Genomic DNA, 60948 nt, shown 5'->3' with positions numbered 1-60948 from the left:
CAGTCAGAGCTATGTAAGCCTCATGTGCTTCATCCCACTAATTAAACCATCAGCCTCATTTTATTTCTGGCTGGTGCCCACATAAGCCCCTCAATCTGGCCCCATTTAGGAAAAGGATTGTAATCCAGTTTGGGATGGAGGTGGAATAGAGTATGCACTGAGAACCCACAATAGCTCATAACTGCTCTAATCCCCAGGCTAGACAAGTAAAGGCTCTCTTGCCACAGATATTGCTGGAGACGTGAGCCATGGGAATTCGAGAGCACATCTAGGCAGGGAATTCATTATGGAGCAGCTGACACGCTCCTGCACCGAGAGATCACACTTCACACACAGCCCCAGCTCCATCTCTGAAGTCACCCTCAGCAGCCAATTCCACCTGCAGGAATTCTGTGCTGCAGGAGCACTGCCAACTTCCCCTCCCGTAGCCTGGCTCCAGGAGCACTCAACATTTACCTCTCAGCCTCCTGACAGTGTTACAAAGCTGAGCATCACACCTCCAAATGACATTGCTCCTTAAAATTCACCACTGCTCCCTCTGCTGAGCTCTTCCCTCTTCATAGACAGGCTGGACTAGAAAGCAATGTCTGGATAATCAACCCAGAGCTCCAGGCTGAGGTGCTGCAAAAAGTCATGCTGCTGCACCATGCCTTATGTCTGACTGCTATCAAAATGTGTCTGCTGAGAGGGCCAAAACAGTATCAAAATTGGTTTTCTTGGAAAAGGCCATTACCAGCCATTAAGGAAACCCAGTTTCTGTATCTGTCTCACACCTGTAACCATACTGAGTGAGCTCAAAGGGAAAAACCAATTGTTAAATCATGACAGAGCAGCACTATCACTACTTTGAGTTGAAATTAGTTCTCCCAGAAAGGCTGTTTGAAGATTAATGTTTTCACAGTACTCTGCAAATGCAAGGACTTACAGGTTACACATTCTGATAAAAATACTCACAAGGTTCCTCATGTGTTTCAGCATTATTGTCAGACGGCTGTTCTCATAGGATATGACCAATTGTACTCCAGGATTGTGACCAGCTGACTGAGGACCTAAAAAAGGCCAGACAGCTTGATTTTTTTTAGTTAACAACTTAGAGGAAGCAAATCTGTAAAATATTGAAATACATGTTAGCTAACATATTAAAACCTGCTCCATGCTTAAATCAGGGATGAAATTAAAAAACACAGATAAGGAGTGTGATGGAAGAAAGTGGTCTGACATGCAGTGCTCATTTTCCTTCCTGTTTGTTAACTGCCAGTGAGATTTTCTGTTTACTAATTGCCATCAGTCTGAAATTCAGTGGCAAATTAATGCTTGAGTGACAAATAATTGAGGTGTTTTTTTTTTGGCAGTCACTGATGACACTATTCACTATTGTTGCAGTTCTGTCTGGTCAAAAACACTGGATTTTATTTTTTTTTTCCTCCAGTTTCCAAGAGAAAGGGAAAAATAACAAAGGGAAAAAAGAGCAAGTTTCCTGACCAGCTCCAAAACAAGTTAGAGAAACAACATCACATATAAATTCCCTCTTCCTCTTTCTCTACTTTATGTATTCCAAGTTGGTTTTCATGCAACCCATTGCTTTCATAGATTTTTCTACTAAGATGCACTTTAGGAGTCTGATACAATTCCCACTGAAAAAAAGCTATTTTTCATTTTCCAAGCAAGAAGAATCAGTCTCATAACGTGGAAGAAATGACTAAGCAAATCCTGCTCCATCTTTCTGCTGGAGGCACTGAGGCAGCTGTCTTCAGTGCCAGAAAGGTGTGTCCTTGAAGCTGGTAATGTGGTTTACCTGCCCTGCAGAGACAGCAGGGAATCACAGCAGGGAAAAGATGCCTTTTACCACTGTAAATCAGGTAATGGTGAGCAAAACCTCTCCTCAATATCCATCTGACCTCCTTATTTTGTGGTGTTTCACCTGAGCAGGGGATGAGGAGCTGGGCTTGAGCCATTTTGCACCACCTGGTCAGCGAGGACAGCCCAGACACTGCCCGTGTGAAGTTGCCTGGTTTTATTCAGGCAAATAGGGCTACATTTAACTAGACCAAAGCTGTATTACAACCACAATTTACCCAAAAAAGTAAGAACTCAATCCTGCAAGGCTTACAACACAACAAGGATGTCTCATGAGCTGGGCTCTGCTCTCCCTGCTCCCTGTTAAAACAGAGACCTCAGACAGAGAAGTGCTGCTCTCCATCCTGCACCTTGGGATCTGTCACTGACACAGCAGCCCTGAACCTGCTGCAGGGTGACATAACAACACAAGACAAGACAATAGAGTGGTAATTAATTCTTTAAATAGAAACACATCTTCTGAGAAGCAGAGGCAGTGGGAAAGGATGATGAGAACGTAAGAAGAGCCACCACGCGCCAGGGTCATGCACTGCCACAGGAGGCTTTTCAGGGAGTACCAGGACTGTTCCCCTGGGTAGCAGGAGGGTTCCCGCCTGTCCCTTTCATCCTCAGCTGGCACCTGGGCACTCCCTGTCCTGCTCTTGTCCTCTCCTCCCCACATGTGCCCCAGAGCTCTTACAGCCAGGGCGGTGGCAGCAAGAAATGCAACTCCCTCTGCTCAGCCTTTGCTCTGTGGCTCAGCACAGGAGGCAGCATGAGGCTGTTCTAATGAATAAGCCACACTGGGTGTATTTTTCTGAAGAAACCAAATGTGTAACCTCTGGAGCGAACAGAGACTAAAATAACTGCTCAGCAGACACAATGACAGTGGTGTCATGTACTACTGACAGCCAGAGAGCCGCTGTAATTGCCATTTATCCTGAGGAAGGGAACTCGAATGAATTAGAAATAACACAGTGTGTACATGCAGCTGCCATAATATAATTTTTCCAGGCAGCCTGGATACCAGCACTGCTGAGTTTATGATGCTTGGAATGGAATTTCAGAATATGAATCCATCTCCAATGCCTCCCCTGTAGAGAGTACAAAAATACATTTTTAATCACATCCTAACTAGAGAAGGGCCCGAGACATTCTTGAAGAATTGAAATTTGTGTTCTGAAAAAAAGGTGTTCTGAACTCCTTACTGCAGTGGAAAACTTGAATTTTTGTTTTTGTTGTGTATATAAATATGCATATATTATACATGTCAATCCTTCATTAAATTTTAAAATACAGGGAACTGAAAAAAAAAATAAAAGAGAGGGATTCACAAGCAGCTATAAGAATGTGAATGGTTTTCAAAGCATTAGAGAGAACAGGAGGCAATTTCAGGAATAAAAATAATGAAAGTTGGCATATTCCCTATGCAACAAAAAATCACTTACAGACAAAAAAGGGAGCAGTTGCAACTAAGTCTCAAAGACATTCAGAGCCATAAAAATGTATAAATAAAAGTTCAGTGAAGTTTTCCATGGAGTTGTACACCTTTAGTTTCTTCTCATAACCTTTATTCTTTCTCAAATTTCCAAGTTCCAAAAATAAAAAAAAAATAAATAAAATAAATAAAATAAAATAAAATAAAATGAAATAAAATAAATCAAAGCCCATCCTGGAGAATGTAGAGGGAAAATTGGCAAAGCCTGTTTTGTAATTACCTTCTTCAAATTAATTTCATAGCATTGCTAAAAATGAGTAGGCATTTTCAGTGACATCAGAACATTTATTCTGCTGAAATTTCATCCTTCTGAGCAGCTTTTGTTACAAATTCTGGTTTCATAGATCCCCTCTTTTCTAGAGAAAGGAAATTGAAAGAAAATGAGAAGTTCATAAAGGTAGGCTGATAGACTGATACTACAATATTAAATGCTTTTTATTATTGCACTCTTTGCTACAGTTTTTCTATATAGAAACAGCATTTTAAAGTTGACAGAATTTAATTCTACAGAACAAAACAATGTATTGCAAAATCATGTCTCATAAGGGATTGATCTGGTGGAATAAATCTTGAAACTGAAAGTCATTTAACTGTTCCATCTTTTTCATCATTCTTTGTTGTTCCTTATTATTTGTTCATGCTCAATATTTGTGAAAAAGTGATTTTTTTCCAATCCAGAATTTCTAGTGTTATATCTGTTTCTGTGAGCACTTACATCTATGGCCAAAATTTCTTCTATTTTCTGGTACTGCAGATATAAAGACATAAACTACACGCCCAATAAGCCATCTTCACTATAGCAGCCCTGGATTGTATAACATTTTTAATAAAATTACTCCTACTTTCAATAAAGAAATAATCACTTTTTCAACCAAATTTCATGTAAAGACAGCTACTTGTTCATTGAATGGTCTCCAGCAGGAAATAGGCACTAAAGGGTTGGATTGGTGTTGGATGGATCTCAGTAGCAGCTGTGGGGTGAAAAGAGAATGACCCAAAGGTAATGCAGCTCTCTTTGAAGAACGGAGGGAGCACAGAAAATGCTCTCTGTGCTCCATCTTTCTCTCTATTCAACTGCATTGGTTTCTCTGGGATATTTATTATCATATCCAGATACATAGAGAAAGGAACCTCCCAAATCAGAGGGCAGTAAGTATGCAAAATCTTCATTTGTCATCACAAGAGTAATCTGAAGATGCCCATTTTTGCACAGTTTTTTCTCCTTGAAACCATATCAATGCATAGTTCTTTATGACATTTTAAAACCAAGACAATGAGAGCAATCATGGTCAGTCAGCAGTGAATCTATAAAGCCACAAATGAGTATTTACAAAAGGGTGTGTTTGACCCATGTGGCACTGCAATTCCCACCAGCTATGATAAACAACAGCAAAATCTTATGCTTACAATGAAAACATCTAATATGTGCAAGAATAATGCTTGAATGTTTACACCTTTTGTTTTTAAAGTGTAGTATTTACAGTAGTTCTTGCAATTAAACTTTGTTTCTGTTGAAACTCTAATTAAAAGTTATGTTTACAGAAAACAGCAAGGATGGTAGGCATTTGTAATAATCTGTGATAAATGTTAGGAAATAATCACTATCATAGTTTGAAAGTAAACCAAAATCACATGCATTCCTTTGACCTTTGTAATAAATACTGGGAGAGGGGAATGGCATTTCTTTATTCTATAATGCTGCAACACCCAGCCTACATCCCTGGTCAGTCCTGAAATATCTTCTGCACTAGCTATAAGAAATTTATTCCTCCAGTGTCCTGATCTTTTCTTTGTTCATGTATCTATATAAGGGATTCAGAGATATATGCACAAGCAAAGCCTGAAGGCTGAATTTACAAGGTTTCACTAGCAATAAAAAAAAAAAATCTAGATATAATGTCCCAATGTCTTTGCTGATCTTCCTTACTAGATTCCTTATAATCAATGCTTCATTTGGTGTGAAATTACAAAAATGAATATAATTTTGGTTAAAACTGCGAAGGAAAGTAAGAATTTGCTTGCTATCTCAGCTGGAGCACTCTGCTGCCTTTGACATTTTGACTATTCCTGGTAAAGTACTTAAAAAGTACATGAAGAAAGTGAAAAAAAAAAACCCAAACAAATTATTTCCAGTCACTGCAGACCTGAATTATTTTTAAAGTGGTGATTGACTGATGGAAGACTCTGTACTCTCCTGAGTGATCCAGAAATAAATCAATTAAATAACTCCATTTTGTCTTTTTTCCCCCATTTTTTATTTAGGCCATCGTATCAAAGCTGGTATTTCAGTAAGCATTGAGGCACTTCAGCATAAAATCTGTGGCAAACTGCCTTTGGTCTGTCACATTTCGAGTCTCACTCAGGCTTGCTGACAGCTACACGGAAGCTGGCAACTTCGAAGCAGTTTGCCTGGGGAAGAATTCCTGTAAAACGAGTGGGAAATGGAGTCAGGGTGTAAGTCCAGCCTGATTTCCAAGGGCTGTCCCAGTGATTTGAAGGCTGATACTGGTGTGCCTCAAAGCAGGACATGGACAGCTGCTCTTGCCCAGGCTGGTTTTGAGGACAGAGAAGTTCCCAGCAGGAAAGTGGGAGCTTGGGTGGCCTCCCAGCACTTTGGGGTGGCATCCCACAGCTCTCAACATCCACCATCACCCTGTGCCGTGAAGCCAGCTGGTTCCCCAAGGCCCAAAGAAGGGATTTCCCCCCAGGTCTCTGCAGTGGGTTGGTAGCACAGTGCTCCTGGTTATCTGGGGGAAGATGTTGTGCTGGCAGCCTCTGCCTCACCAGCTTGTCACCTCGGACCGGGACAGAGAGACCTCGGCCAAGCTGGCCAAGCTCCCCTGGAGGACATTGGCACGGCTGGCTGCAAAAGGCCTGCTCTGCCCCACACAGCTCCTGCCAGCAGACGTGCTGTGGGTGTGGGATATCCTTAGGGTGGGAGACGGGCAGGGCCTGGAGACGCTTTGTGCTGGAAGGAAAAGGCACAGGATGGTGGCAGGGTGGTGGAGCAATGGGTGGGAGACAGGGGCAGGGCCTGGGGACACTTTGTGCTGGAAGGAAAAGGCACAGGATGGTGGCAGGGTGGTGGAGCGGGGGCAGGAAGGGGCCTGTGCTGGGCGCCTGCAGTTTGTGACATCACCAGAGCAACACTGGAGCGACACTGGAAGGATGGGGGAGTGAACATTCCATGCCATTCTGTCAGGTCACAGTGGCATGAGGAGCCCACTGTGAGCCCAAGTGAGATCTCGGCTATGCCACTGCAGTGAGGGGCCTGGAGCAGGCGGTGCACAGCCACCATGGATGAGAACAGATATCCTTTTCTTCTTCTACCTTCTCCTCTTCCTCTGCTCTCGCTGCCCTGTGACAGCTGCCATTGGGATGCCCCTGACATGGCCCTTTCCCCTCAGGCCTGGGCACACAGGGGATGCCCTGGAGGGCCTGGGGCAGCCAGTCCTGTCAGCCAGGGCCGGTTGATAATGTTTGGGTGGGCACAGTGCTGGGAGCACTCGTTCCCTGGTGTTTCTTGGCACTCCCCACCATTCCCTGAGCCTGCTGAATCCCCTCGGCTTCCCCACGTTTCCCTCCTCTCACTGCAGCCCTTTTTGCACCCTGACCACCCCTTGATCACACCCTCCCTTCGGCCCTTCTGTCACTGCTCTCTGGGACTTTGAGGACAGAGCAGAAATCTCTTCCTGCACACCTTGGGGCCTGCTGCATTCTCAGAGGGCAGAATGCAAGGATGTTCTAGAGTATGAAGAAAGGGAAGCACAATCTTCTTAGGTTTAATAAAATTAAACTTTTCCCCCCCATCCCCTCCATTAAAAGGCAATTTAATTGGCCAGAATCTTCCTTAACCTGACGTCTCATACGTGGTTTTGGAATACAATTCAGAATGATTTCAAGAATGGGAATGTTGATTTAGAGGGCTGCAGGAGGCTGCTTGAAAAAATGCAAATAAAATTTGATGAAGACCATTTAAAACATATTTTCAAGGTAAGGTGTATGTACATTAAGCAATGAATGGTTTAGAAGTTCAGTTACACACATCATATGTTTGCTGATTTTTTTCAAGTTAATTTTTTGGGAAATGTATTTCAAGCTAGTGTGGTGTGCAAAATCAGCAAAGAATTTTCCTCCTCCAGGTCTTTCATGTCTGTGTAAAATAGATAACCCAGGGTTTGAATTTGAATCATGAGCCTTTAGATTGGAAGGTATCTCTAAGATCACTGAGTCCAACCATTAATACATTGAAAAGTCCACCTCTGCAACTTGTCCCTAAGCACCACATCTGCAAGCATTTAAGTACTTTCAAGGAATGGTGACGCAGACACTTCCCTGGACAGCCTGTTCCAATGCTTGACAACACTTTCAGTGAAGAAATTTTTCCTAATAGCCTGGCACAACTTGAGTCCACTCCTGCTTGTCCTACTGCTTGTTACTCGGAGAGACTGACACCCACATAACTCTGTCTTTTCTCCACAACAAATTAGTGTAAGATGGAAAATATGTTGGTTTGGATTCCCAGGTTTTTTTTTGTAACATGTCTGCGCTTGAGAAAAGTTAAAGCATTCTGGTTTCATCCTATTCAGCTTCTCTGGTCAAGCTAATGAGCCCAGACATGTCTGTCTGATTCTGGACAGAGCCATGAGAGCAATCTTCTCAAAATCCTCTTTCCAGGAGGACAATTGGGATTTCTCTGAGCTGTCCAGGCTTTAGATCCAGCACACATTCATTCCTTTCTCCACTATACCTCTCCTGTAATATTTAAGAGGTGTGCCTGAATGGGTGGGAATCGCTCTCTAACTCCCTGGGAATGGATTTGGCCTTGAGAGGTGGCAGTTTTTAAGATATTTCTGTGAAGATGACATGATGCAGCTAGAAGCTGGACTTAAGTTCATTTAGTGTAGGCAAGCAAACTACTGCCAAGCAGATCTTGTCTCAGTGAGCAAATACTAACAAATGAGTACTGGATACATATTTTCTTCATGTAATGACTCAAAATATCTAAGATTTTCCCTTTACATCATTTCCCCCCCAAAAAACCCCATCTGTCTGGTAATGCTTTTTCCCTAAGGGAATGAAAACAAGTGTGTATATATATATAAATATATATATATATTTATATAAATACATGTATATTTACTTACTTTCACCTTTATAGATATGATTCTTTTGAGAATGTTGCAACCAGCTGGCAAATTTTGTCCTGATTTGGCAGAGACAATTAACTATGGCAAGTCAGAAAGGTCATAAGAAGGAAGGCACTAAGCTTTCCTCACCCTGTCTTCCTCTCTCATTGTTTGCCTTCTCAAACCAAGGTAGAACCAACAGCATGAGCTCAACCCTGGCTAAAGAGGCTTCCTGTGGTTTTTTGAACTTTCACTGCATGGAGAAAGTTTCAAAGCTAGAGGATCTCTTGAGAACTTAAAAATATTTCTCGTTGTTTCCTCTATCTTCCCCCTACTTTGGTTTCTGGCAGGAATGTGAGAGATGGTCAGCTGTGGGAAGAGAAAAGGAGATTTGAGGGAAGTGACCTGCAAAGAAGAAGTCTGATCTAGTTGTATTTAACAACATATTATACCCAATAGCCTGATCTAGTTATTTATAGCAGTACTGTTAGGTGCCCTATGCTATTTGAGAAAGATTTACAGGGGTTCAGTAGTTTGAGGGGTTCAAATATTTCATCAGCGAAACAGTATGTAAAAATCCAAAGCATTCTGGATGTTACTGACATCTTTGTAATTAACTGCACATCAGCAGTTAATCTAATGGTTATACATAGCAAAATACATTTTATAGAAAGCTAATTTTAAGGAATAATCAGCTTTTTTTCTTCTCTGTTCTCTTTGAGCTTATTTTACTGTAATACTCTTTTGAGCAGTATCAGAATTATGAACATTAAGGTTTTAAGGAATAATAAATTTTCATCTAATTTCTCTCAAGACTTTGTCTCTTCTTTTTCTGAACAGCAAAAATTTGATGTGCATTAATAAAAATAGGAATGATAAAAATCTACCCCAAAAATTTACAATATCTTTTTATAGTAGTGACATGATTTTTATCACTTTAATTTGAAGAGTTCTTTTGTGTAGTATTATTGCCTGTATTTCACCAGGAGGCAGCTAAAATAGAAACTTTACTTTTTTGTCCAGCTTCTCTTTGTGCCAGTAACTAAGTGAACATCCTCCAAGTCCTGATAGACTGTTTATTTTCAAAAGAAGTTGGTATTTTCTTTTCCTGCTTAATGGTTATAAGCAAATTTGCAGCATTGTTAAGAACATTAAAAATTGGATGGAAGAAATCAACCTTAGATGGGGAATTTCTCAGCAGTAATGAAATGTGTATAATTAGCATTTGTACAGAAATATTTTCTTGCTGGTGATTTCTGTTAATAATGATCATTATTATTCTCTTTTGCAAACTCAAAGCAAACACTGAAGTACTCATTTGTAAGATTTTTTCACTAGAACTCCTCATGAAATTTAATTTTGTACTCGTTTCAGTTATTTAATATATTTTTACTCCTATTGTACTTATTCAGAAGTGCAGAAAGAACTTTACTGCATAGGAAGGAACTGGCACCAGATCTTTAAACTTTTGGCTTTCATGGTATGGCTTCAAAACCAATCTAATTTAGCAGTAATCCAATCTCTTGATCAAAGAGCAGCCAGAGCTCAAGTAAGCAATTTCCTGCTTCTAGACATTTCTGTGGAAGCCAAAGCAGCCATAGTAAGGGCCATGTTTGGATGTTTGGATGCTGGAACGTGGTGTCTTTGGCATCTCAGTTTAAGGAGCCAACAACTGAGAATTGTCATCAGTTTACAGTCATAATCACTGAGGCAGTGGATTGCCATTTGTGGTTTTTGTGAGCAATTTTGTCAGAAGATTTCTCTTGATTTGGCAGGTTTTAAGCAAAAATCAGGCTAAAATGATAGAAACATTTATATTTCTGTATTGATATTAATTAATTAATCAGTACATAATTAACTAATATATAACATATATACAATATACAGCATATAGCATATACTATATTTTATATTATATATTAATAAATAATATTAATATACATAGTATATATTATATAGTTTATATAATAGAATATATGTTATCTATTATTATATATATGCTATTATATCTTAATATACGTATTACATATTATATCTTATTATGGTTATATTATATTATATTATATTATATTATATTATATTATATTATATTATATTATATTATATTATATTATATTATATTATATTATATTATATTATATTATATTATATTATATTATATTATTAATGTTTTAATAAATTTCTATTTCTATTTCTATTTATATTTATATTTATATTTATATATTTAATATAAATATTATTATATATTAATATATTAATATATATTATATATTAATATATTAATATATATTAATATATTTAATATATTTATATTTATATTTATATAGAAATGCAATTTATATTTATATATTATATATATTATATTTATATTTTTATATATTATGTTTATATATATGCAAGACATATATTTATTTCTATGCTTATTTATATATATATGCAGTTACTTATTTTAAGTAGAAAATTTTAAAGGAAAAATAGAATTGTTAAACCTGTGAAAAATGTAAAAAGCAGAAATGGTAAAAAAGCATTATTCTGCTCAAATTCTTTTGTGGCCTTTTAACTTTTCTAGTGACTTTTATACTGAAACACAGAAATTAATTACTATGCTAACATTCTGTAAGCTGTATGAAAACAAGCTTACAATTCAAGAATTCTGAAAGTGTGAATAATTAATCTAAGTTAAACATTCTGGCTTGTTAAGATTAGAACATGGTGTCATAGGTTCTTACAAAATATCTTGTCTTCAAACTTGAATATTGTTTTGTTGTGAAACAATAAACTTCGTTTATTGAAGTGTTGAAAGGTTTGTATTTCTTGGTAATTTGGTCATCCTTATTTCATTTTTAAGATTACTGGTTGCTGATTTTGTGTGCAAATTTGACTGACAGTATTTACAATATGGTGTAAATAGCTGTTGGAGAGGTATTATACTAAATATATTTTCCACTTGATAAGTTTTATGCTGCACATTTATTTTAATGCATAGCATTTTAAAGATTTTCAACAATGTGTTTGAATATTAAAAATGCATTAAATCTAAATTTATTGCACTTATTTAGATGCTAATTGTGTCATATGGTCCATTTTACTTTACATAAAATATTTGTAGCACACAAAGTGTCATCTAAAAGTTGAGGAGTGTAATCTGATTGTAGTCACTGTTGCCTGAGGATTCTTCTATGATGCTCACTCTTATGGTCAGTTATAAAAGAGTGTTTGGTGCATAATTTGTATAATTGCATGTTGTTTCATTAATTTCTTTTTTTTTTTAATAAATTTTGGTTGCTTTTTTCCCTCAGAAAACTATTGACAAACAGTCAGGAAATATTATTAGCATGGACGACTTCAGAGCAATTTATCGAGCTCTTGTACACAGGCCTGAGTTTGAAGAACTATTCAAGGCTTACTCAACAGATGGCAAAATTCTACCTGACAGCCAGCTCCTTAAATTTCTTATAAAAGAACAATTTCAAACTGAAGCTAATGAAACAACTGCCTTAGAAATTATTATGAAGTATGAACCCATTGATGAAGGTATGTACAGTTTAACTATTTGATATCTAGCTCTTATTTCTCGTGCTTCTCTCAATGACTGTGTTGTCCTAAACCTCATATATTTATTTCTTTAAAAGCATGTCTTTTCATCTATTTATTATGTTTTCTTCCTGTGTTTTAATTTCTTTTTATGGTGCCCTCCTTTCTCTGCTCTGTTCTTTTTTCTGTCATTTCTTTATCTTTTTATTTCTAGTCCTTCTACAAATTCTGTTCTTCAGCACATTACAAACCATTTTCAATTTGTTTTTCTTAAAGTCCATATCTGCCATTTTTCTTCTCTGCTCGTTACACTGTCTTCTCTCCCTTGAGTCACTTAGTGAAAATTCAAGGCCTCAGACAAGACTTTTATGTCCTTCTGACTTCCTTGCAGGGGCACTGTGGAAAATTTTTGTAGGTGCCTGGTCACCTTTTGTGAATCACTAGAATGCTGAGATGAGGAGGGCTTCATAAATCTGTAACATGTTCTTCACCTATTTAAAGGTGCCTCAAGTTGGGGTGTAACACTTCTGCTGAGCGTCACTGATTTCAACTTGTGGCAAAATTTACAGCTAGGAAAAGGATAGAACTGCATTTTGCTGCAAGCTGTTACTTTATTCAGTGGAATATGTTCAATTCTTTCGTTTCCTTGGTTCCCAGTCATTGAAAACGGGTGGAATTGATAAGTGGTTAAGAAAAACAAACCCAAGGGGAAAATATTTCTTCTGGGATAATAGCACTGGATTTTCTATGCTGACCTGTGGTGGAAGAAGAAAATGGAAAATGCCACTTTTTCAATGAGAAACAGAAGAACATTGGGTGTTTCATTTAGAGGCACTTACTGTCCAGTAATAAAAACATGTGACTCCTTATGCCTTTACTCTTTAAGGCTGCCTTTCAAATTTAACTATATTTTATTAAACATATTCTGCTCTTTCAGAGCAGCTAATGTTTACTAATTGTTCAAATTACCAGCTTAAAAGGTTCCTTTTATTTTGTGTCACCTGTTTTGATGGGAAAGTTCAAATCTATAGCACAGTTAAACAATGAATAATCTTCAGTCCATTAGAAAACACCTTTAAAAATATGAACTGAAGTTTCTATAGGTTTAATTTAATGTCTGGTTGAAATTTCAGATGCTGAGACAAATTCTTGTTTGTTTCTTCACCTGTGATAAATTTGTTTGTCTTGTTATTGGAAATAATCTCGCTGAACAAAATAACCTCTGTATTGTTCATGCTCCTTTGAGTGAATTCATACTCCCACTCAAACATATTTCTTGAAAAGTTCCAGTTATGATTGACATGAGAGATGATTCATATGGTATTGTGATAGACCATTTTGTGTAAGTGTCGTTCTGAATTTGCTACAGAACATTATTCATCAGGATGATCTGTTGGACTCATCTGTCACCCTTGCCCTCCCTGTGTCTTACAAAAAGGGAAAAGGCCAGGCTTTGACATTTGATTGACAGGTTTGCTAATAGTAATGACCATTCTCTCATAAATGTGATAGCACTGCTATGTCAAGATTAGGATGAAAACAATGACTACATTTTACATCTAATTTAAATAAATCCATTTATAGCATCCAGTGCATCCCTAACATTTCTGCAGAGAGATTTTCAAAGCTATTGAGCCAGATGACTTTGAATTTATTCTCGGTAGGTACTGTAGCTAGCTCAGGACAGTATGGAATAAACTAATCTTTCATTCTTGTTATACAATTTAGATGCCTAATGTCAAAATACTACACTAACAGGTTTTTTCACGTGTGTGCTAAAACCTTGCATTTTTGGTAGAAAGAGCCATTTCTATGGAATTGATCACAAAATATGTGATTCACACCTGACAGTTGTGTCTTACTAGCACCCCAATGAGAGTTTTATTCTTCCCAAACATTCCATTATCTTCCCATTTTACTATTAGCTTTGAATAGAAGACTCAACTCATTAAATGAGATTAAAGAAAACATGCTAACTAAATAATTTTTTTTTAAGCTTGGTATATATGTCTTTTTTAAAAAAAATTCTGCTCATTTACATGGATAGGATTAGAGGCACAGTGAGGATAAGAAAGTGCATCCCAGTATTATTTACAATGTAGAGCCATTCAAGGACTCTATTCCTGCCTATTTTCCTGCTAGGCAATACAAAAACAGGGCAAAAATGCAATCCTGTCTTAAAAAAAACAGCTTGCTTTGTAAATAACAATATAAGCCTGGTGCATCTGTCAGACAAGGACTTTGAGTAATCCAGAATGTATTTGTGAAGCAAAAAAAAAACATTCGCAGTTTATTCCTAGTGCACACAGTCGTGAAGGTTTTTTTTGGATTTTTGATGTATGCGAGACAGAGCTGAATGTAGAGCATAAATTTACAGAAGAGAGCATTTGATCCCATTGGCCAAGGTAAATCAAACTTAATAAAGGAGACATCTCTGCCAAACTCCCACAGATTTCATAAAAAATCATGTGAAGTAAGAAAGATGGCTTAAAAATCTCAACAAAGACAATGGCTGTGGCTGGATTTGAGAGACACAATATATCAGATTATGAAAAGATGTGTAAAGGTCTAGTCTCGGGGAAAAAATTCAAGACAAGGTGATTATGAGATATAAACCCTTAGAAAACTGAACTGCTGTTCAGATAGATACTTTATTCCAGCATGCACCAGTTGTAAGTGTGGGTAAGGGAGAAAAAGCCTCCCTAGAATATAAACTGAGACTAGAAAAGAATTAAGTGTATTATAACTTTAGTCAAGGAAATACTTCTCTCTTTACTGTTCCCTTAGAGCATGAATGTTTCATACTGATGTAGTCAAATTTCATAGTATGAAATTCCATCTGATGATGTTTCTGCCTTTTAATGACTGAAAGATTCCTCCTTCCATTATAGCAGAGTAAAACCCTTGTCTGTGATTGCAAGTATTTCTCATGAGTTCACCCCTAAAATTCCCAGCAAATGTATCTGTACCCACTCCACTCTCTCTGTCCCAAGTACCATAGACATTTAATTACTCATTTAGCTCTCTGGAAGCAAAGAGCACTCACATACATTTAAAAACATGGGAAACATCTCTCTCTCCACATTTCCTAGTCTCACATTCCGTTCAGGCTCTTCTCCTCCCCACTCCTGAGTCTCTATTTCAGTCCAGACACCTCTCCCAGACCCTGGCAGGGCTGCAGGTTGTACTCAGTCCCTTCAGGAGGAAATGGGTCTTGCAGGAGGCTCTGGCCAGTGCAGAGTGATTTCTTGCTTGGTTTGTCTGCCTCATTGTGGGTACTCGAAAGGCCTTCAGGGCAACAAACATCTTGTGATAGTTTTCCATTTTTTCTTTCTGAAGAGAAACATTTTCAAAGAAATTCCAAGGTAAATAAGAAAAATGGAATGTAATAAACTCTGAAAATAATGTATAATGTAATCCAAGTTTTTCAAATACCCAGGTTCAAATATCCATAATTCCTCTCTGACATGACAGTATTTGTATATATGGCAGAGCTGGAGTTTACCCTAACAGGAGGAATGAGAAAAATAATTTTATCTTAAATCAGATTTAAAAAAACCCCAAACAATATAAAGGAATATTGTTAATAAAATGAATTGTACACTATCCAAAAGAGGAGGGCAAGACAAAAGAAATCATTGAACTTTGTGAACAAAAAGAGGCAAGGAGAAGGCAGAAATCTTTTCTTGCCTTCCCTTTCTACAACAAATGGATATGTGTGTGCACACTAACTACTGCTAAAAGGTCCTAATGGAGAAAAAGACTGAGGTTCCTCCAGGGGAGAAATGTAAGGTCTTGATGAAAGTCTTTTCACTGTGGAATAGTTATGGAGATGAATTCCCATTTCCTTTAATGTAGAAGCAGAAAATGTCTGTAAGTGGTCAGAAAATAGCATGGCTGGGCTATTCCTCAGAAATGTAAGCTCTGTAAAAATACAAAGATTTTTAGTCTGTTGATTGGAGACATGAGCTGAATGTTTTACTGAAGTCTATGAGCTTACATCTTGACTAACAAAACAATGTTAGATGTTCATTTTTTGGGGATTATGGTCATTAGCATATTTGCTTGAACATTAATTTCTCTTGAGAATATTGCAGTTAACTTTTGTCGATGACAAGAACAGCCAGGAAAACATCATAAATAATTCAGAAAAAAAGCAAGACTGAAAAGCCAGTATTTTTTCACTAATTTAATAAATAAATGCAGAAAAGGTAGAACATAAAAGATGTACACACACACACACACAAATAGTTACTAGCTCTACTTGTAATTGCTCAGAGAAATCTATAGACCATGAAAAATAAAATAATCCAAAATGAAATCCAGACAGCTCATGTAATTCATTAGAGGCAAAACATACAGGATGAGTGTATTCTGTTTTGAGTAATGTGAAAAAATTCAAAATGTTTTTTAAAGATCCAGACAGTAGAAATTTAATCCAGTTGTTACAAGTATAGAACAATATACCACGTGCATGTGGATAAATCTATAGGATTCACTTTTCAAGAGTCATCAAGGCTGCAAGAAGTCATCCTGCAAATCTCTCAGCTAAAAGAAGACCAAAGAAATTCCCGATGCAATAAGTACAGTCGGTTCTGTAATATTATTAATATTATTAATCTGAGTAAGATAGTCAAAAATATGGATGGAACAGGGTAGGACCTTCTTAAATGATGTAATCAGGTCAGTGAAGACAGGTTGACAAATCCAAGTTCTTAGAAAATTGTAACAAGCTTGACTAATACAAGTCAAAGGTTACTTTTGAAAACAGGGGGGAAATGAATGATGAATTGAAAGACTGGAAAAGATCAAATGTAATATTTGTTTTAGAAAGGGAACATCTAAAGAACTAGTCACTGTCAGTGACTAGAAAAAAAAAGGAGAAAATAATAAATACGTAAACCCTTCTAAGATGGTAAAAGTGAGTAGCAGTTTGTCAGGACATTCCATGAAGAAATAGTATCCTGTTTTCTCCTATGAAAGATTAACAATACAGATGGATAGCAGAAAAACGAAAATTATCAGAAATCTGAAACAGAAAATGCCCTGGATTGGAATTTTTTTTGAGGAAAGGAGTGGAAAGTGGGAAGTGCAAAAGCAGTGTTCATAGGAGAAAAAGTGTGAAAAAAGAGGAGAGGAATAATACCAAACAGAACAAATATTTTGGACAGCAAGGAAGTTTCAGGGTAAATTTCTGTTTCCTAATTATGAAAAATTTCCTAACAAGGTTATTTAGCAGTTGAAATGCTTTTGTTGGGTTGTCTGTGGATTCTTCATCAATGGAAGACTGGAAGAATAACTTCAGAAAGACTTCTGTTAGGAATAAGTTGTTGGGTGAATGCATGTTTGATGTCTGGATGCCCTTCTGTTTTTCTTTATCATTGTAAAACATTGCAAGTTTTCTAGTTCAAAGACCTGTGTAATTGAGAAACAATTATTTTCTGTAAATTCTCATCCAGGTGTAAAACTTCCAGTCTGTCACACACCAAAGATCGATAATTGCAATTCTAACTTGTACATTCTGATTCTTATAGCTGCAGTAAGAATTACCAGGGCAGAAAAGGGGGTTTTCCTACAGGTATTTCCAGTCCCCAAGTTTGTATACATCGACTTCTAAACTATTATTAACATAAAATAATCTTGGATTATTTACTTATTGTTAACTACTAGCCTAACGGTGACAATAAAATTATTTTAGAGTAAGAACTGAGCAAAATCCCTCACTAATTCAAACTATATTTTGAAGCAAATCTAACTTTTGAGATTATATCATTTGTAAAATGACTGCATTACAAACATGACATTGAGAGCAGTAGCTGGCAGTGTAATGGCTCTGTTTGCCATTAAATCAGTCAAAACCAAAACAAATGGGATGACTATCACTGGTATGGACTCAATTAGTTCATTTTGTTATAAATATAGTAGTGTAATAGGCTTGATTTGCAATTCATCTGTGTAGACAGTTATTTCTTTGGTTACAATGCTATTTTTATTTCAAATATTTCTAAACATGATTTGATCAATATTTATTTGGAATTTTCCACCCCTGGCAAAGACATTTGGTGCTAGAAGTCATAGTTTCTGCAAGATTATATTGAGAATTTCTGACTTTTTAGAGAACAATCCTGGTTCTTTTAAAAGAGAAGATTCCCTTAACACGTTGTCTGGCATGTTACTTTCCAAAGTAAATGACAAATATTTTATTTATATTTAATTAGGACTACTGAAAATTCTTCTTAGTGCTGTCCATAGAAGAATAAAAGTGTCAAAACACATTTTTTTCCTCTCAGAAGTTTGAACCACAGCAATTCAGCTCCAGAGTCACACGTATCTGATGTTTGTGTTGTTTATACATTTGGTATGAATTTTAAAATTGCAGGAAAGCTTTGTGCTGTATAACCTTCAGCAGTGTTCAGAATTGGCTATTAAAAATTTCAGAAAGTGCATCAGAGTGGCTTCACAACAGAGATTTATTTTTTTTTCCTTTTGTTTTTGTTCAGTGAGGAAGAAAAGGCAGTTGTCATTTGAAGGATTTATAAGATACCTGAACTCAGACGAATGTTCAATATTTAAAAGCCAGCACAAGACCGTCTATCAAGATATGAACCAGCCATTATGTGACTATTTTATTTCATCTTCTCACAACACCTACTTGATAGCTGACCAGCTAATGGGACCCAGTCACTTATGGGGCTATACCAGGTATATAGACATAATTTTTAATATTTTAAACTTTCTTTGGCTTTTTTTTTTTTTTTAAATTAATGCTAAGTCACATACAATCCTACTTGGAAATAAGGGACAAAGCCATCAAAGATACAAGTTGAAATGAGAGTGGTATTTTATTTTGTGTGTACACTTTTCAATATATTTGCCAAACCATCTGTTCATAGTCTGGAAGCAATCTATTTTTTTCACTTACATCTCAGAAAATCAACCTTGCAGCAAATGGAATCTATAGTATATTGTACAGTACACGATTAAATCAGTTTTTAATCTCAACGTGCCATGCAAAAAATAAATAACTCCCTGAAAGAAATGTAAAATTCCTGGGCAAGCTGTGATCTGTTCAATGTAGAAGATGTGTGCTGGAGTATGTCTGTGTCAAGGGTATCTGTGTTCAGTGCATGTTGCAGTGTGGGCAGGTTAGAAACAACAAAAACAACAAAACATGGGCATTCAAGTAGGCAGCAGGGAGAGGAACCTGTGCAGTGTGTGACTCCAAGAGGATGATGACCAGGATGCCTTATTGCCAAGACAGGGAAGAAAGAAATTAATTGTGTAGTAAATGCAACACTGAGAGGGCAGGATGTATTAAGAATTAGGAGGAGATGTGTCCAGAATTATTTGTACTACTTTAATGAAGAGAAAGCAGCAGGAATCATCATCTATCTGAACACTTTGTAATTTTTTTTTTGGTTGCTCTCTTGATGTTCTTTAGTGACTTGCAACCATCAGAAACAGTACTGAATTTCTAACAGTATTTAAAATTCCATTATGTTAATGCTGCCTTGCTGAAAGTAATTGCAAAGAAGGTATAACCCCCTCTCTCTTTATCTCCTATATGTGTGAGGAAAATGCTAAAATCAGCTAAAGGCATATTTGACATATTGTTAATGTGTGAAAAGCAGGATGTAAAAGACAGCTTGGTAATTAAGTAAAACAGTTTATAAGAAATGTTTCAGTTAGTTGCAAGTCAAATATTAGAAACCTAAGAATTTAAGGGATGACACTAACATATTCAGATTAAAGCAGTAAAGTCAGGGTGTCTCAGAAACTTTAGCACTCTTAGAAATGTGGTCTGGGGAGAGGAACTGTTTTATGTAAAGACCAAGTGCAACCTGATTCTCCAAGTACTATAGATTTTTAAATATAGTGATTCTCAAAATTCTAAGCAAGTTTGGAATAGTAGCACAAAATAGCATTGAAAATATTTATTCTTTTATTTTAAGTGGCAATTTGCCTTTGTTCCAAAATTCCTTAATTGAAATCTTTGATTTTTAGCCTTTTAAGGAAGATAATGCAGGTAATCCCATATTCTTTAAAGGTCTAATAAAGTTTATTAAATAACACACACCTAAAATAGGCAGAAACAGAAAGTATGTCTGTCTCATATAATTCTGTAGGATTTCTATTTATGGTGAAAATGAGGTGTTTTTTCTGTAATTAATCCCTGTGCTTGTAATTAGAAACACAGCAACTTGTATAAAAAAGTTTGCTATCTTTCTTTTGGCTGCAAAATTGTTTCTCTTGTTCTTCTGAAGTGCTCTGTTAAAAGGATGCCGTTGCCTGGAGATTGACTGCTGGGATGGCACCAACAATGAACCTATTGTGTATCATGGTCACACTTTAACAAGCAAAATTCCATTTCGCTCCGTAATTCATGTGATTGACAAGTATGCATTTATGGTACGTACAGATCTGTGTGTGTATACATGAGTTGGTTAGAATGGGATGGTGGCTTTAACTAAATGGGGACATGGCTCTTGTAAATTCTCCAGGGTAAAAAAATGCAACCGAGCAATGGGTATTTTAAAAATTAATTGCAGAGCAATTGTGCTATTTGTTCTTAATGTAGTTTAAAATCTAGTTAAAGGAATCATAATCATTTTTCCTGATAATGAATATAAACCAAACTTAGTGCAAAGGATTCAGGTGATCTCACTCAGCTTGTTAGGTGGAATTCTCACCTGACATAATTTAAACAAGGACTGAATCTATATTGAAGACCTAGTTCAGATTTTTTCTGATGTTTTCCTCCTTCTTTATATCCCTTAAAGGTTTTTTTGTCACTTACTCTTCTGCTGCTATGAGTCTGTCTTGTATCCTCTGTGTGAATTTATAAAATAGACAAAAATATTAGATAATAGATGAGTTTGAGACTTTGTTTTCCATTTCCTCTCTTTTGATTTTGAATGTTGACACTGATAAATGTTAGCAGCTACTGATGTTTTTTGGTCAGGTGACCCATCAGAGCAAAGTTCCTTTTACCTATCTCTAGAAAAACACTGAAATCTGGAGAGTTTTTGCACCGTCTCAGGCTTTTGTATAAGCTTCTGGTGAAACTCCTGCTCAAAGGAAGTGCTGAATGACTATTAAGATAAATCTCAGAATCAGGCCAGCATTATGTGTGTGAATATATACATCCACAATCATAAATTTATGTGGATTTTCATGCATATGTATTTATAGCCTTCTCAGTGTTAATCAAAGCTGTGGTTTTTTTCTGTTTTCTATATAAAACTTAATTAATCTCTGATTTTAAAAGTGAAATTAAAAACATGATTTTATTCCACTGTTTTTCAAAACCCACTGGATAAAACTTGCCTCTTCTTGCTAACACACAGCATATTGTGCTTAACTCTAATTCAAACTTCAGTTCTCAAGCCCAAGTGCCAATGAGATGATAAAATCACAACAGGTCATGGTTGGTACCAGCTGTCCATGCAGGCTGAGCTTTTCTTCTCTTAAAAGTCAATAGCAAGTGCTCAGGAGACAAATGTAAAGACAGGAAAAACATAAAATGGTGTTTTCCTTATTGACAATTTAGGCTCTGCCTGAGCAAAGATTTCATTCAGACTATATTTTTGGTATCCACCAGTATTATTGGCAACTTATGAGATTTACTTATAAGTCTAGATGGATGCATTTCTTTTGAGTTCTTCTCTAATTTTTACTAATTTTCTCTTTTTCACCTTTTAGCTTTAATTTTTACTCAATTACCCTTGCTTGAGTAGTGTGATGAGAAAAGTGTATACTGTCCCTAGAAAAGTTTGTGGTATTATCAAAAATAAAAAATATCTATAGCTTGTTCATGTAAAGGAAATAATTTCTGAACAAGCTTTGGGGAGACTATCAGAGTCTTGATAGACTATTTGAAAAGTAGTCAAAAAATCTGTCATAAACTAAAGCAAAAGACATTTAATTCTGATTTATGCTTTCAATTTTAATTTTAGAATCTGATTTTAGCTTTTAAAACCAAAACAAAGCAGTCCTTTTTTCATATATGTCTAGCTCTGTTTTAACTTTCTGAAGGTGCATTTCTTTTTTCTTCTTCAATTGTGCTTTCTTTTTTCCACAAATGTTACCTGTTTTATTGTGTTACTAACCTGGAACAAGTGATCTATATTCTGAAGTTTTTGAAAATGAATGTAAATACAGATGGCCAAGGGGACTTTTGTAAGATATTTTGGAAAAGCAATTATTCATATTTTTATTTATTAATAATAAAATCCTAAAATTATATTTCCAGTCATCTGCCTATCCAGTTATACTGTCTCTGGAGAACCACTGCAGCCCTAAACAGCAGGAAGTAATGGCAGACTGCTTGAAAAGTATTCTAGGTGACAAACTTCTCACTACACCAATTGGTGGTGCAGTAGATATGACTGAACTGCCTTCTCCTGAGGTAATAAGTTTTCATTTTTCTCTGTGAAAGAAATGGAAATGATGGTGGGGTTCTTCATTATTTTTTTTTTTCAGTCCTCTGGGACTGAATTTATGGATCACATCTGTGTCAGAAATAGACTTCAGGTAGTAACAAAAATATTTAAACTGCACCAAAAAAACACATGGAAATACATCTGTTATTTGCTGATTTATTTTTTTGTTGCTTAAATTGAAGGAAATTCCTGAAATTTAAACATGTTATTGAAATGGAAACCTGAGCCTACATTTTTTGTCAATAACAGTGATGATGGAGGTTTTTTTTGGTCCTCTGCTACTGCAAAGCCATTCTCTTTCTCAGTGTGTTTCTCCCTCAGACAGCGTTTCTCAGCGGATGGCCCGAGACCCCTGGGACATGAAGTCAGAAAAGGCAATTAGATGGGTGTTGAAAATTTTATTGCAAACTAAAACAAATACATTTCCTTTGTTCCAGTCTTTGCACATAATTTTCTTTCAAGGACAAAAACTTTTTTCAAGTCTTTTGTAGCACAAATACGTGCACACATACAAAATACTTATTTCAGCTTCTCGCTGTTGCCAGTATAGCCATATTTTATTCCTTGTGTTTTTACAGTAGCTAAAAAAATGCAAATGAAAATGTGGGAAGGAAGCACTGTCATAAGGAAAAACAACACACAAAAGGTGTTTAAAATAATTTTTTAAGGATTTGTCAAGGAAAAATATTTTTGAAGTGATCTGTGCAAGAAGATGTGCTGAAGTATTACCGTACTCTTATATTTCCATAACAATGTTGTAATATTTAATGTTCATGTTTCTCCACCCTTTTTTTTTTTATTGTAGCAATATATTTTTTTGCATCATGGTTTCCAACATAATTTTGAAGCCTTGAAAACTGTTTTTTCAATTAGGAAAAAATCTAAACTCTATCAAACAGGAGGGCTTGTTGTAAAGCTTCTCAAATCACGGCTGGATTCAGTGTAGGAGATGTGCAAGGATCATATGTCCTCTGAAGCAAGCACAAAATCAGTGAAATGGAATCACTGAATCACACACTTAAAAATATTAATTTCTATGATATATGTCCCTTAGCATATGGTTACTGTGATACAGGGAGTTCATACTTCATATTTCCACAGCTTAGAGTTTTCATGAGTCAGCTCTGTAGAGTTTTGCCTGAAAATGGATTGCTGGGTCTATGTATGGAAATGCTGTCAGCTGAGATTAATTCTCCTGAGCTTTTAACATATTAAAGTATTGTGAGACATATTTCCCATCTGTGCAAGGTGTAAGGATTACCTAAATAACGCCACTGTCGTCACCTGATTACAAAAGTTTTAATTCAGAAAATTATTATCTTGAGAATGAACACAAATGAGGATCTTCTCTGTTTCTCCTAGGTTTTCTGATCATGCATGTAAGAAAAGTCAGTAGGACTTTACTTAGCAATGGAAATATGTAGCTATGACTGAATTTGTAAATTCAGTTATAAGCTTGACTTTGGCTGGCATCTTTTTGAAGAGCCAAAAAAGGAGTTTAGTGACATCACATCTTTAAAGCTTGGGACCTTGTGCATTTTCAAGGCCTGGGTAAATTCATTGTCATTTGAGAAAACCAAATTCTGAATTTAGTCTTCAGACTGCTTTACTCAAGCTGTGCAAAAGAGATGTTACAGAACCACAAATGATGAATTTGAAATGCTCTTTGTTGGAAGGATCCTCAGTTAGTGTGAAAAAGAAAAAAGCTGTCACCTATGTAAGTTGTTGGTCCACTTTTTTCAAGATGGAGCATTAGCAAGAAAAGGGAAAAAGCCACCTCAGTGTTCTTCAAGATCAGAATTGAATGGTTATTTTGTGTGTACATGAAGTGGGAAATCACATAGTTTCTCCAAACACTTCAAAGAAACATTAGACAACTACAGGTTCCTTTTAGGTTTTGGAGTTTTGGAGGCTTCCATCGAAATAATTTTCTTTTATATGGTCAATCTTCTGCTTCTTTCTTTAAGTAGGTCTTGAACTATACCTTTGTCAACTGAGATGATTGTGTGTGTGTGGAAGGAGGTTAAAATGAGGAACACGCCCACTCTTAGGTGGTTCCTTGGACCACCTTGCAATGATGTCTCCTACCATTGTAATTCTAAGTGAAAATCACATGGAGGCGCAGGAAATAAAAGCGGAGGATCACTGAACACTTCCTCTCTCTGCTTTTCCCAACACTTGCTTCATCTGAAAAACAAACCCCAGAAAATTTCAGGACTAAAGGTTTTTTAATTCTTTGCCTTCAGTCATATATTCACACTTCCATCTGACTATATTGATATTATTAATTCCCTGCAATTCCTGTATCCTGTGGCATCTCAGCACACAATTCCTCCTCTACATATGGAGGAAGGAGAAGACTTTTGCACTACTTCTTTCTTTCCCACAAACTTTATCCCATGAGAAACTGAGGCTGCTTTTAAGCTTCACCTGTCCCATCTCTTTCCCAAGAAGATGTTTTGCCACCCAAAGCGACAGACCTGATACAATTCTCTGCTCCCAGTCTTGGCCATCATGGTGCTTCTAAAGAGACTTCATGAACTCCCTCTAATCTTCACTGGAATAACAGGTCCTTTGAGTCAGGTCCTGCATTAAATTAGATTTGACATCAGTGACGGGCGCCAGACATCTCTGCTGGTTGTACCAGCACTCCTGGTGATGTGCTGATAGAAAGTGAAGGAATGAAGTGCCTTATGCAGCAATTTGTAGATGAACTTAGAAAATATCAGGATGCTAGAAGAGATAAGGTTTTACTTACCCTGCTGTGTTCTTCCTCTCAAGAGATCTGACAGCAATTGAAAGGAGCAGGTGGGCATCCAATATAACACAGAAAAGAATGTAAGCACATTGATGCTTTGATGAAAGTTTGTTCCTCAATTATTTTGCATTGTAGAGCATTGAACTGCCTTACACTGCTGACAGGATAGATATATCAGATAGTTAGGAATCTTTTATTATTTGCAGGTTTCCTGTCACAAAGTTGGAATGAGATATTGCTGTGTGATTAACTGAAAGTGAAGTGGCAACTACTGTGATTTTACAAGTTCTCTTTAATGTTTACCACACAGCTGCAAGATCAATTACTGCATTGTGATGTCTCAGAAGCATTTCTGGCCAGGATTGCCAAGGCTTCCCTATGGTTGTTAAACCTGTGGTGTCCAAATAAAAGGATCTGTTTAATGAGATCCTTGAGAAAGATCAATAGAAGGCCTCCAGTACAACTTCATGGGCTATGGATATTTTAAATTCTGCTATTATGGGGAAAACCAGCTAACTCCATAAGCCAGGACTCATCCTTCACACTTTTCTTCACCTTTATCTACTCAGTATAAAAAGGAGAGCTTTCTCTACACAGTGAGTGTTTTCAGTGAGAAATTCAAGATTAAGCACATCTAATTCTGTTGCTTCATTTATGAGATTAATTCCTATTTATTTTGACCAACACATTCACATATGCAAATGTCTTGACCAAGTCTTTGCATCAGAAATACTTTTGTTTCTTAGCAAGTCAAAATGTTTCTAGTCACTCTTATGCCTTTTGATCAGTCTATGGCATCTATTCTTTACAAAAAATATGAAAAAAAAAATGAGAATGTGGTATGTCTTGGTGATGACCTCAAAAATAATAATAAAAAAATCCATACTGTTTCTCATAAAATTTCAGGAATCTCTAGGCTGTAGTGAGTACATACAGAAGACTCATCTAATTCCTTCACTATTTTTAGGCATTGCACTCTTGAGGGAACATGATTTTCCCAGAAATGTGGTAAACATGTGACAGTCATTATCTGTTAATAGCTTCTTTGCATTGTAAAGCAACTTCAGGAGGTAACTAAAAACAAGACATTGCCATATTTTATATCATTACCCAGGTAGGTCTTGGGTCAATGGCTTATTTGGTGTATAAAAATCATGTGGTTTGTTTGGTAAGGCATCGTCTTGGATCATTGAACTTTGGTAAGGAATCTGTGCAATGAAGACTCTGAGCCAACCTGTAACCATCTCATCTTTCTCTGCAATCATCTGGACTTATTTCCAATGCATCCAGAGATTTAGTTGCCCATGTAGAATATAGTTTCAGCTATAGCACAGCTATTTATCCTTAAGTAGACTTAAGGTAAGTAGACTTACCTGAAGTCTACTACAGAGCACAACACAGAAATGGAATTTTCAGGGTAGGGTGCTTCTCACTGGGTAAATGTGTTGTAGGAAAACTTGCTATGAGGTAGCTAAAATGCTGCTCCTGATATAATTAATATTTGTTTGCCTAGAGCTCAGACCTTGCTGGTGGTATTGATTAAAAATATCTGTATAATAAGTATACAGTATTGATATAAAGTATCTGTAGATGATAACTGTGATTTATAAGGCTGCCACAAAGACATCCATTCACACTTCACTAAGTGTGATTCGTTAAAGATAGCTGGTGTTGGGTTTTTTTAACAGTTGTACTTAACAAATCTTGTCATTGTCTCAAAACCTTTCCCTGTGTCAGACTTCACAGGAGGTGTTGTATCTTAACCCTATATCAGTATTTAAGGCAGCAGTATCATTCTTGAAATAGAATATTATGTAAAACTCAGAAGAGATTTTAACTTTGTTACTTAGCAAGATTTTCAAGGCTTGATATTCCTCTAACTGAGCACCTACAGCTGGTCAGGAGAGAAGAAGGGAGAACAACAAGCTCAATTTAAACAGGAGAAGCTATTCTGTCTTTAATACTTCTGTCTCAAATCCAGGGTTTGTTCCTTACATTTCTGGGCACTGAATTTTCACATTAATTGTAGTCATCAATAGGTGGGTTTGCCTGATCCAAAGTGCTTGTGATTTTTATCTTGGAAACTTGGCATTACTTCAGCTGATTTGTGTTATACATCCCATTAACCAGAATGCACAAGAAAAAGGTTTTGTTCATTTAATTATGTAAATATTTGTTCTAGTTGATTGCACTTCGAGGTTTTTGCTTATGCCAGTCTTGAAGTCCCACTATGCTCTAGGGAGGTCCTATGATGTTTTACATATTTGAATTTTTTAGTATGCTTGCAGTTTTTATAGAAGTAAACAGCAAATGTATTTTTAACATATTTTGCCTTTCATAATAAAACTAGAAAGGAGAAGTTATAGTGAATGCTCAGACTTTCAGCTCATTAAAAGGCTTTTCAGCTCTCTTAGAAGACCTGGACATGTAGAGAAAAAGGTGTCACATGTTTAGCAGTGCTGATTACCAATTAAAGAACTCAGATTTCACACAGTCACTGAATTTGTAACCATACATTTGTTATAAGTTTTTTTGAAGATGTGTGAAGTTCAGACAAAAGCCTATGCCATTTTTTCACTCTGTGTTTCACTTTCAGTGATTGGGGGTAACTATTATTGTCATTTGCTTCTGGCCAAAAAATAGCAAATTCTCTGGAGTATTTTTGTAACTGTTTCTGAAAAGAACCATGATTTTAGAATGTTACCTTTGTAGAAAACAAAGCAAACCTTAAAAAACTTCTCCTACCTCAGGATGTTTATGTTTTTGCTAACAGCTCGCAAACAGAATTTTAGAGACTGATTGACATCATGACCCATTTTTATATCATTACACACACACACTATTGTCTTTTTTTACTTAAAGTTATGTTTGCATATAGGAGGCAGTAATGTAACCATAGATAGTTTTTTCTTCCCTTGTATACCAGGTCTTTTTTTATTTTATTTTATTTTTTTTTATTTGTAGAATGAAGTCTTCCCATGAATAACAAAATACAAGATCAAAAGTGGATAGAATTGCTTTTAGATACTGGGAAATGTGAACATGCAAAGCAAAATTCAGAACTCTTAAAAAACATGAGTAGCATTAATCATATTAAAACTCTTCTAAAAATACCAGAGAAAAATAAAAAAAAGAGTGCATTAATAAGAAATGAAGGCAATGTTAAAGGGCATGCTTATCCTGAGTCACCAGTGCAGAGAGACTAATCAAACCTTCCAGCAGCATGGCATTGATAGATATTGGGCATAGGATGTCTCATTCCACTGGCACCCTGGCAAACTACCAACACGAGATCTGAAGCGATAGGGGGATTATGAGCAATGGAGCTTGCAATGGAAATAAATGGAATGTCTCTATCCTTGCCTATGGCTCTGGTTTCTACTAAAAAACTTTGGCTTTATATATTTCTGTTATCCATACCTTTCATATTTACTTCGTGGATACCTTAAAACACAGCATTTCAGTTACCTTTCATTTATTGTGAATTTTTTTGTTCCCTCTTCCCGCCACACTCCCAGTAGTGTAATCTTCCTTTCCACTAGAGCATAGGAAATTCAAAGAACATTTTTGTGGATCACTTTATTCAAGAGTGACAGTAAGTCCTGTTACTCCCTGACAGCTCCTGTGCACAGATGTACTGCTGCATAATAGAAGCTTTACTATTAATATAGTTTTGTAAATTGAAGTGAAATATATACTCATAGGATTCTGTTCCATAGATGAAAGCCATGCTGTTAGAATCAATATAATTCAATGATGTTTTTCTCCCTCTACATTACATATTATGGAGGTTGATACACGTCTATTTAAAAATAGAGAAACTGCTTAGGCAAAATCACCAAACTTTTGTTTCCCTGGCCAGGTAAGACCAGCATAAGGTTCTACTGTAAAATAACACAAGTTATAAACAAAAGTTTTCATTTGGTACACCAGAGAGATATGCACAAAGGCATTAATCAAATAACAAATTTCCTGCAGGCTTAGTGATAGATGAAAACATTCCAAATGAATAGCAGACACATCTTTAAGTGTGTATATACACATAGAAGTACATTTAGGCTTAAAATAGAAGTAAAAAAATAAGTAAAAAAATATACCTTCTATGTCTTGCCTGGCTATCACTTTTGGCTCTTACTTAGCTTTCTACTTTTATCTTTTCATAGTTTCAGCATCTGGGTTCCTGTGGAAGAGAGCCTTTTTTCCTGTCATGGTGTTAGATAGGCTCATTCTGTTGTGTACATTGATCCCCAGATTCTGTTTGGTTTCTTTGGCTTTGGCTTCTGCCTCACTCTATTTTAATTCATTTTGCAACCTCACATCATTATATTTAATAAACAACTTTGAAGATTGGTTAAATAACACCAAGAGATGAAAACCTAAGTAATTCTAGTTACTATTGTTCAACCTCTTTTCTATAGGCATTAAAATTCAAAGTTCTGATAAAAAATAAAAAAGTTGGAACAATTGAGGAAGGTCTGCTCAGGATGGATGCTGAATATGGTGGTGAGACAGAGGAACTGAGTGACTCTGAATCTGAGTCTGAGGATGACGACGCACATGACACGTTACCTCTTCAGCCATCAAGGAGTCCCACCAGAAGAAGAAGAGATCATAGACTTTCACCCCCACCTCAAAAAAAACCAAAGGTAACTTTTGCTGCAATTGAATATAGAGAACACACAGATTTTTTTTTTTAAAGAAACTCGATTATCTTAAAATAGAGACTAAACTGAAAAGTTGTTATAAATAAGTTATTTTAAAATAATTTATATTTTAAATTTAATTTAAAATTTAAAGAGAAAACTTTAAAATTACTAAGATCAGTGCATTTGGAAATTACATTTTTTAGCTCGAGGTTTCAGAGTTTTCCTACTCTTATAAGAAAAGTCAGACTGGACCACATTTTAGTACCCAACTCAAAATCAACCCCTTCCTGTGCTCCCATCTTGAACTTCAACATTTTCCTCTCTCAAAACTTGTGCTTGTCCCAGGCTCTCGGTCCCACAGTAGATTTAAGATGTGTTTTGTTGGTGCCATGGCTCTCCTGGAACTATGTATAGAGAACACTTACAGCAGTACCTGATGACAACAGGCAGAGTTAACCATTTCTTCCCCAGGTCTTCCAGTCTATTTTTAAGATAGATAAAGTCTCCTATTTTCTTCAGTTCTGGATTTTTTTGCATTAAATTAGGTGCACATTCCTGGTTGTGCTGGAACATTTTTCAGCACCTGGAGCTGAAGAGGTGTTTTTAGATTTATCATGCAGAGACTTAACTTTATTTCTGAAAAAAGTGTAAAAATTTGGTGTTTGAAAGTCAAATTGAACTTAGTTTTTTTAACCAACTATAATTCTCTACCACGGAAAATCTGTTGCTTCATCAAGGTTGAAACTGCCTTGTTCAGCTTTTTTAGGATGTCAGGCAGCACCTGGTGTACCCAGTCACTCTTGCACATCATGCTCTGATTGCCTGAATGTGGCTAAACCAGCAGTGCTCCTCAGAGCCCAGCACTCTCGCTGAGAAGCAGTGTCTCTTTTTTTTTATATGATTTGAAAGTTTTTTTCTTCTTTCTCATTCCAACTGACATGGAGAAATAGTAAGGAAAAATTCTGAGGAAGGATGGACTCTGACCAGGAAGGACCAGCTCTCTAGACAATAGGTTTCAAGAATATTTGTAGGACCATGTAACAGACTAGAATGAATTCCACAGACTCTTAAACAGCAGCAACAAAAAGGATCTGCTCATGTTTCCCAGGCAGAAGAGAAAGTGGTTTCCAGGGTCCCACTCTGTTGGAATATTTGCCTTGATGTCCCACTGTATTGCTTTATGGGAGGGTGGGAGAGCATTTGAATCCACAGCCAAGATACCCCAGTGATGCTGCTGGCTTTGCCTGCCTCCAGAGTTGTATTTTTCAGGATTTCCATGGCAGTAGACTCCTGGTGTCCTCATGGGACATAGCCCCAGAATAATTAATGCACTTGAACGTTGCATAGTTTAAGAGCCATGAGCAGGCAATCTCTATTATTTTGTGGGATGAGAATTTGCCTTCAAAAGCTTTAATGGAATGTAAACATGATTAGCATCAGCAGCTCTCTGCTGGCTACTGCCCCCAATTAGCTCAGAAGTTATGCTGAGGAAAATGAAGTGGTCACACAGTGCTTCTCTGTAAGAGAGAAGATCCTGGTAAAATTTCAGTCACTTTGGCTTATTTTGGTAATTGAGCAAGACTAAATTAAGATTTTGGTGAGAGAACTTTCAACCTTAATCAAGAAGAAAAGAGTTTTCCTAACTTCAGGGCAATGCTTAAAGGAATAGGCCTTTGATTAATTTTCTTGGCGCAATGTAATATTTTCCTGTTATTCTACATTTTATAGATGAGTTTATTCTGTTGGTCTTTTCTAGTACTTTATATATTTATGAATAGAAAGTTGGAGGTATATTTTTAAGGAGCAACATTAAAAGCCATGAAAAATTATATTATTTGCAAACCACTCTTAGGAGCAGGAAAACTGTAAAGCTATCGAGAAGAACATTCTGCTAGGAAGGATCTCTCCACTCACCCTATGATTGCTGTGATAAACGTGGGCACAATAACCTCAATTTTCTCTCAGCAGATCAGATCTCACTATTAAAGGTCATATTTATTAGATTCATTAACTGAGACGTTTTTTCATGCTTTATGCATCCAAAATGATTGTTTCTCTGAATTATTAATATTAATAATAATGAAATACTCATCATTGTGACTTTTTTATTCCATTATTCATCTGATGATGTTTAGGTGAGAAAGGGAAAGATTGCCCTTGCATTGTCAGACCTCGTGGTTTATACCAAATCTCAGAAGTTTGTGAGCTTTGAGCATTCCCTGCAGCATCAGCAGTGTTATGAAAATAATTCAATTGGAGAGAGTGCAGCACGAAAACTTTTAAGATCTTCAGGTAATTTCTTTGGAGTCAATCAGTTAAAAGTTACATTGGTGCTATGATTGCTTCACTGCTTAGGCATTGAAGGGTTAAAATTTCATGAAACACCTGCTGTCTGATTTTATTTGGTTCTTTGTATAACACTGTTTTAGATATGTCCTTTGCATAATATTTTTATTTCTCTTGGCTTTGGGAGGAAAACTGAAATTCAACTTTGCTTTAATTCCATGTATTTTTGTAAGAACAAATATTAACACAGTCTAAAAAATGTACGTCTGCCTTTCGATTCATTGTTTTCTGCATCAAGTAATTTAGGAATTGCAGTCAGCACTTGAAAAAGCGTGGAATAAATTTCACCACCTCCCTCCCCACCCCCATGTCTGGGCTGAGAACTGAGCGGAGTTGGCTCGGCAGTTGCCTGGCTTTGGTGACAAGTGCAGATAAGAGAGTCCTCATTAATGGGATGGATAAACCCCAGAGCAGGCAGCTTGCTCCACTGGAGCAGACCTTCCATCCCAGCCAAACTGAATTATCCAAACCATTCTGGGCTGGAGCAGCTCCATTTGGTGCAGCCTCTGCTGTTTGAGCTCCAGCTGCCTGCAGAGAGCCCCGAGGGAGCGTTAAAAGCAGAGATCACCGAGCATGACAGTGACAATGACAATGAAGGCTGCCACATGCCCACTCACTTTGTGGAGGTGATTCAGTGGCTGGCTGTTGCTAAAGGACACAAAATGATTCACATGAACACTTTCCAGTGGTAGAACAGGAAAGAAGGAACTTTATTTTCTGACCCCAGTATTTATAGATTCTCAACAATGACCAGGGATTGGATAATTAAGTTACACCTTCCCAAGCACACTGGTCGTGTGAAACGTCCATCAAAAGATGTTTCTTAGAAGGAATGTGATAAACAACTTCTGTTTATAGAACTTCCATGGGAAAGTAACTAAAGCTATGAAAACATTATCAGGTTTTAGTTTTCAGGGCAACAGCTGGCGAGGTGAATGATGCTGAACAGTGTCACAAAGTAGGATTTTCCAGCCACTGAGTCCTCTCTCTGGTTCCTCCAGCACTCTAGGAGATAGAAAAGTAGCTCTAGAACCTCTCCTCCCCCTCAATAAAACCACCCCCAAACAACAAAGCAAACCAAACTCTACCAAACAAAACCCCTAAACAAACAAAAAATGAGGTGAGAGGAAAATGGAGATCAGAGAGATGACCCTGGAAATGTAGATTTTTGTTTAATCACTAAAAAGGAATCGTGCAGATAGAAGTCATCTGAAGTTTCCCACATCCCTGCAGTCAATGCTTACATATGAGAAAGGAGGGAACACTGCCAGCAGAAGGAAAAACAATGTACATGATAGTTATCTTCTGAGGCTTATATAACAAGAATTTCAGTGGCTTTTGAAAACGTGCTCTTCCCTGGTCCTAATATTATTTAGCCATTTTATTTAAACCTCCAAACAACAAACAAGCCAAGATCATCTAAAGATGATTTTTTTTCCCTTTTTTTTTCATTTTGAGCTATTATAGAAGGGGGAAACTTTTGTGCAGTTTCCTGTGTCTCAGTTTCCCATGAGAATACAGTGGGCTTTAGTGTAGAAATCATAAGCTTACCCTGCAAAAAGGTGAAGAAACAGAATATTTCAGTGAAGGGATGGTTTTTGGATAATGAACTTCTTACAAAGGAATATATATTTCTTTATACAGGAATACTGTCAGATTCAAGTACACACAAAATATTAAGGTTTAAAAATTAATTATTAAATGAACAAATGAATATATTTCAAAATAAAATGATGTTAAAATAGAATAAATTGGCATAATATTGTGTAAAAAAATTGCTGGATCAAATTACTGTATTTTTATTATTTGTTCAAATAGGATTTCTTTAATAACAAAGGTTTTCTTACCAAGATTTTATCCTTCTGTTTATCAGCTAAAGAGTTTATTTCACATACTACAAGATTTATTACAAGAATTTACCCCAAGGGAACAAGAATGAGCTCGTCAAATTATAATCCTCAGGAGTTCTGGAATGTAGGGTGTCAGATGGGTATGTATCCTTGCAGAAACTATTGCATTCTAGGCTTTACAGATAAAGGAGTTTCTTGCTTCCTATAGTATTTTGGTGTTATGTAGGTTACGTAATTTTCCCCCAGTGGCATTATTTTAATTTTTGTTGTATAAAATTTTCCTTCAACCCACATATTCCACCAGTTTTTTCTCACTAGTAATTGTAAATATCACTTTGTGTTAAATAGCTGTTTCCTATGCCAGATATTCCATTTATTCTATTTTATTAATCTCTTTAAACTACCTCTTTGAATTGGATATTAAGAAAATCACTAATAACAAGCTCAGCATTTTTAAGTTTCCGTTACTCAGCAATGCAAGTTTCTTCTGAAGGGTCTGTGGGTTTTCAGTGGCACTCTGTGACTTGCTTAGGTGCAGATGTGAGCACAACAATTGATAGTAGTGCCAAAAATTCCCAGAACAGGATATGCTACACAAGGCAGCACTCAAACATTCCTGGTCAGCACAACATCCAGAGACAGCTGGGAGCTGCTGGGAGTCTCCAGTCTTTATTCAGATGAACATACATGTAGAATTTTAATTTCCAGTACAAAACATATTCGTTTCCTGGGCAACAAAAAAAAGTGCTAACTTCTGCTTCTTCATTGAAAGTTATTTATTTGAATTTTTTCAAAATAAGCATGGCATGACTTCTGTACCCAGCAGGCTTTGGAAAACCTCTCACCTGTAAGCATTTTGTCCTTTTTAATGGCTTTAGAGACAATTTTACCTTCACGTGTTTATTCTTCAGTTTAAAAGATTCTCAGTTCCAGAACATATTTCTATGTTTGCCTGCTAAATTTTCTTCAGCCCTAGGTAAAGTAGAGCAGAATAGTTTTTGTACCCAGGTATATATTCTGTCTTTGAGTCTTTGCCAAGGCCACCTGAGGGAGACTGTGGGGTGAGCAGGGCACTTTGCCTTAGGCTCTCGGTTTTGAGAGGTGAGAGGTGTGGATTCACCTTGTTATGTTGAAATACACACTCATCCAAGGACAGGCACAGATTTCATTCTGTCTGTAGGGCCCTGGAGCTTATGTCACCCTTGTTCCAGGCTTCCTTTTCCACTTGTTTCCTTTCTCAGCTCTCCATATATCTTCTGTGACAAGTTACTTTCTCCATCCTGACTGTTATTTTACATAACTACATAAGGAGTACAAAAATTACTATTTAGTATAAATTTGACTTGCTTCTATGTCCTCATAAATGCTTATTTGCAGTACAGATTTGGACTTGTGCTGGACTATCCAAGTATCTTCTCATCACCATACTGTGTGAAATTGGTTTGATTATGTTGTGTCCTTGTGGTTCATCCACACTTAGTGCCATGTCTGGATTATTTACCCGGGGTGCTGCCCTCCCTGTGTGCTATCATTGCTATCTAAACTATACATTGCCATTAAAAACTAGGAAGTTTGTTTCATTCTTAGAGAAAGCACTCGCCAGAGGTCCTTAATTTAAAATTGAATTAATCTCCCAGTCTTATCATACTGCAATTTACTAGTTTTCTTTCTAGCCTGTGAATCTCCACACTTATCTCTGCAAAGGATAACCATTTGTTAGATCACAGACAGCGCCAAAATCTTTCAAAATTACTACACTGGCTGTTTACTCAGAGTGTGCCTTAATGAGAAGTCAGTCTAACCATTTATATGCAAAACATATGACTTTTGGTGCATAGGGGGTTTGGGCCCCTTCCTGGAAGAATTAAAAATCTGCAGGAAGTGGTTAGATTTGCCCTCTTGGTCACTTCATTTGCATCTTCACTTAAAAACCCCTCTATTTTTCACATGGGAATAGGCTGATTAAAAACAATTCTCCACATACATTATTTCCAAGCTATGTTAGATCTATTTATTCCCTAATCTGCTTTAGATAGCTGTTTGGCAGAAATATAGCAGCTCTTCACAATGCAACTCCCAAAGTGAGGGTATCTCAGTGAATCTTCTGCTGATGTCCTTTCACTGATTTAACACAGACTTTTGATTTTTATATCTGTCCCATGTCTGTATAATTCACACACCCCTCCTGTCTGCCTGCCTTTGTGCTTTACACCCCATGCACAGAAGTGAATCCTCTAGATCCCTTTTGCAATTCCCTGAAACTCTTCAAAGGACTCTTGGATTTCTCTTTGCCACCTATTCCCCTTCTTAACTCCCTTCTCCTCCCCACACCTGCAAGCTTACATTCCTTTAACATCCATAACCTTTCTGGCTGGGCAAAGAAAATATATTAGGTTTTGTTCAAACCTACACATAACACTGCCTTCCAGGCCTCTGCATCTTGTAATTATGAGAACTGAGTTACTCCTTCACTTCCCTTAGTGATTGACTCAAAACAGTGCTTTCTTCTGTACCTTGCCAGCAATTTTCTCTGAATTGCTTGGAACATATTAACTTGGAGCAGCCTGGCACTCAGCTAAAGCAGGATGAAATGGTCCAACAGGCTCAAGACTTTTTGGGGCTGAGGACAAGACATGTAATTGTGTAAACCTAATTTCCAGAGGAAGGCAAGTTAAAAAGCTCAGTAAAAAGTACAGAGTTTCCACAAAATAGCTTTTGGATATCACTGTGTACTCCCTGTCCATTCTCTGAAAATTGAGACTCATAAGAACAGGAGGTTTTGGGAAAAAAGAGGTCTTATGGAGAAAAACCCTCACTTTTCATAGTCTGTGAAAATTAGTATGCCTCCTGCATACAACTGCAGTGAGGCACTGGAAAGAACTGGTTTGATGTATCCATGTCTCCTTTTTATTTAGGAAATAAAATGAAATGGAAAGATTTATGCAGGGAAATAAAATTCAGGACATTTATTTAAATAAACTGATATCAGTTGTTTTATATAGACTGAAAAAAACAACAAAAATCCAAAATGAAAGAAAGCCTTGGTGAAAATCATAAAAAAAGACTTAAATAACCTTTTGAATGTGGCATTTGGAAATGTTCTACATGTACCAAAGCACTCTGCAGGAATGACCAAAACATGCCATAACTTACAGGAGAAAACCATGGTGTTGTAGGTAGAGAATTTTATTTCAGAATATCTCATATGTGCTTTTTGGGGTGTGCATAAATTTATATGCTGCTGTGAAAGTTGTACTTGTATGATGGGTTTTTTACTTTCTGTAGGTTTTATTTTGGACTGTGACACTGAAATGCAGCTTGGCAATTTTGTCACATCTGTTTTGTGGTTCAGTCTTGTGTGCAATAATATGACAAAATATGGTAAAAAATGATGCATGAAAAGAGGAGTGATAAGGAGCTCTCTAACTAGTTCTGATTTTAACCTCTGAAGCAACCAAGGGAAAAGAAACCAACTAATTTTGATCTTGGTATGCCTCACCTGTGGAAATTAAAATGACTCAAACCCGACCCTGCTTGGGTTCTGTGTCAATAACTATATTATTGCTCTCTTCTACTGGTTTTAATAGTCCAGAAATGCCTCCTTAGCAAGTGAAACCTAGAGGACTAATTTTTTTTTTAATGTTTTCCCTTGAATTTCACTGATTTAGTCTTCACAAAGAGTGAAGTGGTACTGCTAATTCAGGTGTAGACACCTGCAAGATAGGTGGGATAATATGATTCAACATCTGAAGCTCTCCAAATGCACTCAACTTTCCTTTGGAATGGCTCCAAATGCTGGGAGTGGTTTTGAATGAAGGTTTTATGTCTCTTCTGCAGAAATGCTTCTACTGCCAGGTTTATGAAAAAGCTCTTGGGCTATTCTGCTTCTTTTTAGGCAGTTTTTGGTGTGTGTCATAGATACTGGAATTTCACTGTAAAGCAAAGAAACACTGAAATTCCATTTTATCAGTTTTTCCAGCTGTCTTCACTGCAGACAACCAATAGAATAGTAAATAATTTATGTGAAGTCTAATAAATTTTAAAGGAAGATGGGAAAAAATTGCAGGAACACAATTGTTTCTGAAGTAGTTGCTGATCTTGTTCTAAAACTTGTCAGTGACTCCAGACTAAAACAGGAGAGGGAAGCTGATAATATTCACTTTTCTGCCAAGAATCACAAGTTAAGTAAATTTTAAAAATTATTTTGGAAACATTTCAGGTGTAAAATTGGTCAAATGACAACCAAAAATACTCAGACTTACACTGAAGTGTGACTTTCAGACTGACACATTAATTAGACAGCAAAAATCAATTTAGATTTTCAGATCTGATAATTTATCAGAAATGCTTTAGGTACTTTTCCCATGAGAATCTCACAAGAGAGGATCTCTACTTAAACCCTTTGCAGATTTACTTGGACAATGGAGGACTCTTAATCACCTGACATCTCTTTTCCAGTAGGACCACTTGTAATGAAGTAGGAGCAATGTCAGCAGTTATGAACTGTGTGACTGGATTCTTCACATTTCTAATGACAGTGTCTTTAGAGCCACAGTATTAAACTGGCCCAAAGACCATACAAAAAAGACTGACTGCACATTTTAAGGATGTTATGTCATGCAGTTATGCATTTATTCAGCTCTCAGAGGAGCAGTCCCTCTTCCTACGGCAGAATCCCTCACATTGTAAGCCATAAATCAAGCTTCTGTAGAGTGAAAACAACCATTTCAAAATGTGTAGGTGAAAAATAAAGCCAGAAGTTATCATTAAGATTAATATAATTTGGAGTCTGTTAGGGAAGAGAAAAAATACAGTTTTACTGATTTTTTTTTTTTTTGCCAGGAAGAGAGGTGATACTTTTTATGCCAAAATGTATATTGTCCATATAAGCTTGCTCTGTGTTGTAGGAAAATCAATCATTATATATTTTATTTTTTTTCTGGTAGAAAAAAAAGAGGTTTTTTTTCTTTATTTTTGGTCTAGTAGACCAAAGTCCTTGCTCATAAAGTTTGTGTGGGGTCTCACCTCTTCACGGGTTTATTCTCTTTCACTTTGAAGCTCTTCCCCCCTGTCCTGTTATGCCCCTGTAAATAGTCTCGCTCCATCTTTCCTGGACTTCTGAAATATTTCTGTAAATTTGGGCAGTGATGGATTGAGTGCAGCTGTGACCTGCATGTGAGAAGAAAGCCTAGACAGTCTGTGCCCAGCTTGGAGTGCTGGTGTGGAATGAAAGCAGTGGCTTCAAATCCAATCACATTGATCATCTCATAAGCAATGGCAACATTCCAGAGCATTAGGATACGCTCCTGTTTGCAATAGCATTTCCCAGGCTGGGTGGAATTCAGCTCAGATTTGGGATATCTGAGGCACAGATTTTCGTTGCATTCATTGTGAGTGGCCCACTTTAAGAGCACAGACAACTGCAAAGAGCTGAGAGCAAGACAAGAAGGCTGATAAAAGTGTGATCTATTACATCTCTTTAGATTCAAATGAGTGAGGTAAACCATGGGGATAGGAACATTGGCACTGTGAGTGCTTTCTGAATATGAGTTTTTTTGAAAGGGCATAAAATTGATACATTTTGAGATGCATTTTTAAATGGCATAAAATGCAATTAAGTAACCCATTTCAAGAAAAAATGGTGACAAATGTGTCCTTATCTATTTTAAAATCTTCCCATTTAAATGGGAAAATGCATTAAACCTTATGGTTGTGATGTAGCTGATAGAACCAGCAAGCAAAGAACAAAAAATAAAAAATTACAATTTAAAAGTCCCACTGGGAATATTAATGAGAGGCAGGATCAAAAGATGTGCAGTTTTCCTCAATGCCTTCAAATCACAGTCACAATTCTCATTTTGGTTTTACAAAGCTTTTGCTTTTAGTCCACAAATCAATTATGTCTTGAATGGTGGCACCTATAGAAGGTGCTGTGTATGAATATTTAGAGTGTCTTTAGTTCTGCAATTAGTGGTGGAACTGACTTCAGTTAACTGCTTGTGATACAGAGGTTTGGGGTCAAAAATAATATCCTTCTGTGTATTATGGATTGGCTCATTTTTTGGAGCTAGTCTATTTCCTAACCTCAATTTGCCATATGAAGTTATTTACACCTGGGGCTTACTGGGACTGCCATGGCAGCTTTGGTACTTTGCAAGATGATTTGAGTATTCAATACTCTGATCTGAAGGGGATTTAGCCTCATGGTTCTAGGAATAGTTAAATCTGTTTTAGGTGCAGGAATCACAGTGAAGAATTGCTTTGCTCAGGTTGTTCCCCAAGCCCATGTTTTGCTGTGCTGCTTTGATTTTGATGTCAATATTAAAATTCTTCTGGTGCTTAATGAAAGGACTGAGGAGAAAATTTAATGTACACCGTGTTCAACTTCAGATGCCTTTACTTCCCCATGAAAACCATGCATTAAGATTATGTACTGCTCAGATGGTTTCATTGCAAGCTCATTTGGGTTTCTTTCCAAAATAAACTGTCAGTTTAAATCTCTCTTCATACATGCATTATATTTATACTGTTTCATAAAACAAAAGTACAAAGAATATTATTGAACAGTTCTGCTCTTGAATTCACCAAAGCTAAAATGAAACACTGGGTAGAAGTTCAGGATTGTTTGCAGAAAGATATTGCTCAGCCCAAGCTGCTGGGCATAGCTTTTAGTTTATGATCCTTGCCATTTCTCAAGAAGTGTTAGGGCTATACTGCACCTGTTTAAAAAGAAAAATTGTACATCAATGCACCATAAAGTAGTGCCCTGGGAGGCTCCAAGCAGCTATGAGCCCTGTAAACAGTTTTAGTAGAGGTTTGCATCTCAGAGAATATGACACAAAATCTCACATTTGCTTAATCACCTTAAAACTTGCAATACAAAGAAACCAGTAAGTAAATTAAAACTACTGTTCCATGCGTTTTTTAACTTGTTCTTAAGGTCAAATTAAATTAAGTGAAAACACAGTGCTGATGTTTAGAGATATCAACCCATAATAACATTGCCCTTCACTTGTGTTGCAAAAGTAATTTTCCTAATGTGATAAAATATAAAGTATTCTCGTTTGCTTGTTGCTGTTGTTACATCAGATTTTCCTGCTTAGTCGCCTATAAAGCTTGGTAAATTTAGCAATAGTCTCATTATGTGCAATCATGTAATTTGGTTCATCATGTGGAAGCTGCTATTTGAAGCTGACTGTTCGATGTGCCTAATTTCAGTTGCACTTTTAAACCCACGTATCCTGAAAGTGTGGCCTAGGACTCACCTGAGGACTGAGAGATCCTGGCTTATCTGTAGTTCAGACTTCCAGGGGCCACAGGGTTGCAGCTCCTGTAGCATCCTCTGCACAGCTTGATTCAGTGCATTAAAATATACAAGCATCATATAGCACCAAATTTGGGGCTGTTTCTGGATGATGGGTTGAGTCATAAAGAGAAAATTTTGAACCGCTGCCAAAACCATACCAAGAAAATACCAACCCTGTTTAAAAAAGGCAATGGTGGGCAATGGGCAATATGAACACTCTGAAGTTTGGTTTCTGTTGTTAAAGGTAAAACAAAATTCCTGTGTATATTAACATAAAATCATGTCTTTACATTAACACTTAGATCAAAGCAGGAGTGCATGTTGTGTTTTGTTTTGGAGGCTTTTTTTGTTTTGTTTGAGGTTTTTCTAGACAGGGTTTCCAGTTATTCCTACTTGCTGCATGTTGGTTCATGATGCAGAGCAATTTTAGCTAGCACAGATGGGATTTCTTTCAGATTAAACAGATGATGCACTCTGGGAGCACTTCATGTATTCCACCCATTCATTGGTTTTGAGGCTATGGAACCAGAGCTCTTCAGAAGTAACCCCACCAAAAACATGTGTTTATATATCATATTATAAATATCAGGTCCATTGTACCAGCTGCTTCATTCCTATTTGTGTTGTTTGCTTCAGAATATTTTAAAATGATCATCAAAGCAGTGAAGGAACGAGTAATTTTTGCAGTGAAAACAATTTTGTGTGTTTTCCACTTGCAATAAGGATTTTTGCATTATGTCAAATGTTCATTCAATGCATTCATATTATCTCCCAGGAAAATGTAATAAGGTCCTCTTTATGAATTATTATGAGTCACTTGAACTGCTTAAAGTCTTCTTTTTTCATTCCTACCAAACCATCCTTTTAAGTAAATGACTTCTTATCATTCTCTGTTTAACACATGTCATGGGTTCATAATGTCATAATTCATTGCTGATTTGACTTCTGCATTTTCTATTTGGAATGTGACAAGAAGCTCCATTGCACTGGAATAGGGGGAAATTTCATTAAACAGGTCTATTTCAATGTTGGCTTTATCTCATGAATTACAATATCCTGTTGATGAGAAGTGTGATATTTTATTATTGGTGCTGCAGCAAACTGAAAATGTTTTGAACTGCCAAGGAAAGGAAAAAATCTGTCAGGTGTATTCTTAGAATAATCACCAGTACTTGAGGATTAAGCTCCAAGAGAGTGTGTGCTCACATAAATTTAAGAACACTTTTAAAATTGCTTCTAGTTCTATAAATTTATATGTATTTTCACTGAGTATTCTAACTAAACTAAAGCTTCTTAATCTTCTGGGTGAGATGTTTTTGTGATGAATTCTGCACCATAACTAAGGTTAGATACAATCCTGAGGTTTTGACTTCTGCACCAGATCTTTGATAGCAGGTTTGGAGTGCAGGGTCTTGCTGCTGTAGAGAAACTAGGATGTGAATTCAGTTCTTGCAGAGAGAAGGATCTCTTATTTCATATTCTCCAAGGTCTAATTTAGAAAGAAAAGGGAAGAGAGGTATAGCAATGTAAAAAAGATCTATAGATTAGTTCTTAAAAGAGGGTGCAGTTCTAAAGAGTGTACTGTTTTTGTGCACAAATAATTCGTTATTGAGTATCACTTAATTTAAGGGAAATAACAGGATCCTACATATGAATTGAAAGATGTAGATATCTTAAGCTCATTTGAAATTTTTTTAACTTTTTTTTATAAAATGTTATCAAATCTAATTCACTAAAATCAATACTGATATAATTTTACAGTGGCCTTAAACTTCCAAACACCGGGAACACAAATGGAATTGCAAGATGGAAAATTCCTGGACAATGGTGGTTGTGGCTATGTGCTGAAACCTGTATTCTTGAGGGATCGCAATACCACATTTACACCCCGAAATGTGGGAGGATACAGCAAACCAATGTCTCTGTCAATAAGGGTAAGATGACTGAAGTGTTGTTTTGTTCCATGAAAATGGGAAAGCAAATTTTATGTATTTCAGATGCAATTATTATCTAATTTTTTTCCCCATTTTATTCCTATTCCTGTTTGTTGGGAACTAATGTTTTCAACAAGATGGTAAAACTCTCACAGAGTATCAACTGCTGCTTGGGTGCTTTCCCATCTGTATTTCACTTATGCTTGCTAAAAATATGTAGGGGTTCAGAGCCTCCAGGAGACTGTAAAAATACATGATTTTTAATGATGCTGTACAAATAAATATAAATAATGTAGCTGAAAAAGGGGCCAGACAATTGTGCATGTGGAAGCTGAACTGAAAGCACAGAATTCAAATGTGCACTTTGGGTGTTATTTCTTTCACTATCAATAATACCACCTGTACTATTATAATGTTAATTGACAAATGGAAATTTTTAAAGATAAGATAGGAAGCTTTATGCTTCTTTTAAGTCTCATTATCTTTCTATGCATATATAAAAGACTATTTATAATCCTTAAATGGTATAAATAAGGGTGAAAGGAGGGATGAATTAATAAGTCTTTGAATTATTTCTACTTCTCCCAAATTATAATGTGATTGACTTCCCAAAAATACTTGAAATGCATGCCATTTACAAATAAATGATTAGATAAGGCCTTTATTTTGAGGTCAAGTAGATTTGTTATAATTGTTCACTAATTAGAAAAGTCCCTTTTCCCAATGAAAAAGTAATATTTCTGATTACACAGAATACCACTTGCATAAATGCTATTTAATTAGCATATAATTAGTGTGTAATTGCTATTTTGTTTCTTTCAGAGTAATAAATAGCAGAGATAAAACAATAGTTAGTGACAATTATAAAATACTTACATAATGCACGCACCTAATCAAGAACATTCTAGTGTCCTGACAGTGAGCATACCAATTGTGAATAGACATTGCTGGATGATTTCAGGCAGCCAGGCAAATACATCACTTATTTTAGCCCTAATTTGTATGAAGCTGGAATTAGGATGAGGAGAAACCCTGAATTGTAATGCAGGAGACAGGCAAAACCATTGTCAATGCAGAGGAAGTGTCTGAGTTTGGAAGGAGCTGGAGAAGAGAAAGGCTGTGTTTAAGATTGAGGACTTTAGACTGAGACTTCAGGCTGGATAGTGCGGGCTGCAGAGAGGCAATGGCATCCCACTGGCTGAGGGAATGAAGGGCACAGAGAGCCCCATTCATAGCCAGCAGCAAAATCCAGGAAATTGTGGTTGAAGACAAAAGCAATTTGGAGCAGGAGTCAAAGGAAAAGCAGCTTCTGCTGAAAAAGTTACTAACCAGATGAATGCAGAAATGACAACAGAAAGCAAAGATAGAAAACATCTAAAGGGCAAATCTCTCTGAACGAATGAATGAATGAACGAATGAAGAATAGAAAAATCACATAGGGCCTGATGTTACTGAATTCCTTATCCTTAACCCAATGTGCCACAATTCCCATCAAGAGGCATAGAGCCTTTGAAGCAGAAATAGGGATGTTCAAGGTGCTTCCTAAATTTATACATCACTCTGTATGTCTGCTTCACCTTGGATGTCAAAAATTGATTTGATTTATGGATTTGGGTCATGGTGTGCTTGAAAGAACTCACTCTTTTCCCATGCCAGGGGAGGCTTAGGCTAGGTCTAGCAGTGGGTCATGCAGGCCTTGGCAATGGCCCTCAGGACATGGCAAGGAATCTCCCATGTCCTTAGTGGGCAGCCCATCAGTGATTGCAAAGATTCCTGGTGAAGGCAGCAGCTATTCCTTAGGAAGAAAGAGCATCAGTGTTTGCCAAGCCACTGCTCTTCAGTATTTCAGGCTAGAACTTCTCTGGGGGCAAGGTGCTACAAGCACTGGAAAATATCAAAGCAAAGTGTGGGATTTGTGGGTTTTGATTTTTGGGGTGGTTGACAGGGGAATAAGAATCTCTTATGATGCTTAGGCCTGAGACCAGGATTGGGAGTCATATCTTTCACCTGTGCTTTCAGGCTTGTATATCTCTCTCAATACATGTTATATACTGATTCCTAAAAGGCTGATTACTGCACAGATGTTGACTCTTTCCTAGCTACCCTGAAATATAGATAAAAAGCAGACAAAGTTGTGACTTTCATAAATCCTGTCTTAGTCTGGGTGCCAGATTACAGGGCAGTCTGAGACAAAATTTCCTGTTTTTGGAAATTTTGGTCAAAACACATCAGGAAGCTCACTGAATGAAGAGTTTTTGTCTAATACTAAGGAACACTGTGCAAGAGATGAGGCACAGGTGAGGCAGTCTGCTACATACCCTGTAGCACAATGCTGATGTCACGGTGGGTCTTGATGCTGATCCACTCCACACAGATTGGAATTCATGAGCTCGATAGCAGAAAATGTAAAAATCACTGTAGGCTGATTCCAATAGGATTATTTTGTACAGTAGCAAAATATAATTTTTATGTATAGCTATTGAATAAAAAAACCTGAAAATTATTGTTTAAAATATTATTTCAGTTATTTATTTATCTCTATATTTATTTATTTATAAAGAGGGTGGTGAAACACTGGCACAGGCAGCCCAGAGAGGTTATGTGTATCCCATCCCTCTAACCATTCAAGGTCAGTTTGGACTGGGCTCAGACCAATCTGATCTAGTTAAAACATGCTCCTATACCACAATATTTCTAAAAAAAAAAAATATATATATATATAAGTAAATTAGATAGGAAGCACCATATTCTTGATTCCACTGTGTTTATTACACCAGTTTATGACTGGCATATACTTAAAGTAATTTCTTTTGAAAGCTATTTCTATTATGGTGACTATATGGCTGTGGTGAATTAGTTCGTTCTTACAGTTATTTCAATATAACTTTAATTTTCCAGCTGATCAGTGGCCATCAGTTACCACCCAGCAGCATCTCTAGGACCAACAAAGCTGACCCCACAGTGCAGATAGAAATCTATGGTGTACCAGAGGACCAAACAAGAAAGAAATCTAGTATTGTAAGAAGCAATGGTGAGCATCAGTCTGCTCCTCGAGGCTGTGAACAAAGCACAACAACATTTTATAAGGAAACACCAACTTTGCATCCCAAGGAGTTATAGAAAATGCAATTATTTCTCTCTAGACTAGGATTTCCTGGCACAAAATCTGTAGCAGAAGTTCATGCTGTGTGTGCCATGTTTCTAGACTGATAGATTAAGGAAGCACAAACACACAGCTGGGAGCACTCCCCCTTTCTAAAGGAAGGTGGAATTTTTTTTTTTTGCACACTGCTGTGGGCTCATCCTGGACAGCAGCTCAGCTCCAAAGAGCTGCTTGCTTGTTCTCCTCTAGTTGGATGGGAAGAGGGCTGGAAAGGCCAAAATGAGAAAACCCTCGGGTAGAGAAGAAGACAGTTTGATAGATAAAGCAAAAGCTGCCCACACAAGCAAAGCAAAATAAGGAATTCATTCACCACTTCCCATGGGCAGGCAGGTGTAGAGCCATTCCCAGGGAAACAAGGCTTCATTTTGGAGCTCTGAGGTTACTTGGGAAGACAGACACTGCAATTCTGAATGCCCTCCCTTCCTCCTTCCCCCCAGCTGTGAGCATGACACCATTTGTAAGGAACATCCCCTTGGCCAGCTGGGGTCAGCTGTACCACTTGTGCCTCCTCCCAACTTCCTGGGTACCCCCAGCCCCCTCACTGGGATGGGGAGGCTGCTCTGCAGTGAGAAAGACAGAAATCTCGACACTGTGGAAGCCCTGTTCAGCAATAGCTCAAACACTGGGGTGTAGTCAGTGCTGTTTGAGTCAAAAATCCAAAATGCAGCACCATAGGGGTTGACATGAAGAAAGTTAACCCTATCCCAGCCTTAACCACTTAACTTAATGACGAGGTTTTCTTAAGAAATTGCTGTAACTTCATCACTCGTCTCATTTGAAGTCTCTGGTAGGAGTAATCCCTTAATTGCTTGACAGGTGAAGTGTGTACTCTTTGTAGCTGTCTGTGAGCACTCCCTTATCTTTATAATACAGATCTTCTTGATGTCTCAGACTACAAGCTTTCTGTGATCTCATTTTGTCTGTGCCTCTGTCTTCTATGCTTCCTTTTTCTTTTTTATAGATAGCTGCTGTTTAAAATCAGCCCCTGAATTTCTTTTCCCTGTATGAACATTGCTAAAGACCAGGGAAACCCCTCCTGTTCCACATTCTCTTTTTGTATTTCTGGTCAAGTGAACGTTCTACTACCTGAATTTATTCATTTCCAACACTGTGAAAGGAGAAACTTTGACAAAAGCATGAAACTGGTATGGCTATAGGAAAATTTAAGCTGAGCAGAAGTTCTTAACCTGGCTATCCTTGTCTCATTTTTCTCTCTTTTAAGGGATGACACCAACTATCTTAGGCTTTTGCCCCACTACAGTCAGTGGGAGTTTAGTTATTTGTTTAAATGGGCACAGATACCTAGGGTAAAAGAAACTCTTTACCAGTTCAAACTAGTGATAGCAGCTTAGTTATAGAGTAGAAAAAAAAGAAATCATATTTTAATCCTGTTTCTTTTCTCCTTTAATTAGCTTTGAGCCCTAAATGGAATGAAACATTCTCTTTTAACATCCAAGTTCCAGAACTGGCAATGATACGCTTCTGCGTTCAGGATGAGATTTCTCTGTGTAACAACGAATTCCTTGGCCAGTACACTTTACCTGTGATGAGCCTGAATACAGGTAATATTTTTATGTCAACCACCTATAACAGCTCAAAAAAATCTGCAACATTCCAGGCTTTTTTTGTTACTGTAGCATTGAGAGACTTCAGCACTATGTTTATTTTCTAGAGCACGATTTTGTAACAAAATGAATAAATGGCACTCTCTGTTTTTGAAATAAACATATTCTCTGAATGCAAATCCATGATGTTGAAATCAGAACAATATTAATGGCAGGTGATTCTTCCCACTGCAGTGTTCCATTCTAGATGGAAACTGCCCAGGTGGTATTTTAATTCATTGCAAGAAGTGAGACTAGTCAGAGCTGCTATGAAGACAGTGGTTTTGTGCACTTAGATAAGTTCAAAACCCAATACCAAATTAAAACAAAATCAACCACCAAAACCCCCTCAGGTAACCTATCTGCAACTTTTCAGAGTGGAGCACAATGGTTAAAAATAGGGCAAAATATTCATGGTATTTTTCTTGCTGGAGTTTCTTTTGTTAAGCCAGTAGAGTTCCTGGAACTTTTGTAATGAAAAGGCTGCTCATAAAGAGCAGACACAGAAGCCAATAGGCCAAGGAGAAAGGCTTATGTAAAATGGCTGTTTACTACACTGGCTTTCCAAAGCCATTTCTGACAAAACAAACAGCTTTTATTAGTGAATAAAGACGGCAAGGCAAAACACTGGAGCTGGCAACAGGCACCACACCTTTTTTATTAAGCTTAACAGGATTTTAAATGGTGCATTTTTTTTCCCTCATGTTTGGAAGTCATAAAGCTGCTTGTGATTCTTAGTTGAGGCTGAGGAGTTATACAAGAAAAATGACATTACTCTTAGAGCTCAGTTGTTTTTCTACAACATGAATTTTTACACTGATAACCTTTTCGTTTCCTTTTATTTGTATACTTCAGGATAATGAAAGAACACTCAACCTAACAATTCGCAATATCTGAGACAAATTCAAATATCAGGCACTGCTGCTTACAAGTACTTGCAAAATTATTGATTGAGGCTTTTTTAGATACAAATTTTCAGTGAGGCTTAATGTCTTTATAATTTTGGTTACAAATGAGGGATTCATATTTTGGAAAAGTAAGAGCAGTAGATTTCTGAAGAAACATTTTCAGTGCAATAATTAAAATTCTAGGGAGTGAGTCTAGGTACAAAAATTATAAATGATGCCAAACAAATTACCCCAATCCCCACTTAACACAATATAAAAAAAGTAATTTGCTATCAGAATGCCCAGAGGCCATAAATAAAATGCTTCTAAGAGGTAAAGTGATAAATAATTTCAAAATTTATTACAAGCATTCATTGCAATGCTTAACATTGAGATCTCTGAAAGCAGGTCTGGAACGATGGTTTTGCTTTAGGTACCCAAGTACTCTCTAAACAGTGAAATAGGAAAATAATGTTCTTGCAGAGGGAGTCACAACAAGCAGAAGACAAGGCAAGAACTGCCTAATATGCTGGAGAGTGAGCATGGATTTCAGTCTTAGTCTTCAGCATTCCAATTGCTTAAATCTGTACTACAGGACTGTCCCCAGGTCCCTAGGATTCATATCCCTGAGGTTTCCCTGAGGGCAAGTTGCTTCCAAAAGCTGAGCAGTGCTTACATCTTTTATTTTCTTTGACAGCCAGAGGGGCAAAGTTGTGCCATTTCCTCCCTCCTCTGCATTTTCTTTTGAAAGGATTCAAATCTATATCCACACTGCCTTCCTTTCCCCAGCAGCAGACTCCCAACTACCTGTAGACTCCACTGGGGAGGAATGCTCGCTGTCCAGCTGCAGCAGAATTTGATTTTCCATGTAGTGATTCTGTAGCTATACTCAGAGGGGCTGAAATTGAGAAAAATTCTCTACCTGGGTGGTTAAAGGCAAATAGGAGGGGGGAGTCCTCTCTTACAGTCCCTGTGCCAATGAATCTGCCATGGTGAATACTAATACAGGACAGGAACTCAATTTTTAACTCTATTATCATGGGATCCAAGAGTAGTTAATCATTTAATGCAAATTGGGGCAATTTCAATAACAAAAAAGAAGTTTTACTTCTCTCAGGAAACTTTGTAGAATCTTCTGTAGGTAGGGGCTAGAACACAAGTCTTCAGAAATTAGTCTTAGTCTTTGAAGTGTATCTTCGGATAAGAAATCAACCAAGCCTTCCACATATTGTGTGCATGCCTTAAAAACTGATCTCAAATGTAAATTGCCTACAACCAGCTTTAATATTTGCTGCCTAGAATCTGAACCTTAAATACCAGAGGAACTTATGTGTAGTGTGACAGAACAAGGGGAAATGGCTCAAGCTGTGCCAGGGAAGGTTCAGTTGGACATCAGGGAGAATTTTGTCACTGGTAGGGTTGTCCATTATTAGAAAGAGCTGCTCAGACAGGAGGTGGAACCACCATCTCTGAAGGTGCTCAAGAAACAATTGGATGTGGCACTCAGTGCCATGCCCTGGTTCACAAGGAGGTGTTCAGTCAAAGGCTGGACTTGATGATCTTAGAGCTCTTTTCCAATCTAAACAATTCTATGATTCTGTATGAAAGAAGCAAGAAATTCCAAACCCAGGTAAATGTGGCTCCCAAAGACTCCACAGGCATCCACACACACCTAAAGAGGGATTTTGAAAACTACTGTTCAGAACATGGATACTTCTACAAAACAGACTTACTTAAATAGCTGGAATTATTTACATATATACATAGAAAAAACACAGAATTTTTTTTAACCATAAGTGACATTGTCACTTGTTATTAAATAAGGGACATTTAGTCATATAAAGCAGTACAGGCCGGGATTTTTAAGAAAAAGTTGTTTTGTTTTCTAAGCAGGTAAGTGAATTATGTTTGAAATTGAGAACTATGGCTTTTCCAAATGCTTCAACAACCAGATGAACACATAGTTTCATGATGGCATGACTTATCTCTGATAAAGTGAATTACTCATATGAAATTAACATTTAAGAAGTCATGGTAGAAAGTCTTACACTTCACTTTTTTCTGCCTCAGCTGCACAGTGCATGGCTGCTGCAGCACCGTTCTGTAGGTGCTATCACTGCTGATTCACAAGTTCTTTCATTTGCTCTCAAAACAATGTGTGCAGCACATAACCTGGGATGTTACAATGTAAGTTTGCCCATGTTTAAATATCACTGGGCTGAAAGTCTTCCATTTGAAAAAATATCACATCCTGCAAAACACTGGGCTTTTTCACTCTGACACCAAAAATACCAGAATTGAAATACTATATATATATATAAATGAGAAAAACCAGCACAAATGATATTCAGTTCTAGTATAATTTCATTTTATTTTAAAGAGCTACTTACAGAATCATAAATTATGCCTTGTTTGCATTGGTGATCATAAAAACACTCCATCATAATATTTGTGCTTGTGGTTAATACACTAATAAAGGTGTCATTATATTTACAGGTTACCGTAACATTCCATTGATATCCAAAGAAGGCATCAAGCTGGAACCTGCATCACTCTTTATTCATATTTCATATTATCGATGATATTCTGCAGAAGAAATCATTAAAATAACATCTGTGGCTTTGCAACAGCCCCAGTGGCCTGATTCCCAGAGAGGCACATTCACAATGATTTTGTGAAGCCAGAGGGAATATTATGGAGGGGGTATCCCAAATAAGGGCTGCTGTCCTTGGCCCTACTGCTGTTTTTCTGTAGGAGAAGACTGGGTCTGAGAAAACCTAAGGAGCCTTGAGGTGCACAGGTCCATGGGACGTGATGAGAAACATCCACAGGTCCTGAGGAAACTGGCCTGAGCCGCGATCCCTCACTTGGGAAGTCAGGGCAGGTTGGGGAAGTTCCCACTGATGGAAAAAGTGGAAACATAGCCCACATCTGCTATCAAAATCAGCGTTGAGGGAGGTGATTTTACCCTCCTAGTCTGCTCTCAGGAGATCCCACTTGGGAAGTTGCATTTAGCTTTGGGGCCTCCAACACAAGAAAGAGGTTGATCTTTTGGAGAGAGTCTAGAGGAGGGTCATGAAAATGATCATAATTAGCATCTGTGAACTTAAAGGAACCACTCATGTTAATTATTTAATATATAAATATATATTTATAGCTCTAAGTCTATTCAATGCATGTATTGACTTGAACCCCTTATGCAGCATAGGACTGCAATGTGGGAAGACTGCTGAACAAATATCTGTGGCATCATGAGCTTAAATAAATCCCCCCTGAAAGCTCACACTCAATATAATCTCTTTATTCATGAACATCAGCTTCTCCCTCCTCTCTTCACACAAATGACCAGTTATATCTGCCTCTTGGATGTCAGAATAAAAGAAACAATGATACATATTGTTGACAAATTAATGTCCTGGATTAAATGTGACATTGTATCAAAACTTCTAACATTCTTTAAAAAACCCAAAGTATTGATTGGATAAGATTTAATATGAAATTTGCTGGACATCTGCAGGGAAATGTATTGTCAGGGAACCATCCCATGGTCCTCTGGTGAACTCATCACATGCAATGATGATAAATTACATCATTACCAGCATTGTTTCAACACCATCAGTGGAATTAATGGGCAAAGAATGCGGCCCCACACACTGAGAATTTAGTATTTTTACTGTACTATTTAATATTAACAAAACCAAGCCCTTCATTGCTGTCATAAGAACTTCTGCATATTGCTACAAGTCCTTAGCACGTGATTCCTTAAACTCACGCTGTCAGGAATCTGTGGCAGGAACATGGTAGCACATTTAAGACAATAGCATTATGAAATGTTAGGATATGTGCTCAGCAGATGACTGCCTATTCTCAAGGGCAACTGAGACAAAATGTACCGTGGGAAATGGGATAAAGAAACATTAGTGAGTGGGCAAATAATTGAATCATCTCGGAGAGCATTTAAATTACACTGTTTCCCAGGGAGTACCACTTTTCTTCATTGAACTGGACACTGCTCAGCTGAATGTTAACAGCTCCCACAAATGTTCCTTTGCTTTTCACAACAAGCTTCAGTACACGGCCTTGGAGCTCTGGGACTCTGTCATATACAATCTGCAATAATATCTAGTGAAATAGAAAAAAAAATACAAGTTTGTTAATCTATTTGACAGGCAAAGCACTTCAAATAGGATGATGATTAATCCAACTTTGTGATAATTGCTTTAAACTTCCATCCAGAATAGTAAGCTATTAACCATGAGCCAAATTCACTTAACTTAGTGAATTTACCTCAGAAATACATTTGACCTTATCTAGTTTATATAAAGAGATTCTACCTTAGAATCACGAGCTTAAGCTCATGAAATCTGATTACCATTTTAAAATAAATTTGAAACCTGTCTTGAACAATGCTTGAGAAAAAAAAAAAATCAGTATTCATAATTTTCCCTGTGAAAACTGGGAAAGATTGGACCCAGTTGAGCAAATGGAAGTTACTAAATTTAGATATATCTGATACTCCAGATGTGCTGTTGATACTTCTCCAAATAAATGAGATGGTAGTTTAGCATGTCTTAAACAATTATTAATGTCTATAGATTTAAAATAGCTTTTAAATTACCTTAATATTGTGAGAACACACAGGGATAAAGTATGAAATTATAATGGTGTAGTTTCTGAATTTTAAAAAAACCCCAAATAATCTGGAGCAATAGCCTAACAAGAATAAATTGCACTTAGAACAAATTCCCATGCTTCAGTCCCTGCATTAATCAAAAACTGTTGAGCAAACTGCATGTGGGCTGATAAAAATATGAAGGAAAATGCTCTCAGAGCGGGCCTGAAAGGTAAGTTTGCTTAAGAGAAGCTCATTTAATCTAAAATTGGTATGGCTGGAAATGTTTTTGCTATTTCACTTGCAGTGGAAAAATGCTTTAAATTTTAATCTCTCTATGCCATTTAAAAAGCAAACGTGGCGACATTCTCTCACTTCAGGAGAATGGAAAACTGAAACTGCCTTAAAGTCATTTGCCTGCTTGGATTTTCCATGGAATCTGAATGCAGGCTGTTACCTATGGCACTGCTGAGGGAAAGGAGAGGCAGACTGAGCCCCTCTGGCTTGGACCTCTGTGGGCTGGACTGATAAACCCTCTCTGTATTTCCACTTGCAATTGCATTCATGGAATGGACAGGACATCAGGCGATCCTCACAGAAAGCACCAACAGGACACCAAGAAAGGTCTTACCAGGGGGTTAAAATTCCCTTTTCCATTTAGAAGCCTTTGGAAATAATAGATTGGGATGGCTGTCATGAAATTTGCACCTGGTGCTTTTTGGTTTTCATGTTTACTGTGCCTAATTTGCCAGATTGCCCATGAATTACAGATTCCACAGCTTCTCTTTTCCTCACCAAAATAAAAGTGAGATGATGAAGAAAATCTGAAAAGCAAGGACAGGCACAGTAAGCAGAATATAATTTAGAATAAGTCTGTGATCTGATGCTGAGGTGATGCTAATGCTATCAAAGAAAGCTGCCTTGTTTCTTTGCCAATGTATTAAAGGTACCAGCTGTTGCTTTAAATCACCAAAACCTACACATATCAGCTGTAAATGTTAAGCAACTGAACTGGGGTAATGAGCAACTTTCAATCTTTGGCCAAAAATAGGCTTTCATCTTTGAGCAATGACAGACTTTTGCAGTGCAGGGTAGGTGGTTTTCAAATTCTCCCAGTAAACTGTTTCTAAAATGGTATTGCAAATTCAGCTGGAGTAAGGATTATTATCAGGATGTAGGGACAGAAGAAAGGTCTGGAGAAAGCTGAATAAGGGTGTGGATAAAACAAATGACACGTTCCAGAATTTGGGAACAGTTAAATCCTGAAATGATTGTGCTGTGAGAATATTTGCCTGCCTTTTACACAGACAGATCCGATGGAGGTGAGTTATATGTGGCCATGCAGCAAATCAGTGGGACAGTTAGGGCTGGAATTCAACTATTGCTGGCTGCAAAAAGAGAAACACTGTTGACCTACAGGAGTCTAATGACATTTTAATCACAAATGAGGGACAGTTGCTTCTCCATAGGTAGCCATGGCACAGTTCCTAGATTTGGTAATTAATCCAAGGCAGTTTTGATGCATGGTGCTGGAGGGAGCAGCCGTGGCTCCTGGTGCAGTTCCCCTCCTCCCCTTTCATCAGACTGGCTGGGGCTGCTCTGCCTTCCTTTTCTCTTTACACTGCATTCCACTTTTCTGTGTTCCTTCTCCTCTTCTCTACCACCATTTCTTAATGCAATATAACATTAACTGCTATGAGTGCCACAAATTCCAAAATCCAAACACAGGCACAAGAGAAAAGAAGGATTTGTTTGCTAAAAGCAGCTCCACAACATTTGCTGTAACTCATTTTATTGTCAGCCCTCCTGGACTTTCACATCTTCACTCTCACACCCGAGTAAAAATCAAACATAAAAAGCAGTTTTGCAAGGTTGATAATTTGCTGTAGGCAGTCATAAGCAATAGAAGTACAAAACTAGAATCAAAAATACCCAAGAGAAGCACATTTCAGATTTTTCTCAGTCTGGAACAAAGAAGGAAATTAATATACAGCTTCCTTCCAGCCATTTGGCTTTAATAAAAACTTATGAACTCATAAAAAAGGCTACTACATTTCTGTACACGGTGTTTTGGACAGCAACTAACTTAAGAGACAGCTGACTTATATTTTTAGTAGTTTTGCTTCCCTGGGGCGGCTTCTGCCTCAGTCTACCAGCCTTGGACAAAAAAATGCATCCAGAATGACATCACATATGGAGGAGCAGAGCTGCTAAAGCACAGGCATCGGGTTGGAAGGGGCCAAGTTCAGTGGAACCATATGTCCCCACTGTGATTAGCACTTCCCAGTGAAAAAGATTGAGCATCTGGGAAGAAGGCTCTCCGTTTTGATTAAGGACATTAAAGCTTTCACGGGATTTCTTTTAACAGCAGCGGAATACTCGTGAACCACAATTAAATCTCCTCCCAGTGACTAGTGACTAACTGCAGACGGGATTTTGGATTTCCTTGCATTCAAAGGTTTCTAAGAGCAATTTGAAAGGTAATTGTCTTCCAGTGTTGCTGGCTGGCTCTTATCTGTTGTCCATTTTGGATACCTTACAATGAATGTAATGATATAATCATATTATGTTCGTTTGCTTTAAATATCTTTCAAATGTAAAGGAATTTCTTTAGACAGATTAATTAGATTTATTCCACTCTGATAGCGAAAAAAGAAGGAAAGAACAGAAAAAATAAAGCCTAGTTTCTTGTTATTCCACTGCAGTACTGTAGGGAGGGAAATTTGTCTCAGCTGTGAGCAGCAATACTACTCAGGGAGCCTTCTTACAGAACGCTGGAAGTCATCAGTGTAAGCAGGCAACTTTTGTAATTAACAGATGTGGGAAAAGAGAAATATTACAACTCCAGGACTGAGAAACGAAGAGATAAGCACTGAGACTCTGCTGACTAACCTAACCTTCATCATATCTTATCTATGGAACAGGGTGGAGTGGTAATATTTTCCACACCTTCTACTTTATAGCCTGCTGAAAGAGCATTTGTAAATTGCTTTGAGATCTTTAGGAGATTTGTTACATGTAATAATTATAATCTCCAATCCCACCTACTGTTTCAATCTCATCTGCCCTTACAAATGAACACAGTTTATACCACTTCCCATTCTGCCATAAATGCTTCTCCATACAAATGTTTCCTTTCACCCCAGAGGCATGAGCACTTCAGTGGTGTGTGAAATAATCATATATAGCTGTGAACTAATGGCATTTTAACATGAAAAGAACCTGGCTATTCATTCTTGTGTTATCATTTAGGACAGTGACAGCCAATTTTCAAATGTTAATTTGAATAACAGCATCCATTCAATTAATACTTTTCATGCTATTGTGCATATCTTCATTCAGAACTGCTGGGTTATGGTGCAATGATGCTTGATCTCATTTGGCTAACGTGTAACTGTGGTTATGGGGTAAGACAGGGCACTGTGAAAAATCCAACTGTTTTCCTGAACAGAGAGACATAAAAGACGCTGTTTCACTTCTGAGAAAGATGCAAAGCAGACAGTCATCACCATTTGTGGTTCTCCTTATGGTACATTCCTTCTTCTTGGTCACCCTCATTGCAATGGCTCTAAAAATGTTGTATTGTTGTTTTGTTTCAAGAGAGGGCAAAGCAAATAGAACAAATTGCACCTGTGTGGGTTGTAGGTGACCTGCTGGGAAGGAGCTCTGCAGAGAAGGACCTGGGGGTTCTGGTGGACAATATGAGCCTGCAGTGTGCCCTCATGGCCAAAAAGGGATCCTGGGGTGCATCAAGAAAAGCATTGACAGGAGGTTGAGGGAGGTGACCCTGCCTTTTTACTCAGCCCTAGTGAGGCACATCTGGAGTGCTGTGTTCAGTTCCAAGCTCAGCAGATGAAGAAAAGCAGGGAACCACTGGAGTGAGTCCAGTGAAGGGCTATGGAGATGGTGAGGGGACTGGGGCATGTCTCTCAAGAGAAAACTCTGAGTGAGCTGGGCTCACCCTGGAAAAGAGACAGCTGAGAGGGGACCTCATCCATGTCTGTCAGCATCTGCAGGAAGAGGTCAGGGAATGTACCAGGATCTGCTCCGTGAGGCCCAGAAATGGGACAAGAGGCAACAGGAGGAACAGATACCCAGGAAGTTCCACCTGAATGGGAGGAAGAACTTCCTTGTGCAGTGATTGAGCACTGGAGCAGATTGCCCAGAGAGGCTGTGGAGAATCCCTCACCGGTGATATCCCAGAACCATCTGGACACAATCCTGTGCCACGTGCTCTGGGATGGCCCTGCTGGAGCTGGGAGGTGGCACCAGATGACCACTGTGGGCCCTTCCAGCCTGACCCATTCCATGATTCCATGAAACAAGAAGGGGTGGAAGAAAGTGAACAGTACTCACAAGTTCATTGTAAGTAGGGTCAGAGCCTCTCGGAGCTGTTCTTGTTTTCCTTCGACTGACCTCATAAGGATCTGGCAGAAGATAAAATTCAGCGTGTGCACTTGGGGCAGAGCCATCTGGGAGGTGCTGGAAAACAAGAAGGTCATAAATATGAGTGTCCATGTTCTAGCAAAGAAAACAAATAAAAAGTACCAAATGAAATCTGTGTTTTTAGCAGACATAAAAACATGTTGCATTTTCAGTATTCTCTGGGCTAAACTGGAGTGCCAGTGGAATAACAAGCATTAGTAGAATTCAGCTTAAAATGGAATCAGGAAAATAAAAATTAAATAACACAGAGACAAGGTAAAATTATCTGTCTTTAATATTTTCATTCTGATGGAAAAAATCCTTAAGGCTCAATCTACTCTAACTCATCTTAATCTGATACAAAGTCTGGCCTTTCCACTTTCCAGAGCAAGGCATAGGAACTGGATTTTAGATGGTAAGCTCCTACTGATTTTAACCCCCAAGTATCTGTGCTGATATTGGGGAGACCGATGGTTTCTAAGGGTGTTTTGTAAAACATATTGCTATAGAAGAGCCAGGAGCATTTCCTGCAGCAATATGGGCAGAACAGGATTCTTACAGCAGCCTTTCTGATCTCACCCATCACACAGCTGCAATCTCTAATTTTCCAGTTCAGGTTACTGAATGATATTCCAGATATTCCATCTTATACGGCAGCAACTCGAGATCAGAGACAATCTATTAACCAGGCTCAGTCATCAACACCAGCCAGTGCTGGTGGGTGGAGAATTTTCTGATAACTTCTGAGGAGCTGTAAAGTCATTCCTAAAGCAGATTACAATTACTCAGGAAACACATGATATTACTTGAGGCTTCAAAAGAACACACAAGAAACATAAAAATTAAAAACTACGGAGCAGGCACGTGTCACTTAATGCTTGGCTTATAATTAAATACAAACCCTTGTGTTGGTTACACAGTATACAGTCAGAAAGCACAAAATGGAGTGTATCAAAATATCAATAATTTTGATCATATAATCAGCATTTTAGACAGGAAGTTTGCCTGTCAGCACCCAAGCAATGCAGTGACATGATGCAAATGAGAATACAGGCAAAAAGAAGAGAACTTAAAACATTTGGAGCCAATGAACCCAAAGGATTATACAGGCACTTGCATTTCTATCTCCTGTTGTAGTTTTACACCTGGCTCAGGATGAAGAAATTTCTCAGATTTTGATTATTCACAGTATGTGTCTGGAAATGTGGGGCTTTCTACAGCATTACCAACATCATATCCCTGGGATAGAAGAAACTGCTGTCTCCTAGCAATAAATAATTTCTCTGTTGGGAAGGAAAACAGTGCTTGTGTGTGTGAACAACCAGTTCTTGCACAACAAACCTCTGGTTTTTGTTATCTGAAGTGATCCTTCAAGGCAAATGATGTGGTCTACTGCAAAGCTGATTCTTGCTACCATTAACATCATACAGCATCAAAGGATGCCCCACTCAAACCATTACATATTGTCAGCACTATGGGAGTGATTAATATTGCTATTGCTAAGTTCCCCAAAGCACATCTGATTTAAAATTCCCATGGGATTTAGATAGATGGGATTCAATAGCCAACATAAGAGAGCCATTAAAGGGCAATGGAACTAAAGGGTATTTTCCAATGTGGCCACATTGTTAATGCAGGATTTATAATTTACACTGTCCACTTGAAAACCCACCTCTGTTGATTTAGGACTGTACTAAAACTTCAATTGAGGATTACAAGTAACAGTAAACAGAGCATCTCTTAAAAATCAGGAGGGAGAATGAAACACAGCCCTAAGTCCCAGTCCAAGGAACCAGGATCCTAAGTGCAATCTAGATCTCCACTTCTCAATGAATAGGTAAACATCCCTGTAACTTGAAGGTCAACTGATTTTAGTTGTTTCAGACAAAGGAAGGAACCAGGCTGAGGTGACAGGCTCCAAAGGTAATGTAGTTTAACAGGACATGGGTGTCCAGAAGTGGATGTGATTAACTGAAAAGGAGTCAGGTAAAACTGTCACTATGCTTTTGAACTGCTCTTTCTCATGTTACCTTGCCTTCAGCCAACTAACCTTCCTCTGTCAGCTGATTCCTCCCAAAATTTAAGGGAGGCACTTTGCAGCAGTGTTTTGGCTGTATGAGATGGACTGAAAACTACTTCCTCACTATCTCTTTGAATGTATTTAAATCTGTGTTCAAAGAGGTGAGTGGGAGGAGAGGGTCAAGAGAGAAAATTAAAAAAGAGAACATTTTAGAGATTCAGACGGGAAAACTCGACGGGGGAGCTGTTGCTCTGGATTATTTCAGAACTAAAATAAAGCCCCTTTTCATGAATAGTAGCAATCAGCAGTCAGACTGTTAGAGGTAACTTGATGTGCAGCCACCTGAATTCCAAGTAGACATTGTAGTTCTGATTATTGTTTCTTTTCTCCCCCACTTTAGAGGTGACATTTCCCTCCTTCCTCCTCCCTTGCTGAGGAAAGGCAAACAGGCTGCTCCAAATCCCACTATTGTCCCAGTTTTCCATCTGCAGAGGCACTGTTATGCCACCAAACAATCAAAAAAGCTCATATGATGAGTTTATGTCGGTTTCTCTTTTGATTGGCACAAGAGCTGAATTTCTCTTCTTGTGAAGAGCCTGTTTAACCGTAGGATTTCTTGAGGCAAGACTTGCAATGGAAAGAGTTGTACTTTGCTAGACACTTCCTAGCAGGAACAAGGAGTGATAGTGGCAATTTGACTGTAATAGTGCAAAAACAGGGCTTGGATTAACGTGGCAAAAAATCTCTTTTAAAATCATGAGTAGGTGGAATTTGAAGTAAACTGTTTTATTAAGACAACAGACATAGCAGGCAAAAAACCCCCAAGTTTTGGGCAAACTAATCCTCTCCTAGGGTTTCTGAGTTATAAATAAAGGAGAATGGAGAATAAAGGAAAAATGGAGGAAACATCAGAAATATTTTTCTTACTAAGGATTATGACTTCTGTCATATTACAGTA

General features: G+C 37.4%; 1 protein-coding gene across 1 annotated transcript; it reads left to right on the top strand.

Moving 5' to 3' along the window:
• The first annotated feature begins 6091 nt into the window (after positions 1-6091).
• LOC131586090 (1-phosphatidylinositol 4,5-bisphosphate phosphodiesterase zeta-1-like) lies at positions 6092-53049 on the top strand. Its single transcript, XM_058852830.1, has 13 exons — positions 6092-6246; positions 7177-7327; positions 11763-11997; positions 18498-18699; positions 20262-20406; positions 22250-22405; positions 29616-29843; positions 31979-32135; positions 34063-34179; positions 43107-43279; positions 46178-46310; positions 47855-48004; positions 51430-53049. The coding sequence occupies exons 1-13, from the start codon at positions 6092-6094 to the stop codon at positions 51513-51515; spliced, it is 2088 nt and encodes a 695-aa protein (XP_058708813.1). The 3' UTR covers positions 51516-53049.
• The last annotated feature ends 7899 nt before the right edge of the window (positions 53050-60948 follow it).

Source organism: Poecile atricapillus, chromosome 18 (genome assembly GCF_030490865.1).
Source record: "Poecile atricapillus isolate bPoeAtr1 chromosome 18, bPoeAtr1.hap1, whole genome shotgun sequence".
NCBI classification, from domain to species: domain Eukaryota; kingdom Metazoa; phylum Chordata; class Aves; order Passeriformes; family Paridae; genus Poecile; species Poecile atricapillus.
This window is presented reverse-complemented; position numbering and strand designations above follow the sequence as displayed.

Excerpts from the sequence above, each read along its gene's own strand:
- LOC131586090 (XM_058852830.1), top strand. The coding sequence starts at position 6,092 with ATGTTGTGCTGGCAGCCTCTGCCTCACCAGCTTGTCACCTCGGACCGG. Across the intron at positions 34,180-43,106 it reads GAATGTAGGGTGTCAGATGG|TGGCCTTAAACTTCCAAACA; the intron begins GTATGTATCCTT and ends ATAATTTTACAG. Across the intron at positions 43,280-46,177 it reads CAATGTCTCTGTCAATAAGG|CTGATCAGTGGCCATCAGTT; the intron begins GTAAGATGACTG and ends TTAATTTTCCAG.